Source organism: Protomyctophum bolini (assembly GCF_963924005.1).
Source record: "Protomyctophum bolini genome assembly, chromosome: 20".
Classification (NCBI taxonomy): Eukaryota; Metazoa; Chordata; class Actinopteri; order Myctophiformes; family Myctophidae; genus Protomyctophum; species Protomyctophum bolini.
Window position 1 is genome coordinate 31,766,001 of NC_137881.1, and position 72,089 is coordinate 31,838,089.

The following is a 72,089-nucleotide window of genomic DNA, read 5'->3' on the forward strand; positions in this document are numbered from 1 at the left end:
TGTCAGGATCAATATGTAATTTGAAAGGCCAGGGAGAAGAAGTAAGTCTTTAGTAAAGATTTAAAAACCTCCATGGATTAAGTTGGGGCAAATATACAGTAATGTGGAGAGGAGAGGGCTCTATGTATGCTTGGGGGGTGGTTCTGAGTTGGCACAAATCTCTATTTGCATGGCTCTGAGGGTACCTATGTGATTATCACTGATTAGGTACCCTATTGGGCCAGGTAAGCTGCTCTAGTCTCTCATCAGAGACAGAGGGCATCTCTCCTTGACTTATGTCGGGCGGTAAGCCCTACATTTCTCATTCAGTTATACTTAAGATGTAGTGAAATGAAAAATACTATTCCACACTTAATAGATCAGTGGTCATCATATGTGACATGATACAGAGACAGTGCTGGAGGCAAGACTAACTGTTCAGGAAAGGAGAAAAACAGATTTGTTTTAATGCAAAGTGAGTTAATAGTGTAGGCAAAGTCTTCACATGTCGCATGTCCGAAATAAATGTCAGAGCTGAAATGAGAAATCGACAAGTACATAATAACCTGTGCCCTCTGGGCCCTGGTCTCCACCAGGGCAGGTCAGGTTGTGGCCACATTGTGGTGCTATAATAGGCCAATGTGAAAAGGGTGCCATTTCTTCTCACGCCTTGCCCTTGGATGGCAATTGGATGATTTGAGGCATTTTGTTCCAAAAATGTGTTTTGCAAAACTCCACCTGTTGGTGGCGCTATAACAGGCCAATGTGAAAAGGGTGGGATATATTCCTCAGTCTAGTAGGAAAGTCTGTGAAAGATTTCACGTAAATTGCACGCTGCGTTCATGATGTGAGGCTTTTTGTTTGCAAACTTTGAAAGCCATGTTAGCCAATTAGGATGGACTATGAAGAATTAGACAGATCCGGCTTGAACACATAGAGATAGTGTGAAACGATTTGTGGGATTATGCTATATGCTTTCATATGACATGAAATAACGAAAAATTTTAAACTTTAAACTTAGCCTGAAGGGATGCAACGCTCTGAATGGTTCAGAAACACACCGTTTCAGACTGAAACTTAAAGGACCACTTCACCACTTTTCAATCTTCATATGTCCTCACTAATAATCATGATAAAATGGCACGATTTTTTTCCACTCATTCTGTGTCTCATAGGAGGGCTTTGGGCAGTTTTCAAGAAACCGTCTTCCAGTGACATCATCATTAGTCAGATTTTCTTTTTCTTTATACAATTTTCATTATCGTGAGAACGATGCGATAATGGAAGCCATTGTTCTTGTTCGCTGCCTTAACGATGTGACTGGTGGACGGGTTTCTGTCCTCAGCCCTCCTAAGACTAGACGAGACAGAGAAGAGACACAGTAGAAAGAAATGGTGCTATTTTACCATGAACATTAGTGAGGACCAATTATATGAAGATAAGTTGAAAAGTGGTGATGTGGTCCTGGACAGGAAAGAGGGAGAGAGAAAGACACGCAGCAAAGGTCGTCATGAACGGGCCTCGAACACGCAACGCACTGTCTGTCAGGCCAGAGCCTATATTTTGGCATGCGCCTGGACCACTATAGGCCAGCCGGCGCCCCGTGAAGTTGTCCTTTAAACTAAACCTAACGCTAAGCCGTACTTTGTTACCACCCACGCCTGTTCATTTTTGATACATGAAATGTGCTTTTATCTGCATTCAGGGAAGTGGCCTGGTTGTATAGGAAGAGTTATTCTGTGTGCATATTTATTGCCCATTGCGCACTAGAGTCATGGAGATCCTCGTGGACTCCTAATGGTGCCATACACATACACATAGTGTCATAGTAAATCAGTGTCATGTAGAACACCTGTCCCTGTATATGAACATAGGGTATATAGATGACCCCTGTGCTGAATGCAATGCACAGGAGACATTCTGCCCCCCGTGAACCAGGAAAAAACAGCTGTTGTTGTTGTTGTTTTTTTTATCCCACATCCGCGGCCCCATGCAGCAACCTTGCGTAACGCTCTCGTGAGCCAGTATACGTCATCTCACAACCAAAGGAAAACGTGCACACGAAGGCTACAGTAAAGCGCATTAAACGCATACAGTACTAACATTGTTCCTGTGAAGATAGACTATATATACAATCCCAATAAGCCATGGTATACACATTGAAAAGGGCTAAAATACAGCAGTGAAATGCAGTTTACAGACACAGAAGTGGCAGAACCCATTGGGCAGCTGCTTTTGCATTTTTTTTATGATTGCCTTGCCTGACATACAGCACAGTAGATGAGCTTGTATAGCTTGTACCTCTCTCAGCTCCCAGAGAATTGGAAGTAGGCTGTAATAGAAATATTAGAATGCCACAATCATATTAGGGTGTTTCTCATCCTCCCATCCAGTCTATTCTTCACCATTGAGCTCATTTCTAAGTCCATGCTTAAATATACCACTGTCAGCAAAGGTGTAACTATTTGTGTTGTTCTCATTTTAGGACTATTAGAATAGCGTGTCTGTCTCCTTGACCTTTGCGTAACTCCAACCTTAGAAGGACATGTTGAATAAACCATCTGTTACTAAATGTCTATTTGCTGTTGTAAATGAGGATGTGCGGGGGGGATAAAGGGGATGATTTCATTGATGCTGGGGAGAGGACTGGGACTCAGGGATGCTACCATTTTGCTGTACTGACTGAGAACTCTGAATAAATACAGTATGACGATGCCTGAATCTTGAGCCGGAGTCCTGTTTCTGATACTTTCTTATGCTTGTCAATATTGAGTCCCATAACTGCCACTACAAGGCAATACTCCAGTGAAAAAAATAATGCTACTCATTTCCATCTCTGAGCGCCTTGTCTCCTTGTGTTAGAGACCCTGCAGCGTCTGATCTATCTGCCTGTGATACTCAATAGAAGCCTTTTCATCCAGAATCCATCCCCGTCTTCCTCAATGGATCATTTCCCCAGACAGTCATTTTCCACTTTTCAGCCCTTCAATGACTTTGATTTCATCTTGATCTTGAGCCATAAGCTCCAGGTTTGCTTGGCTCTCCGCGTTGTCCAGAAGTTGGCCCTGGACGTGCTTCTACTTGAACAAGAGCAGAGCTTTTCCTTTCTATCCATTTTTTTCCATCTTTTTGTTTTTGGCTTTTCTGCCTTTATTGATATAGTATCAAGAAGATGGACAGGACAGAGGGAGAAGGGGAGAGACATGCAGCAAAGGTCGTCATGAGCGGGACTCAAACACGTGACACGCTTGTCAGGCCAAAGCCTATATGTGGCATGCGCCTGCCGCCTGGACCACTTGGCCATGAGCCGGCGCCCCTCTTTCCATTTTTCAGTAATTGTTTAGTGAAAAGTATCCTTCTCTAGCTGCGGATTGATCCACTTCTGATCAGGGGTGTGCCCATGACCAATTTGGCTGTTGTTTTGAAGCTTTTGTTTTGCCAAAATGGTGTCCGGAGCCTATATTGTTTCTGTAGCGTGAGACACCTTCATGTACAAGTATATCCACCCCCAGTCATGATTTACAAGAACATCCCCCTGGAAATGACATTAGTATTTTTGCATGGACCCCAATCCAACGCTTGATGGTGAGTGCCAAGCAGGGAGGCATGGGGATGAATTGAAAATGGAGGACCCCAACGTAAAAACAAACCAATTGTGCTTTTCATGGGTATTTCAATCCTCTTAGCAGATCTTGTATTGACCTGTGCTTTCCTCATATACTGTACTTAATCTGCATACTGTTAATACAATTATCAATCAATCAATCAATCAATCCCCCCCCACCCAACCCCTCTATTTCAGTGCAAGATGAGTGATTACGGCTGCTGTATTTACAGACATAAAACAATTAAGCAAAGTCCTAAAACAATGTTATGTTACTGACTTGAATGACGTATTGGAGATTCAGGTCAACTTATTAACAGACTCAAACGCGTGCAGGCATTGTGGGAAGAGGACATGGCTTTGGCTTGTGGACATCCTGATTCATCACAGATGATGTATTACAGTACACTTCGTCACGAGGGATGGGGATCAAGCTCCCATAGTCTTTTTTTATATATATATATAATTTTTTATCCCACGATTTTGTAACCCAGTTTTCTTTTTCACCCAGTGCCAAGCTCCCATAGTTTGACTGAATGTTAATAAAAGTTTTATTAAAGCAAAAGAAGAAAAGACGCGCTTGGACAGAAGCTGATCTGTATCACAGTTCACAGCGAGCGGAGGTTTTAAAACTCATTACCATCCGCCCGGTCCCATATCCCCCAAAAACGAGTGAAATCAATATCCTGTTAAGCCACTCGTTGGTGACTGGCAAAGGAAATGTTTAGAGCGATAATAAGCTCACCACGGTACAAGAACATTCTGTTCTTCTTCGACTCCAAAAGCCTCCTCGCACTGCCCACGGAGGGCACAGTGACCTGTACCCTCTATGCTTCAGTGTTACATGTCACTGACTGACACGAAGCACACCCTCTCATTTTAATAGTGCTTCGTGACTAGGGTTGGGAACTTCATGGGATCCCTTAACAGTTCCCTCTTAGAGCTGCAGTGGTGATTTTGACAGAAATGTTTGATTTTATAGTCATTTATTAGTCTTAGTTTTTAGCCTGTTGTCTCCTCCTATGGCACCAACATCACATACAGCATGGAAAAGTGGACGAAATCTGTTCCAATGATAACAATACTGTATATTAAACGTTTTGGATATGAGAGGCTAAATCTCATCAAATGGTGGTCCGTGGCTCAAATGTCAAATAAATAAAGGAACTTGATATGAAAAGTGTTGAAAACCACATGATGAACATTAATTTACAAAAAATAGAGGGAGAAAAAGAAGTTGAAATGTGGAGATACAGGGTTTCTGCCCAACAGCAAAGTAAATAAAGGTTAGCTTTGACTTAGAGCACAGTAAAGTTGGGATATGTTTTGTACTATAGCCTCACGTAGCCATACTGTATACTAATGGGGCAATAATTAGCATTGCGAGGAGGCTAGTTTTGTACTGCACCTTGCAGTAGTGCAAAACAATGTTCGGCTGCTACAAGCACCTTCGTTATCATAAATAGCTAAAAAACGGTCTTACCTTTAGGGAAATGTAACCTCTGAAGCACGTGTCATTTAACCCATTCAGACCTGAGGCCGATTCTACAATGTCTTCTAAATCCTAACAGTTTTCTATATCAGTGGTTTATTGTATAGATTCTTTCCTTCTTTTTTTTTTTTGGACTAGCAGATCTACAAGCTCGCAGCATTGTGACTCACTTACGTACTCCTGAGAGCGTAAAATGGAACCAAATGTGGACCCATAACCGTAAGGGTCCAAATGTCCAATTGGTTTCATTTTTACACAGAGCTATAAGGGTCCATTTGGTTACCATCTCTCCATCATTTAACCCATTTTGGGGGAGAACCCCCTTTTGGTGTTTTAAACATTATGTTCTAATTTAGATATTGAAAAATAGCAGATCTACAAGCTCATAGCACGCTACGAGCTTGTAGGTCTGCTATTTTTGAAAAATCGTGAAAATATTTATTTCAGAAAACTGGAGGATTTAGAAGATTTATTTATTTATTTTTTAATTTTGAGGCCTAAATGGGTTAAGTTTAACTGGGGACCAGCTGCATGGAACCCCCACAAGGACCACTGATTGGTCCCCGGACCACAGGTTGAGAACCACTGCTGTGTAGAATGTGGCTCAGATCTGATCGTTAGCAGTAAATGGCCCCATGTTTATGCTCCCCATTATCACGGTCTCACCGGCGTCGCGTTTTGACCCCGTCATGTGTGACAGTTATTCCTACAGGCAACACAGGCTAATGGAACATAACTCAGCTGCAGTACAGCACTACATGGGATCATTTGAGACATTATTACAGCTGTGCTAACCCATTAAGACCGATTCTACAAAATGTCTTCTAAACCGTTTTCCGTGACTGGTGCTCAAACGGTGTCATGTCAATCCGGGACACACGAAATAATGTAAAGTATTCTGTTCCAGGGACCTCCAGAAGCAAAGACTTGAGTCCAAAATGTTCACGGTCTTTCGAAAATAGCAAGATCTGCCAACTTGCACGAAGCTATGATCTTGTATATCTGCTATTTTTGAATAGCCAACCTACTATGTTTAGTATTAAAATGTAACCTGACGAATGCTTTCCCAGTTTTAATGGGTTACAGAAGTCATCACACGCACGCACATGCACACACGCACATGCACACACATGCATGCACACACGCGGCAGCCACGCACGCACACACGCAAGCACACATACACACACATACAGCGTCATCCAAATTTGTGTAATGTTTTAGCATCAATCCCCTAATGAGATTCAAAGCCCTAAGCTTGTTCGACCGATATAAATCACACGAGCTCATGGACCAAATTCTTCGAACTTGGATGCATGACCAAAACAAATTTGTAGCCAGTTTGTTTGTAGCCAATGCTGAAATCTCACTCCAGGTCCTCAGCTCATGTACGCGCACACACACACACACACACACACACACACACACACACACACACAGTACACTGCTTTCCATCGAAGACTGGCGGTGCAGCATAATTTGACAATGTGAACATAAGGCAGCAGCTCCTAATTCTTAAAACAAATGGCTTAAATATTTCTTCCTAATTGAAAAGGATCTTGTGCTGACCCCGCACCTTTTACTGAAAAGGCTGTGACTTAGGCCAACATAAGCTTGTGACTTAGGAATAGGCAATTGTTTGGCCTAAGTCAATGGTTTTGTAGCCTGGAACTTACCTATGCTTTTTATGGCATAGGCAGCTCCCGGCAGGATCCGCCGGGAGAATATATGCGCAGCTGCGCGACATGAGACTAATTACTTAGAGCGACAGAGAGAGAGAGGAGCGTGTGTGTGTACATGTGTATTGTGTATGTCAATTTTACAAAGGTGCAGACAATCAGAAATCAGCAGAGAGTGAGCAATGTTTGCGCTACTCTATGCCGAATTGAAGTGGACTCATACCCAGACTTATTTTTTCTCCCTGGAAATAAAAACGTCTGGGTTTCCGAGGCTAATGGTTTTGTGACATAGTCACAGGAGTAAGTCAATAAAGCTTACAGAAGGAAGAGTCATGGGGCTAGATTTTGAAGGTGCGTTTTACCTATTACAGTAATATGAGCTGGGGGCGTGAGGTATGTCATATTGCAATTTTAAGCATGTTAAGAAGCGCTTTCGACACCCCGTGGAGTGCGCAAAACGGCCTTGAATTAGTCATGGGAGTGTTTAAGGCGTGTTTGAGAGTTACCCAATCAACATGTCCGTACTATTTTCTTTACCAGTCAGCTGATGTCACATACGGAATGCGCACTTTGGGGATCGTTATTATTACATTTCTTCAGGCTGGCACCATAGAAGACATGACATATGACTTTGTCACATTTGGGTTAATTATTCCTATTGCACTGCATGCTGTCACCTTTATGCCTCAAAATAAGTTGTTTCTATTGAGAAACACCAGTAAAATTATATTTTAATTTAAATTATAATTATATTATATTTGAAATGAGTAATGAGTTGAATGCGTGGTGCGTATGCCCGTGATGGTATGGTCTTCGCTCGTAGCATTTTATTGAAGAAGACTTGGATCGAGTGTGATACAGCGTATGAAAGCAAACCTCTCAAGGATTATGGAGATGTTTTTATTTATTTTTAAGGTTGAGAAATGAAATAATTATGGTCGTTTCTAATCTCAACCTTTCAAAAAGAATGGATGCGTCTTTTGCTGGCTGTTGCCATGTCTCATAGAAACAAGTAAATAGGTCTATAAAAATAATCCCAAAATAAGCGCATATAACAGGGGTCTGTAACCTATTTTAAATGAAGTGCCATGTTTTTATTTTCTAGATAGTGAGTCTGCTATATCCAGATTAATTTTAATGACACCACATTAAAATAAAAAACATATTTTGATTGTCCACAAATATAAAGAAAATTTAAATATTTTCTTGCACATTGTTATAATGATCATTATATATCCGCCTGCAGTCAGAGTTCATAGTTTTAATGAATGAATGTGATTCATTGTGAGCTGGTAGATCTGCTATTTTCAAAAGTAACATTTTAATTACATTTTTGTATTAGCCGTCCTTAAGTTGGGCAAATGCATTAATCTGGGGATCCTTGACATGGGAATGTGCTGTGTGAGGATCACTGGTTTAAACAACATTAGGAGAAACCTTTAGAAACAAGAAAAGCAACCACAACTACCAATATTTACAAGCAACTTTACAGAAAAAGAAGCCGCTTATAATAAACAGACTTGGCAACACTCCAGCAGCGTCCCAGAGCCGCTCAAGTGTAAAATCAAACAGTGCTTTAAATTCTTTTTGCGTTTATGAGGTGCCTAGACCCACGTCTAATCGTTATGCGCAGGTCAAGGGGCTTAATAGCAAATTGCGCAAAGCGAAAATAATTAACATATGGACACTCCCACAATGCTAAAATATTCAGCAACGTCGTATTCCATATGTGTGTGCGTTCAACACGGGACGATAAGGCTTTCATAATACGATTGTGCGCAGAGCGAGGCCAATTTATGTATTACCACATGGTAAAACGCACCTTCAAAATCCAGCCCATGGTCACATGACTGGAATTGTGCCATGACACTTTCGTGGACGCTTTCATGGGTGCCATGTTGAAAATTCAGGATGCCTCCACATCCAATTATGTTTGGGATGCCTTTGGCTATATGTGTACCAAATGTCATGCTTTTATCACAAACTGAACGATTGTTATGGTTATATGCTGCACTATAGGAGGCAAACCTCGCACCGGGAAGTTCAATGAATACAGTGTTTCCTGCAGGAAAAAGCTTTGGCATGGTGCTGGGAGCGTGGGGGGCCTTCTGGCGCGCGACCAAAGGCTGCGCGTCAAAAGTTTTTATTAATTAATTAGATTAATAAATTAAGATTAATTTGTATTATTGCTCTTGTATTGCTATTGAGTCTGACCATCAACAACTGCCAGCCTGACGACGTGGCAGAATACACTGTCGTGGTAGAAGATGCCAGATATACTCTGCCAAGCTCACGCTGGGAGAGAGGTTCGCGAATGTTGGTTGTGAGTATAAGCCTTTCATCTGACACCACGGCGGACGACCTCAAGAGTCTGTTTTAAAGGAAGCATGTTCTGTCTGTCGGCGTCAGCCTGGTAAAAAAAGGCAAACGCACTGCCATCATTGCGTTCAAAACAGAGGCCCGGGCTGTGAAGTGGCTTATTGGACCAGAATCCACTGAACATGCAAAGAGAATGAGTCATGCTGTCATGTCACCCAGGCAGATAGTTCCGACCCCCCATTCTAAAGTGCCAGCGCTCGCCCAGCAGTCTGCTGCCACACATAGGGCGAGGTCGCTTCTCGCCCTCAGGCGTCTTACTGGTATTCCCGAACCGATTGATTAATGACAAAGGTTCTGGCTTTAGGCTTTAATAATAGGCAGAGCTTCACTCCCACGACATTTGGGAAAGGGTGTTCTCACCTCAAATGAGGTTTTTTTTGTTGTGTGTGTGATTATGTATCTACCTTATACACATGAGGGGAGTGGCACTGCTCTTAGCTGGGCCTCCATTTTGTCAACCTGATACAGGCTGATTCTAAAATCACAGGATAAAGTCAGATTACAGGGTTTAGGCTGAGATACGAGTCCCCTCATTGCCATTTAAGGTATACATTTCCTCCTAGGTTATTGGGTTATTGAAAATAAGAAATGGGACAGGATGAAAAAGGAACGTTGCTCCAGCTGTGATGGATATCCCCTTAATTGCTAATTTAAATCATACATTTCATCAGAATTGTTTCCGAAATAATGTTTGTTCACGAGGCATTCAGCTTTCGGGAGTAAACCAAAATGACACAGGGGAGACATTATTTGAACATGCTAGCCACACCTGGAGGTCTATTAGAGTAACGTTAACTCCATAACCAACAGAAAAAAATCACTGCACTCCATTTTTAAGTACAATTTTGATGTACTTTTCTACTTATCCAATTTTCTATTATTTTATTTCTACTCCACTACATCTCAAAGGCAAATATTGCACTTTTACTATACATTATAATTATTTGTCAACTTTAGTTAATAGTTACTTTGTAGATTTTGATCATTATTACAAAACAAATGAGCATTTGCGCCTGTCGTAGACATGCGCAGAGCAAGTTCAGTCAGGGAACCTCAGTCAGCGCGCCGGCCGTTAATTGGGCCACCACAGCATCATCCACATGATTCACTCAGCCAATCACAGCTCACCCCATCTCTCATACCGGCTACTTGAACCAGAGGTTTGCATTCCTCTGCCTTCTTGTTTGCCCACTGCTGCTGTATCAGCGTGCTGCTGTCATACAACTTGCGCTGCTGCTGTATCAGCGTGCTGCTGTCATACAACTTGCGCTGCTGCTGTATCAGCGTGCTGCTGTCATACAACTTGCGCTCATTCTGCTTGCTTACTTGCTAATGCTTTATTGTATACTGTGCGCTGCTGTATACAAGTGCGTGCTCAATTCTACTGCTGCTATATGCCACCAGTCTTGCCACTGCTACAAGTGGCGTCTGACTGTCTGGGCGATTATGCACTAAACGTTGCATTCACGGTTTTCATACAATCCTGGTAAGTCAGTGCAGTTTAATTGTTTGGAAGAACGTGCACTGCTTTTGTTCACCGACGGAAATAATCTAGATCAAGTTGAAGCTGCTGCTTAAATGTTCTTTTCTGTTGCCATTTTATCGTTGTGCCTCGATCACACCGAGATCGCATTTGTTAGCCAATGTATTTCACGTCGGGTCCTGTCCTGCTCACAACACTAGTCAAGGAAGCAGCTTACCTGCCGTCTGCTCTGCTTTCCGCCGTTCTTCACATGTAAATCCAGGCCAAAGTTTTATAATCCGTTTTTTGACAGTGGTCACGCTTGGGGCGCATTCTTGTCTTGGCTGAGTAGTAGTAGGCTACTAGTCAATATGTGGACGTAATATATAGATTCAAGGCAGCAGGATTAAAGTATACACTGCGACTAGTTGTCCACAGTGCAGAGTAGGAGAGTGGCGACACGCTTTGTATAGTTCCAAACATTGTTCCTTTGGCTGGAACTATCACATTGAGATAGAACGAGCACTTCCGCATTCCATTGTTGCCACGGGAATCAACACTGTCGCCACTATTACTAGATCACTCTGAGTATGCCCGCATCGCGTCTGTCAAGCATGTTGCCACGTCTGCACATTATAAGCGTCTTGGGCTTGTTTTATTAAAGTCACTTGCCGGGTGAACGTTGTTTAAACCCGCGGTTCATTTGAAGCACCCTCAGTTTAATATGATGATAAACTTATTTGACGTTGTTGGATTGTTTTCATAATGATTCAAGAGTTTTTGTGGCTTGTTTTCGCGGACCTGGCTGCTTGTCTCTTCCAATATGGCAACACAGTTCTCTGATCAGAATGAAACGTCCAATGCAGCATCAGTCAGAAGTAAATGGAGTTGACCAGAGCAACTGAGGGAGCAGTGAGGTTGCTCTTGGTTGCATAGGCCCACATGGCACCTGGGTCCCAAGGGATATTTCAGTGTGAATTGTACCCTATCATGCATCTAGTGTTGGGCAGAGCCATGCTGGATATTTATTTTTATTTTATTTATTTTTTGGCTGGAGGAATCAATATCATGCCAATTGATTCATGCTATAAACTAATTGATCCTGCTGTTTAAGTAAATGATTTACCTGGCTATAAGGTGGATGCTTGCACATTCAGGAATCTCAACAATTATTTTAATTGGTAGTCCTATTATGAGGTATTTAGGAGGCTAATTGATAGGGAAATTAATGATCTGGAATATGTGTTGCAACTATTACCAGTTGTCAAGCACAGTTCAATGTAAGCGGTCTGCAGCTAGAGGATTAAAAAAAAAAATGCCCAGAAAGCACTTTGGCTCGGTTACATTGGGGTCCTCCTTTTCAATGAATCAGATGCAGTACTCACGATGGTTAGAATGTGCTCATGCTCATGAATGGAGAAACAGTCCATGGTACGGACGCACGGGATATAGGCCCTATGTGGGCGCGTACGTTCTTAGAACGGTAGTGGGTGCCACCCCCCACCCCCAGTGCGGGAGCGCACTCGTCTATTTGTTTGCATTGCACAGTGTGCTCAGTGCGCTATTTCCGAACGCGCCCATTGTGTCAGTGGGTGCTTCAGGCCTCAAGCACCCCCGACTCGATGCCTATGCCTATGCTTGGAGAAATGGCGGCATGGGTTACAGCAGAGCCATCTAATACTAGAAGAGTTACGTTGAGCGGGCAGAAACCAAGCACTGTTCATGCAGCCTGAAAGGCGGACAAGTGGAGTTTGAATACATTGTTTTCAACAAGGGCGGTGCAAATATAAGAGCTATTTAGGCATGTGTGCAACATGACAAATGTTTTAAAAGTGTTATTCAGTGACGACTAAAGTCTCTGTAATGTGTTTGTCGTACGATTACTACAAACAATCTAAAATAAGGGATTTAAGAATACTAAAGCTGGGCTGTTGCCTGGGTCCATGCATTTCTGCCTACTTCTGTCCTTCTACCCATTTGTAGAAGAAGAGCCGCGCCATTGAACTGGCCCCATGAAGTGAACAGCGTGCTGCTGTCATACAACTTGCGCTGCTGCTGTATCAGCGTGCTGCTGTCATACAACTTGCGCTCATTCTGCTACTGAAACCATGAGGCAGGTCATCAGTTAATCAATCTGCATCTTCACCTAGGCTGCATTTGTTCTATTAATTCTATTCATATGCAGTCGCTCAGCCGCTTAAGTAGTGTTTCGGTTGAAACATCTGTATCCTTGATATGTTGACATGGACGCAGCTCCTTCTACCGTCTTGGGGGAAGAGTATGAAGGGAGATGAGTTGCAGATAAATGGCTGAATTTAATACTTGCCGGCAGATGTAAGTCTTCCGTGTTATTTGAGATACCTTATAAGCAGCGGTGGCATGCTTTTAGTCGGATAAAACCTGGAATGGGAAACGGATCAGTCATTATGAAGGAATCTGCATCACCCATCAATAAGGACGCTCCTCTGTTCCATCTATCGACACGTTACTCAGTGGTATAACTATTGGACCTGTGTTATGGATTATTTCATTCTAAGAGCTGTTCTAATTCCAGGTTCGTCAACGTAGAGATGCTTGTCCTGTTTAATTTCATGTTCTAGCTCAGAGGCCATGCTGATGGTTTCGAAGTTGCCTGGAAACCTTCAATCAAACCATGCTAAATTATTCCTGCCTTCTCTTAATTGCAGCTGCAAGCTCATGAGGTTACAGTATGTTTGCCAAATCGTCTTAAAACCTATGACTCTGCAGGGTCCTATTCATCTTTCCAAGTTGCTTTCTGTGTATCCTATCATAGTAGTGCTTTTAGTTAATTGTTTTAAATCTCAAAGGCATTATAACTGGCGTTCAGCTTTACTCCAGATCCTTCAGTGAGTAATCTACTGGCAATCCTATAATAGTTTTTTTTTTTACTTCTATGTGGTGAATCCTATGCATGATATTTCCACTTCTGACTTTGCTTGGATGCCCACCATAAATCTCAAAACAACTAATTTCATTAAGGTATATCTGTGACAGCAACTAACACTGGTCTTTGTCCTTTCTCTTCCATGCCTCGTTTTCTGCCATGCTGTCCATCCGCAATGTCATGAGCCCCTATTCATGATGGATTCCGGGAAGCCATGGCCGGTCCTGCAAAAGCTGCTTATTCTGTGTCAAGGCTGTGGGCTGCCTCCTAATCTCTACACGTCACACTCTTTAGGATTGGCGCAGCTACCACAGCAGCACCAAAGTTCAAAATGCTACACTCTACAAGCTTTGGGCTGGTGGTCTTCTGCAGCTGATGAAAGCTATGCTCTGCTAAACGCAAATGCATTTTTCAGGCTCAGAACTAATGAGCTCTGAATCATGTTGGTTACGTTACTGCTGCTACATATATTCATTATTTTTGCTCCTTATGCTGCAGGATATTATTAATACTCTTAAAAGTGTTTCTGCATGATCTTTCTGTTTCTTAGGCCAGTGGTCCTCTGCTGCTTACGAAAGCTATGTTAGACTAGTCTTGAAAGATATTTTGCAGGCTCAAATACTAACTAGTCGCGAATAGTGTGTTTGCTACTGATTTTCTTTGCTTACTGCAGAAGTGTATAATTAATTCTTAAAACTGTATTTTGCATATTACTGTGGCAGAACTTGCAGCAGCAGCGTTGCCGCATCATGATCATGCATGCGATCATGTTGCCAATTTGCAGCTCCAGGTGGTAGACTACTGGGTACTGATTTCAGATATTAATGATAATGATAGAATGTCCTTTTCGGCGATCCTGGTTGGGTTGGGTTCATGTTGGTTTGCTGCGCAGTGGCAACCAGGACACCGTTTAGGACCCCTGAATTTCAGGGATCAACAGGCGCTGTACTGTTGAACACATTGACCTAGTCATCACATAATGCTAGAACAGGCGCTGTACTGTTGAACACATATATAGCTTAGGGTTGGTGATGATCTGCTTTTTGGGGGATTCGGATGTTTTGCGCTGTTTGGGGGATTCGGAGTCCCTATGGTCGGGACTGATGCGCTTGACCCGTACCTAAAAAGCAGATCCAATACATCGCCAAACCATAATAAATATATTGCATTGATTATCTTATATTCAATAAATATATATATTACATCCTCCTTGAGTTGTCTGACTGAAATGAGCATTTGCGCCTGTCGTAGACATGCGCAGAGCAAGTTCAGTCAGGGAACCTCAGTCAGCGCGCCAGCCGTTAATTGGGCCACCACAGCATCATCCACATGATTCACTCAGCCAATCACATCTCACCCCATCTCTCATACCGGCTACTTGAACCAGAGGTTTGCATTCCTCTGCCTTCTTGTTTGCCCACTGCTGCTGTATCAGCGTGCTGCTGTCATACAACTTGCGCTGCTGCTGTATCAGCGTGCTGCTGTCATACAACTTGCGCTGCTGCTGTATCAGCGTGCTGCTGTCATACAACTTGCGCTCATTCTGCTTGCTTACTTGCTAATGCTTTATTGTATACTGTGCGCTGCTGTATACAAGTGCGTGCTCACCCACCTCCACCCCAGCTACCACCTGTCGTTTTGGATCTACTGTTTTAGGTACGGGGGATTCGGAGTCCCTATGGTCGGGACTGATGCGCTTGACCCGTACCTAAAAAGCAGATCCAATACATCGCCAAACCATAATAAATATATTGCATTGATTATCTTATATTCAATAAATATATATATTACATCCTCCTTGAGTTGTCTGACTGAACTTCAGACCTATTATTGTACGGAGATCACTCACCCTGTAAGAAGCTTATCTGTTGCCAGTGACGCTGAATCCGAGACTTCGTTAGTTTTATCCTGTTATGTCACTGGTGATAGATTGTACATTATACTTGCCTATAACCCCATTCTGTCTCTTCCCCTATCTCTCTCTACCCCCCCCTCACACACACATACCCCCCACCCTTCCCCTTTCTTCCAGTTAAGGGTCTATTTGTGTGTGTGTGTGTGTGTGTGTGTGTGTGTGTGTGTGTGTGTGAGAGAGAGAGAGAGAGAGGGAGACAAAAATGACAAAAAACTCCCATATCTGCTGGGCGAAGTACAACAATGTGCAAACACAGCAGCAAGATTCGTGAGTTGCTGTGCTGTGATAGAAGGATATCAAACGGAACACAACCACCCTAAAGACTAATCATTGTGTATATTCCTGCACTATTTTAAAAAGCAGGTGGCTTGTGCACATCCAGTTCCTGGCTGGTGCTGGACTAAAAGTATAGATACATACAATGATGAAAGAAGTCCGCACACAGGCTCTGCTCCAGAACGGCCTTCATCAGGTGAAGCCTATCACCGTTGATGAAGACCGTTCATGGCCCGAAACGTTGTGTGCCTTAACAAATGGTGTTTTAAATAAAACAAAACACCACTGGAGCAGCTAGAGCCTGTGTGCAGACTTCTTTCTTCATTCATATTCCTGCACTATACCTACATCCAGTGATCTTGGTACACGATATAAATTGATCTATTGAAGATTCTGACTTTCAAATGTACATAACTTTTGTTTTTATTGTATTGCTGTATTGTTGTATTGTGCTTTCTGCTTTGGCAATGTAAACGTATGTTTTCTCATGCTAATAAAGCCCTTTGAATTGAAATTGAAGTGTGTGTGTGTGTGTGTGTGTGACTGCGTGTGTGTTATTTTTGTAGTTTAATATGGTCATTCATTTCTGTTGACAAGGTTTGCTCATAGTGAGGCGCTGTAGGGCCCTTTTTGAAACCGCCTCCTCGCCACTCGCCCTACAGACTTGCACTCGGTATGTGCGTTCACGCGAGGCTGCGCCATATTAAGTGCCGTCCAAAACCATGCAGCCTTGAGTGGAAGGGGCTTATAAAGCCCTCAAAAGCGAGTCCATGCCGATCTGGACTTGATTGCCTTGTGCAGCCCTGCTCTCTGTCCGACGCGAGCTACAAATGTAAGTACCACCACAAATAAATTATAAATAAACTGCTCCTCGTGGGGCACGGTGGCACACTTGGTAGTGCTGTCGCCTCACAGCTAGAAGGTCCTGGGTTCGATTCCCGCTGGGGACGCTGTGGGCACTGCCGGCGTGTTCCCTCCTCCGCGTCATCAGTGCCCATATCCGAGGCGGGGGTTGGCGAAAGGGCCTTTCTGTGTGGAGTTTGCATGTTCTCCCAGTGTCCCCTAGGGTAGATACCCTCACAAAAACATGCAGTAATCCTGGTCTCTAAAACTACCTCCCCCTGGCCAGCCGGGGCGCCTGATGGAGGGGAAAGGAACTGGTCAGAATAACGTGTCCCTTCCACGCGCTACGTCCGGCTGGGGAAATTCCCTCGACTGTCAGGTGAAAAGAAGCAGCTTGGACTCCTCATGTATAGAAGGAGGCATGAGGTCAGTCCGCTGCCCCCCCAGGTTTGCAGAGGCAGTGTAGCGCCCAGGATTACATTAGATAATTGGCACTGGGTGAAAAGAAAACTGGGTTACAAAATTGTGGGATAAAAATGTAATAAAAATAAACTGCTCCTAAACAATCTTCATCTGATGCAGGATAGACAACTCTCCAACTGATGTTCACAATGGCTCTTTATTTACCCCACAGTGAAAAACTATAAATGAAACCACACAAACAAAACACCTTTTAATACAATGATTTATAAACACCATGGATGTACTGTAGGCTATATGTCCTTTTTGACAGTCACCCTGTAATTCCTTTTAAATGTCCATATTAATTAAATTACAGGAAAGTGTATTTATAAAACGATCAGCTTACATACTAAAATTGACATGATAGACATGTATAAATAGGCCAAGCATGTAGGCAGGCACTGGCTATGAAGGACAGTTTTTATAAAGTGATGCAAAGTGTCATGAATGGCGGACTCATCTTCAAAGTGCTGTCCCATTTCTTTCACAACAATTTGGAGCCCTTGCAGCCTCTCACCCGCAAGCACTTACTGCGGACGTCATTAAAATCAATGAGGGTCCAGGGCTCAGGGCTTGAGGGAGGCAATTGGGATTGGGCCCTTTAAAGGACTGGTTTAAAAAAGGAGGTAGGGTAAAAGCATGTAATGTTAGTAATAGTTCCAGGAAGCGAGGTACCAGGAACAGCTATAAAAGTTCAAGGAAGCTTCGAGAAGTAAAGGAAATGCCTTTCCTTCTCAAAGCTTCCTTGTACAATTACAGGAAGTGAGCCGCCTGGAGGTTCCATTTTAAGTATCAAAAAGTTTGGTGGTGGATACCGATATTGTCAAAGATACTTTTTTAAGGCCAATATTAAACCAGAAGCAGAACTTGTTAACCCACCGAGTAGTGTGATGGAGCAATTTTGTGAAGTGGAAGGAAGGAAGTTCATGGTCGAACATTTCTGACTAATTAAGCTCTGAATCAATTCAGAGCTTTTGCTGAAGGTTGGGTGAGGAGGTAGACCTAGAATGCCTGTGATCATTTAATTATACTTCGTAAATTTTCATGTATCATAAGGCATAGATAGCTTCCATCGTTTCCTTGTAGATATGAAAATGTGCGCCATAAATGTGATAAATGCTCCGTTTGTACTCACCCATTAAATAATTCCAAAGACGTGGAGTGAAATATGGTCCTCTAGTTTTATATCCATGTGAAAGCAACTGCTTTGCGATAGGTGCTGGGTAATTAATCACACCACCTGCCAATTGTGTGACTGCAAACTTTTGCGTTTCCCTGGTCAATTGGTGATGACGTCTGTGTTTGTGTCTGTGTCCCCCTCGCCCAGAGAGAAAGATGTCCGTGTGCATCTCTTGAAAAAGTGGAGATAATTCACTAAATACGCGTTTTGTGCCAGAACTTTCACATGGATATAAAACTAGAGGACCATTTTTCACACCACGTCTTTGGAATTATTTAATGGGTGAGTACAAACGGAGCATTTATCACATTTATGGCGCACATTTTGAACCCGAACTGAAATTAACCTGGGTGTTCTATGGCTCTGTATGTGAAATACTGTGCATACTGTATGTAACAACAAGAGCCGTTCTAGGGCTAGGTGAGGAGGATACTTTATGTTTCGGGTAGCCTGGCTCAGCCAGCGTGCTTTCTGGTATAGAGGGGCGGGTAGCGCATGGATGGAGCAAGCACTGGCTAATATTGATTCACTGTGTCTCGTTTCCCCAGGCTTTCATTTTTGAGCTGAACAAAAATAAAAGCCTAGGTACCGAGGCTATGTTTCGGGTGACTTAGATATGCATGCTATAGATTTTACATGGGCGTGTTTCAGTTACGATTCACGGACCTCTGGGGCAATATTTTCCACGGACATGGCTGAAAAGACCGTGGCACTGGCGAATGAATGAATGAATGAATGAATGAATGAATTACCCTTTTCTCTAGCATCTCCAGACTATCTTCAAACCCGTTCCCTCATTTTACTACATACGTATCACAATGTCGTCCGAGAACATCATAGCCCAGATGTGCCTCCTGGCCGACATCTGTCAACCTGTCCAATGTAAACAAACCAGAAATGGCTCAGAGCCCATCCTTGGTGTATAAGACCACCCCCAAATCTTCTTACATCTCTCTCTCTGTGTCTCTTCTCTATGTATCTGTGTGTGTCTCTCTCTCTCTCTCTCTCTCTCTGGCACGCCTGTCTAGTGTCTTAACAAGTCATCTCCTGACTCCACAAGATTATGCCAACAGCCAGTACTTGATGGGTAGTTGTCAATGTTGCGTGTCTGCTTGCCAGTTTGTCTCTTTGCCTTCCTTACATGATGCCAGTGAGTCAGATTTTCCCCTTTCTTCAGGATGACCTACTTGCCCTTTTGTCTTCCTTCTTAGTCTGCCAGGCTGTCAGTACACTCGGGTTCACCGGGGTTTTCCTCTACCGCAAGCCACTCTATCCGCCAATGTGAGCCCAAACACAGCCTGCTGCTATATCTTGATTGTCAGCGTCTGAAATTGGGTCGTCTTGGGTTGAGCTTCGATGTGTGTGCATGTGCGTGCGTCTGTCCATATGCCTGCCCAGCATGCTAACTGGCTTAGACATTGTGGTGCCGCATTCATAAAATTCCCAGACGGACATATAGCATGTATTCTCATCATCACTGACCCCGACAGTAAATCAATCTTGTGTTGCAAACACAAGAACGTGTCTTGGCTGTCAACACCGTGTAAAACAGAATTTAATAATGTACCTGTCTCGTTGCATGAGGGGCGACTTCAAGTCTAAAAGCATGGCAACATATTCTATTGTATTATGTGTTTGAAGTAAATGAGCTAAACTATATAGCCCATAAACATACGTAAAGACTTGACTAAATACTCGGGCAAAAATATGGAGAATCAAGTCGACGACTGCAAACAGGCAAATGAAAGTTTCGGAGTCCAGCTTTATTGTCAGAGTGTACAAAAACAGCATCACTGGGGCCGGAGACCCATCCTTCAGCCTGGCGGCTTCAAGACTAACACACTAGATAGACATTTTAGTATGCTTTAAAGGCGCAGTGAAACGGAAATGGTGACCAACATGAAAATGGTGTTTCCACATGAAACACCGGTCTGAAGTTTCTGAACCAATCAGAGTGTCGCATCCCTTCAGGCGATGGGACGGTAGCTAGGGACGGTGGCTAATGCTATGCGCAACAGCGTGGTGTTGTTTGTTTATAAATCAGACGGTCGCCCAGCACAACCAGTTTACTGTTATGTGGCTTATTTCTACCCTATAATGTTTTCAGAAACATATTTTAGCGTGATGATTAAGTTGAAACCGAGTAATACACTGTCTGAATGTTATCTTGAATGGAAATAAAAACGGAGAAATCTGTAATCAGAAGCAGCTGTGTTGCATGGATGCGCAGACATGGGGAATTAAACATGTGAGCTTCATTTTTATTGGCTTTTATCGATGTGTACCTCTACACGTCATCACGCAGCACGTTTTCGTTTTAATAAATAAATAATACAATCGTTTTTATGGACCTTTGATATAAAAACACACAGAAATGAGAATTTTCCCATTGTTTTGGCATCCATTGTTAGGTATGCCCATATGATGACCACGGATATGGTCTAAAAGTGTGAAAAACTTATTTTTCATTTCACTGCGCCTTTAAATACAACTTGACAGAGACATCAAAGGAAAAATGCAAAGGTGCAGGTCTCTGGTTTCCCGCCCCCATTGACCCCATGTCTGTGTCCATATACGGTAATGGTCAGCAGGAAGCACAACAGGAAGAACAGTAGGTGTCCTAACCTGTACTGCTTGCTATCAGCAGCTGATCTATTTAGCATACAGGGACCCCTGCAGCTGTCCCAACGAGGCGTTGGTCAGAGCAGAAGTTAAGTCTCTCATTTGAAGAGAGACTACTTAAAACTGTTATTTAAGCTATATTAATGTGAATTGTGATTTCCATATACCACATGTTCTTGTTCTTTTTCTGTTGTTCTTTAATTAGTGCTGGTCCAATCTATTCTGTAGTCAATTCGGATAATTTCCTCTTATTTCCTGTGTTGTTCTTTTGCATTCCAATCCATCCCGCGGCTATACGCAACAGAATGTTGTGTCTCTGCTACTGAAAATCCTCTCCTTGTACATGTCAGAGCAATAGCCCTCGGTTATTTGTGAAGTGCCTCATTTTACACAATATTGCACTAGCTCCTATAGCAGACTGTATTAACCTCATTGATTTTTTTCCCCCCCGATATCCATCTCAGACAGTAATATTGCACAGATCCCAAGCATGGCCTTCCAGCTACAGTATGTCCATCTCTCATCCGCCTCATGCATACTATATCCATTGAGTATTATTGATTTTTTGCAAGGTCGGGGTTAGGATTAGGATTAGTCGGTGTAGGTTTAGTGGTTGGATTCATACTGAGCTGCGTGGCAGCAGTGTCATGCACCGAGAAATGGCTTCTAGATCTTTTATCTTATTTGGGGCTTTAGACTTGTATCGAAAATATCAATGCCATTGTCTATGATGAATGAAGCATAACGGGAGGGGGGACGGGGACGGACGGAGGGGACGACGGACACCTCATATGTCAAACGGTTGCATTTAAAGATTCAAATTCAAAACTTGCAAAAGGAGACGATCTACAAGTTCAAAGCGGGTCCCTTGACTCCCTTCAAAGCCGAGTTTCCAGCTTGCAGATCTGTCACGGTGCGTGTCATGGACCTAAAAGCAGAACAAGCAGGTCAAGTCCAGTATTTATTAGCAACGAACAGGACATATATACACAGGCAGGAACACAACGTATTTATAATCTAGCAAGGAAACACTGAACACAGGGAGACTAACTACACACAGGTGAAACATTAACTACAAACACCACATGATTGGCTGATAACTTAACTTGACACAGGTGGACTCAAGTTAGCAATCAGGGTAGAGACAAGACAGGTAGTAAACAAATAGAGTAGACAGGAAAAAATAGGAACATAACTACACAATAAAAGCACACAATTCATGACAAGATCGGCTGCTTTTGATAGTTTTGTGCGACGCTGTAGTATGATCAAGTATAGGCCAGAAGGGAAAAAATAAACATTAATAATAATATCTCAAACTTATAAAGCGCTTTTCTGAGTACCCAAAGACGCTTTACATGGGGGGGCTTTACAGAGGTGACAACAAATAAAAACAACTTTATTAGAAAAAAAGGGGAAAAAAACACTAAAAGCTAAAGAACATTAAAAGACAGTGAAAAGGGTTTGGTTAGCTACAGTATAGGGAAGGCAATTTTGAAGAGGTGGGTTTTGAAAGTTTGAAGGGTGGGGGCATCTCTGAGTGCCTTAGGGAGGGCATAGCAAAGGGTCCCTCTCGTGTAATATTTGGGGTAATATTGGGGCTCAATATTGGGACTCATTAGCCATGAGTGTGTTTCCAGTAAGCTCTGGTTCATGGAAGAGAAACAACTCCCCTGAACTGCTCTCCGTTCCAACCTGTTCCACTCGGTCGCCATTGAAACGCATGGAACTCTGCTCTGTTCAGTGTTGCCAGATTTTGGCAGGGAGAACCGAGAATCGACCGGGTCTACGAAAATTAAATCAAACACAAACCTCGTATGGGGAGACAACATGTTTTCAGAAGGGGGCAGGGGGTATACTGCAGACAAATGCATTATTCATCTTGCCATGGAAATGTTTAAGAACCACTTGTTAGGTCGGAAACCAGCCCAAATAAGTATAAATATACAAAAAAGAAGCCAAAAGTCAACCATTTCTCAACCGTTTCGGACGCGGGGAGGCTCGTCTGAACCGGCTTGGCCCCCTGGACGCGTTCCGGGGGGTCTGAATGTTCCGGGGACCCCCACATGGTAACTCTGTCATTTCTCAGCCGTTTCAGATGCGGGGCGGCTCGCTGGTACCTGGGCACGTTCCTGTGGGTCTCGAAGTTCCGGGGACCCCCACACGGAGTTTCACCACTCAGTTCACACGGGTGTGATTTCTTTAAATTAAAAACACCACAGGCCCTACTACTGTAGCGTACCTTGTTCAACTGTCAGGCTTTCATTACCAACAGAAAGGCAACGTCTGAGTAAAGCATGTCTTCAAAAAGATATTATTTCTTGAGATATTTTTCAAAAGCCTCTTCTTCTCCAAGGACATGGCGTGACTTTGCGTTCTTCTATACTAGGCAGAGGGAGGCAGAACGTCTGTCTCCATTAAAGACGAGGGAAGCTGTTGTCAAACTGAGACGCACTCTTTGTACTGTCTATATACCTGAAATGATTTTGTGCTGCATAGGTGTGCTATACTGTCATCTATACCGGCTGACTTAAAGCGAGTACAGCTGTGGAAGATATATGACCACGCTATATTCCAGCACAAATATTCAATAAAACACTATAAGGAAGTAAATAAATAACAACATTAACTCAAATCTTTGGGTCCCACTGTGTGACAGTGCTCTTAGTACATCATCCCAGTGGTGGGAAAGTATACTTGCATGTTTTACTTAAAGTGATCGTGACATTATTTTGAACATAATTTTAACAACATTAAAAGTCTTGGCCATGGTCCTTCAAACGTGTCTAAAAAGTTTGAACAGAAATCTCCACTCCAGTATTTCTTGCCAGGAGTTTTTGTGTGTATGTAATATGCATCCTGAGAAGGCATAGAAAAACACATTATTTTAGCCTGTAGATGTCGGTAATTCCCCCTTTCCTGTCAATCACTACCCAGCTCCGCCCCCCCCACCCCTCAAGCCCTCCATACCTCTCCGCCCCCCTCAGAGAAAGGGACTGTTCTTTTTTTTTCCTTTACAAGTTCACAGCATCTCAGCCATAGCAACGCTGCCAGTGCCAACGCACGCAACTTCTTCTCCTTTTATAACTATTTGTTTATAGTTTATATAAAATGTTATTTATAATAAGACTATCACTGCATGTATGTACTGAGGGGATGGACAACAACATGTATTCTCTGCTGCAAAAGGAGAGGAGACTGGAGCAACACGGACATTTAGAGCCTTTTATTAAGGTGCTGAGTATACTAAACGACTAACGTTTCGACCTTGCGGTCTTCATCAGAGTCCACTCTGATGAAGACCGCAAGGTCGAAACGTAAAAGGCTCTAAATGTCCGTGTTGCTCCAGTCTCCTCTCCTTTTGCAACTTTGATGTCCCTGCACCTGTGAAGCACCGGATCAGCCGTTTTAGGCTTGAGGCGCGTTGGTAGACTCCCTTTGTAACATGTATTCTCTATTCAACGTCATCGTACGAGCAACAGTTGGTAAACAAATAAGGCACGTTCGGAAATACCGCACCGGAGCGCACTCGCCTATTAGTTTGCATTGCACAGTGCCAGTTTGGCTCAGTGCGCTATTTCCGAACGCGCCTATGAAACTCCTGCAATATCTCACCCCACGACCACGTCGACATAAACTTGTGTAATGTCATCGATATCATACTCAATGACTATAGCCTATCATTATTCGCCATACTTTTAACGTGGATTATATCACACGAGCGTTGGCTGCGTTGCTATTCCACTGTATCGCATTACAAGAACAATAATGAGCACATGCAATCTACAACAGCTGGTGCACGCCACGAATCAAAGATTAATAATAGTCAAACACACAGCTAATGCGGGTAGTGGCAGTGATTGACTATAAATTAAAAGTAGGCTACCATGAAGCACTTCGGGGTGCTGCAGGCGATTGATTTTTTATTGTGAGTCCACTCAAATAGTGAGAGACAGCGAGATCAATTCGTGGCGGTGACGACTCGCCACGACCTATTTTTTTACGCCATGGCGTATTCTTCATTTTCCGCCATGACAGAACAGAATCCGCCGTGGCGAGTACAGAATCCGCCGTGGCGACGACTCGCCACGACCTATGGCGAGTCGTCGTTTATTTTTTTTTTGCGTGCCGTGGTGCAGGTTTTATTGTCCTATTAGTACTATTCTCAGAATTATTTCATCCTCTTCTAGCGTAATGGTTAGCGCTCTCGCCCCTATAGTCAAGGCACTGTGCCGACGCAGGTTCGATTCTTGCAAAAAGCAAAGTTTTTTTTTTTTTAAGTTTTTTTTTTACCCGTACATACAGTGTGTGTGCGTGCGTGCGTATACAGTGTGCGTGCGTGTATGCGTGCGTATACAGTGTGTGTGTGTGCGTGCGTGCTTCATCGTATTTATTATTATTATTATTATTATTAATATGCAGGTAATAATAATAAATACGATGAAGCACGCACGCACGCACGCACACACACACTGTATACGCACGCATCCGCCGTGGCGAGTACAGAATCCGCCATTGTTTATTTTTTTTTTGCGTGCCGTGGTGCAGGTTTTATTGTCCTAGTAGTACTATTCTCTGAATTATTTCATCCTCTTCTAGCGTAATGGTTAGCTCTCTCGCCCCTATAGTCAAGGCACTGTGCCGACGCAGGTTCGATTCTTGCAAAAAGCAAAGTATTTTTTTTTAAAGTATTTTTTTTACCCGTACATACAGTGTGTATGTACTTAAAAAAAAAAAACTTTGCTTTTTGCAAGAATCAAACCTGCGTCGGCACAGTGCCTTGCCTATAGGGGCGAGAGCGCTAACCATTACGCTAGAAGAGGATGAAATAATTCCGAGAATAGTACTAATAGGACAATAAAACCTGCACCATGGCACGCAAAAAAAAAATAAACAATGGCGGATTCTGTACTCGCCACGGCGGAAAATGAAGAATACGCCATGGCGTAAAAAAATAGGTCGTGGCGAGTCGTCGCCACGGCGGATTCTGTACTCGCCACGGCGGATTCTGTTCTGTCATGGCGGAAAATGAAGAATACGCCATGGCGTAAAAAAATAGGTCGTGGCGAGTCTTCACCGCCACGAATTGATCTCGCTCCACCTGCAAATAGTACTGCACAACAATTTAACACAAATCATTGCTGTATAAATACTTATAGTTGGGATTGGGACACGAATGCTTGGTATTGCTCCTGGGTTCATAAAAAGTTTGGTTGCAAATCCACTCTGAACTTGTCCGAGATTTGAAAAACTTTCTGGGGTGAAATGATGTGCGCACAAGAGTCGCTTCTTTGACAACTTGGTTGGAACGTTACCGTCAAAAATAAAATGCATCCACCTAGAGCGTGAATCTTCATCTAGGCCAGTTGGTGGAAAGTGCAAGGACTTGTGTTGATTGACACAGCCGACAACGGAGCAGATTGCTTTTTCTCTAGAAGCCATTATTATTATTATTATTATACTGAAACAAAGTCGCGGTCAGAATGAGGAAGAAGAGAGGAGAGGGGCGGGGAAGAGAGGAGGGGGGCGGGTAGTAGAATTGGCAGGCAGGGAGCAGAGGAGAGGGGGCGCGGTTTAGCGTTACATTACGTAGGCCTCCGCCGTCCAAGCCACGAGTCATATTTGCATAATTATTCACAAAAGTCCAGACAGCGGAGAATACACTGAATGTTCAAATTAGTTTTTTTTTTTGTGAAATTGATGTCAAGAAAAGCCAAAGAACACAAAATATCTACAAAAATGTGTTTTAAATGTCACAATCCCTTTAAGTAAAAGTATCAATACTGCAATTTAGAGATACTCTAAGTAAAAGTACGGAATTCTATACCTTTACTTGAGTAAAAGTACAACAGTATTGTCATGAAAATGTACTTAAAGTACCAATAGTAGAAAGTAGGCTATACTCATTATGCACAAGCTAACGTTTCCAAATAATTGCAGTACGTACAACATTTGGATCTGAGATGTAGTGAGTAGTATTGGTAATTGAAAATAATCAAGTAAAGTAGGTCTACAAATACCTCCAAATGGCACTCAAGAACAGTACTTAATTAAAGAGGGAGTGCCACCATTTTTTTTATTTTTCCAGTTTTTCATGTGTCTATGAGGTGACGGTATTTCATTAGACACCCTGGAGTCGTTTTTATGTGCAATGGTGTATTAACTTTGTATTTAGGGTTTCTTCCTGGAGGCTGAACCCTTAACAGTCAAAGGGGCCAATGAAATAAACAGTAATATAGTGACATCACATTATCAGCCCCTTCCCTAACCCCTCCCCCTTTATCAGACAACTACAGCTGTGGGTGCGGCTTCGGTTCAGGTGGATCACCACGCATCACGCAAACCAGGCATACTTAATTTACTGGTGGGCGTGTCCACATAAAAGCATGATTTTAACAAATACTTTTTGGAAAAAGTTCTTCCTCCTTATTATAAAGTGGTGCCCTCTCTCTCCCCCCCCCCCCTCCCTCCTCTCCTCTCCTCTCTCTCTCTCTCTCTCATTAGCAGGCAACAGGCAGCACTAATACTATCTCTCTCTCTCTCTGTTTCTGGCAAACAGCGCCCCCTACTGGTACTAATAGTCATATACTCGTGCTCATGGCCACATCGGTACATAGGCGGACACAGACATTGCTGTTCCTTCACTCAATAATACCTGATGATCATGTTTTAGGGTGGGGGGAAAAAGATCGTGGCACTCCATCTTTAAATGTACTTTGTTACTCGCCACCACTGTACTGTACTGTACAATGCATCACCATCAAAGATGTTCCCTGTACTCCCAAAACTATTCCCCTCACACAAGACGTCCTGTATACTCTTCCTACACTCTTATGCATTATGAAAGCAGAGTTTCCCGTCCCCGCTCGGTTCCCCCTCCGGCAGTGGAGGGTGAAAGAACACGTCTCTGTGCATTATCGTCATCATCTCCCTTTGTCTGTTTTCACCAGCTATATATCTGTCATACCGCAGATAGGACTTTTAAATATTAAAGTGGCATAGTGTCCACGGTCCCTCAAGCCGTCAAGTGGTGGAAAAGACATGTGTGTGTGTATTATCCATATCTCCCTGTTTCTATTACCGTGTATATCTATCTTATCTAGCTCAGTGGTTCTCAAACCCTTTCGGCTCAGGCAGGGCACAGCCACAAGTTTACCGAGAACTTTTTCATCAACGGCACCCCTAGGATTATGCATTGTTACTTTATTACATTTGTCATATTTATATTTCCGCCTAAAATACTGTATGTCACGAGTAAAACTGTCTGTCTGTCTGTCTTATGGGCATTGCGTTGACCAATTACATGTGCAGGGAGCATGGAAGCCGGTTATTCACCTGTCTTTTCTTTATTAGCATTTTTTTGCCACAGGCTGTGGGATCTGTTTTTACGGTCGCAGTTCCCACAGGCTATGGGATTGGTTATGGACTGCGACTAGTCCGTGTGTCGGACTAGACAGTGTCGGACCATTGTCCGAAATACTGTCTTTTTACTCCAACAGTTCGACATGACATTAGACAGACAGAAGTTCCCGCAATAGTCCGACAAACCGTAGTTTAGACGAGGCGTAGTTTAGACGGGACAATAGTCCGACACGGGAGACCTAGCGCGCAACGGCAACGCAAGTGTGCGTGCGTGCGAGAGAGAGAGGATTCTACAAGCTCGAATCATGGAGGTCTCGACCGGAGCTCCGGGGACCTGCCGGGCCGGGCCGGGTCCGGGGACCCCCGGGCGGCCTGGCAGGTCCCTATGTGATTTTTAGGGACTCGACGCGTCCCAGACGAGGCTCTGTTCTGGTGTAGAAAAGTGGAGCGAGCCCCTAAAAATCATGGAGGTTATTTTTTTGCAATAACGCACGTCCACACCCATGTATGCGTCCTCGCAAACACCGAAACTAGTCGATCTGCATGTGAAAACTCAACGCTCTCGTCGGGAAGGTGCGTCCCTGCAAATGACACAGGTCATGCCTTTCTGTACATACATACAGTAGTACAATTGTGTATGCTAACTGGATGATGATACAGAAGTTTGAAATGGGGAAAAGCGTAGTTTTGGCACGATCGAGTTCTGTTCTTTCAGCCATTGCTGCACTAAACAAATTGCCTCGCTGATGAGATGGTTTGGTGTATGGGACTTCATGTATTGTCTTGGTGTTATGTTGTTGTGTGCTATTATGTTTCTGTTGGAACAGACCGTGAAGATGAATATCCCTGAGGGGAGAATAAAAGACAAGTATTATTCATCGGGGCAACACTGATGAAGGCCAGAGTCAACTAAAGTTGATTTCTACAACAGTAATTAGCCTCGGTACGCTGCAGGCTTTTGTTTTTGTTCACTTTCGGCTGAAAAACACTTGAGAAACCCATTGGAAAAATGTCATAGGAAATGGGAGTCAACAGTGCAAAGGCGCGCGTCGCTCCGGGCACCCGCCCCTCTAGACCAATAAATCACACAGGCATGGGGCAGGCTCCAACAGTGTAGTCCTATACTGCAAGAGTTAAGTATTGTTTTTTATCCCACGCTTTTGTATAAACCCATTTTTACACTCGGTGTCAATAATTATCTGATGCGATCCTGGGCTCTGCATGCACTCCCTCTGCCAACCTGGGGAGAGCAACGGACTGACCTCATGCTTCCTTCAATGCATTCAGAAGTCTAAGCCGCTTCTTTTCACCTGACCTGCAGTTTTTAGAGACCAGGATTACTGCATGTTTTTTTTGTGAGGTTATACCTACTTGTACCCTATATAGCCTATAGGGGAGAACATGCACAAACTCCATAATGCAGAAAGGCTCTTTCACCAACCCCACCTCGGGTACGGGGCGGGCACCGATGACACGGAGGAGAAAGAGGAAGTATGAAGTGTTTACTCCAACTGGACTGTCATTATAGTCCCCCTAAAGATATTGCATTTCCACATTAGAGTGGAACAGAATTCCCTCAGGCAGCGATAAGTATGTATTTATGTTCCTTCTCCTCGTCCTGAATGGATGACTGAAGATCTCCATGTACACCATGTCACCTACAGTATCCCTTGCGAGTGGCCATAAGCAGCTAGCATGCAGACATTAATTATGCTCCCTCATGTTTCCGCCACGCTGCATGCATGCATGCGCGCCTCTTCTATGGGGGTGGAAACCTCATTATGTCCAAAGCGTTTCACTTTCCAGGATTCAAATTCATGAATAGCAATAGCAGCTTGACAAGCTCGCGAATCTGCTATTGTGCGACGCTGTAGTATGATCAAGTATAGGGCACTCATTTACAAAAAAGAAGAAAAGAAATAATGGAATATGAAGATAAGAGGTTTCTTCTGCCTTATACTGTATGGTGGTCACTGATCCACACCAGTTATGTGAAGAGGTGGAAGTTGTAGAAGAGATGGTCCTCTCAGCACCTCATCATATTAATGCATGACATGCATCATGAGGTGAGGAGAATGGTTTGGGACCTGGAGCAATTTCCTAAGCCGAGCACTAATTATACCGTCCCCTTTATACTGCAATGAATATGAACTGATTTGTATGAATGGGTTTGTATGCATATTAAGTGGATCGTGCTCTTTATACGTTCCCGATACAGCGCTCTGCAGCCTGCATGGTCATGTAATGCACATTGATAAACTATACATTCCCTGGAGGCAGTTTATCATTCTGCTTTGTGATTTATATCTGGTGAACGGTACCGAAACTCATCACTGCATCCTATATGACAGAGTGGGTCGGCCCTCCTTGGCCGACAGGCGAAATAATAAACATTGGTATCTGTTTATTTTTTAAAGCAATTGATGGAACTTTACCGTTGTATATTAAAAGCTCTGCTGGATTGGAATCCTGTAACGTATAGGACACGTCACATGGCTCTGCACTTAAAGGTCCCAAATGTAAACACGTTTTAGTGCCCCAACCACGTGGAATGATCGTCCCTACACAGCTTAAATTAAAGATACTGTATGTTCTCCCATAACATACGGTCAATTTAAATCTTTGATTGCAGACTTACCCCCTAAGTGTCTGCAACTGTTTTTAAACTTGCGCGCTACATCACGCGATGAGGAAATGTTGCTGTTCTGTTCCGTTTTTTTTTATTGCTTTGAAATGTTGTATGATGTTGTACCTGTCACGTGTGAGTCAAGGGGTATAGGACCCAAATGCAGGACAAGAGCAGGAATATTTAAATTAAATTATTTATTAAAGCAAAACGCAGTCAAGCTACAAACAAAGCAAATGAGTAGTATAGCTGCATGCAGAAATCAGGAAATGCCAAAAATGCAAAAGTTCTCCAAAGCACTAAGTTCAAACATGCAAACCTTCCGAAATGCAAAAAGCAGTAAAAGAAACCCCGCTATTCATGTCAGTGGAAGTTGCTCAATGGCGTTTGGAAGCACCCGGAAGGACCGTCTACTTCCGCCTTTTTTCGATTTGGGCGCACCAAAATGTGGTGCCCAAAATGTGGAAGTGCAAACCGACATTAAAGCCCAGCTGCACGGGGTTTCCTCGTCATACTTCCAAGGGTCCGCCTGCAGTCCCTCCTCTTACCGCTAGGGCCCAGTGCTTCAACGTTGGAAAGCCTCACTGGCCCCTTGGTCAAACCATGACAGTACCTCGACGACACTGCAAATGAGGGTGACCTCAATGTCTTATTTGACATTAAGCTTTGTTCGTTCCTTTGAGACTATGTTTCAAAGATTAAGCTGGATATCTTGTCACTGTTTACTTGACCACTCAAAGCCCATAGTGTTTCCCAGACACTAGGTCAGCACCCGTGTTTGGGTCACAAGTAGGCTAGTAAATGTCTGTTTATTGTAATTGTATTGTTTATAATAATATGATTTCAAAGGTTTTTCAAAAAATATTATTTGCCACAATGTGAAAATAGCAAATCTACAAGCTCAGAATGTGATGCGTTGTGGACAACATGCTTAATATGGTGAACATACCTTTTGTGATATAACACAGACAAAAAATAATTTAAATTAATTCATTATGAATAATACAATATCTTGTAGCAGACCACAAGGGGAGGTAAATGTAAATTCCCATCGAAGTGTCATTCACTGTCGCCAGTGTGTAGCCTAGGCTACTGTAGAGTTTTGTCTTTGTTGGTGATATTTGTTAAGCTGTGTCGATTAATTGAATTCTTAGGACCACATGGTAAGTCCCCAGTACTTGTTTGTGCTATCCATGTCTGTGACTGTAGGATATCACATGCTGTTTACATTTCTGACCAATAAATTATTCAATCGATTCATAAAAAAGAAATATCTATCTATCTAATAATTCACCGGACGCTCGCTCGGTCGCTGTCTGTCAGTCAGAGAACTTCCTTAACATAGAGCAAGACAGCTGCTCGCTTTCTGCGCCATCTCACAACGCCACGACGCACGGACCGCCTCACGGAACCTAGCGCCGCACAGCCCTGTCCTCCAACCTCAATACACACGCCAAACATTCTAACATTCACCTTAATTCAATTATCAATTAATCTCCCCGCAAATCACGTGTCACCAGTGAAATGCATGTTGGGACGGACACAGATTAATACTGGGACACACTTCCGCGCAACAGACCCACACGGGGAAAACAACTCGGACCCTGATACTACTATTGCGTCAGTCGACATAGCATCGCGGCCAACGCGCGGGTTGCGTGGCACAGGCACCTGAAAGCCAGCTCTGACAGTTGGACGGGGGCATGTTAACGTGAACAAAAATATTCAATAACTTCCATTCATAGGCAGAATATCACCACCAAATTTACATCACACATCAATGGTGTACTTAATGATCGTACAGCATTTATGGTGTTTGGATCTAGACATAAGCTAGAGGGTGATCCTCAACTGAGCCTGTCACTTGCCGGGAAGCCAGTAGAAGAGGTAAAAGAGGCTAAACTACTTGGAGTGGTACTACATCCTAAACTTAATTGGACTAAACAAATTGACAATATAGTAACTAAAATGGGAAGAAGTATTGCCGTAACCAGGAAATGTTCTAGCGACATAACACTAAACACTAGGAAAGCAGTTAAGGTCATTACACACTGGCGAATTGGCGACGCGATATATTCGAGCGAATAATTTGCATTTAAAAAGAAACAATTGAAGTCCATGCAAGCTTCCACATCAGTGGCGAATGTGCTAAAATGCGACCGTTTTCGCTCTTTATTTGTTCGCTCTGGTGTCGTATTTTGCAGAGATTCGCAGGCGAACTGCAACATGCAATATTTTGCATTTTCAGATCGCTTATTCGCATCGCGTCGCTAAATTTGCCAGTGTGTAATGACCTTTAGTCTTTGCTTGCCTCTTGAAGAGGGCGGTCGCATTCTTTTTCTCTCTCCCTCCCTGTCTGTTTTCTTTTTCTTTTTCTATGATGCAAGAAAGATGTATTTGGCGCTGCACTGCGGCGACATGAACATTAAGGGCTACGCTTGCATGCGGGCCCTTTGTCTGAGACAAATTTCTTCCTCGGGAGACAAACAATAAAGAACCTTGAACCTCGAAGCTCTAGTGTTATCACATCTTGAGTATTGCCCATAGACTGTAAAAAATATGGACAAAGCGTTCCGCGGGTCTAACATGAACATAGAATGAAGCCTGTCAGTCCTTGCACTGGAAGTCGCCATCTTTCTAGATCCGTTTGGGCCCAGCTGGCCCATTGGCTGGCCCAGACAACGAGGCGGGACTTCCCCCCTTCTTCTTCGTTGGTTTTTATTTTGACTCGAGTGGGTGGGGGATCCCGTTCATATAGACTGTAACGGTAGCCACGCCCCTCAGAACATGCGCGACTTTATGGTCATTTTTTTTATAAATGGGACCATAATTTTCCAAAAGAATATTATGACATTAGAAATGAGACTTTAAACTAGTGACTGGAAGCAAAAAGTATTCATGACCATGTTTATTAAGGTAATACAGTCTAGGTGAAGTTGGGCCCAAATACATGGACTTCTATGGGGCTATGGGTTTTTTTGAGCCCAATGACAGCGCCACAACAGGCCATTATATGAACTTTCATTTCCTTAGTGGCTTCACTAAATATCTGTCTGACTGCCCCCCTGGTATTGCCCAGTCATTTGGTCATCGACTACAAAAACAAATAGCTCAAAACAAAGCTGCCAGATTAGCTCTCCAGTGTTCCAACAGGGCACACATTGCAGAAATGCACAGAAATCTATCATGGCTTACTGTTGAGAATAGATTACATTCACGTATTCTTACGTTTTTCAGAAATGTATTAATGGACAAAAAACCGGTAAGAGACGAACATAACCATATGACTAGACAAGCCAGTTCGGGTGTTTTGGTGGCACTTAAACCAAGAACAAATATTCTTAAATCTTATCTTATCTATGGAGCAGTAATAGGTTGGAAAGAACACCTTATGTAAACCATACTGCAGTAACCCTGGGAAAATAATAATTCAAATGTATAATTTGTTGAAAGTGATGTTTTTCTTTGTTTTTTATTTCTCCTATGTTTTTTATTTCTTATTTTATATTTTATTTGACTATTTACTATGTTTTATTTTGAGTTAGTGTTTGTAAACAATTGTAGCCTATGTTAAATGTTTGTCTGTGTCGGACCCCAGGAAGACTAGCTTTTGTCAAGGCAAAAGCTAATGGGGATCCTTATAAACAATAAACAATAAACAATACTTGCAAAATAAACGTTTAATTAGCCTACTTTTGTGCCCAACCCAACTTCCCAACACCATCTCCCCCCTAACACATTACCCACACTCAACATCATTTTCTGTTCATATATTCAGAACGGGTAAGGACTAGTCACTAGTGTGTAATATATATCCCCACCCACCCTGAAAATCGAACCCTGAATGCAAGATAAAGTAACAGCCTTGTTTTACAATAATGTATGAGTGGATGAAGATAAGATGGTAGGCTATTTATCTATATTATTTGGGTTATTGATGGGAGGCATTTAGCATTGTCCTTGTTTTTACTGTCTGCAGGCCTATTTGGCATTCTACTTTGTGGACGCAGTACTAATACATAATGCATGAAGAAACACTACAGTACAGTATATTTAAGTTGGTGGTGTCTAAACAAATCTAACTCAGCAGTGCTACAAGCTAACAAGCATAATGAATAAGAGTGTGTGTGTGTGTGTGTGTGTGTGTGTGTGTGTGTGTGTGTGTGTGTGTGTGTGTGTGTAGGACAAGTGCGTGTGCGCACATGCCTGTGTGCGTGCGCGCATGCGTGTGTGTGCGTGGTCTCCTATATGGAATAAGGCCAATGGAATTGGACAACTACACTGGACAGCCATATGGGATTCATATTAGATTTACAATAAATAACTTATAATAACAATAATAATAATGAAAGTGCAGAGGTTGCATTTACTGTAGATATAATTTTGGCCACTGCTACAGAGCTTCTCTGGAAGCCTGCCTCAAAGCAGACCAGAGGTAGAAAACTGTCGTTCTCTGAGGTCATCGCTAGGGACACATGCATCAGTAGGCAGGAACTGGGGATGGTAATGAAGGACCAAAAGCGCCCTTGTTGCCGAAAGGTTGCCCGTTCGATTCCCCAGACAGGCAGGGGAAATCTGAGTGGGGAAGTGATTGTCATCACTCACTGTGATGATCGGGGATCATTATATCATTATAGTGTATATGGTTGGGAGGATATATATGAATATTTATCCGAAGTTCTCATATTGTTCTCAACTACACAGTACTAGGGTGGTTGCCTGTGTGTGTTTTCCCTAATCCTCCGCAGGTGGACTGATTGATGATTGACACCTATGAGGCTGGCCCGTCTGTCAGGGAGTGATCGGCCCTGACTGGATGTCGGTCTGGAGTGGGAGTGCTACTGATCATGGCTCTCCCTACTCACCTATACTATATGAGTCAGTCTGTTCCAAGAAGACAACCGGGAGACAGGCCGGAATCCTCTCTCTCCCAGCCGCCACACGAACTGTGGATTTTGTTCAGTTATTCCTTAATTTATTCCCTTTCGGAAAGGAATTCGTTTTGCTTTAGTTGTAGTGTTCATTTATGTCTTGTTTGTTAGGTTTTCTTTTGAGTTTGATCTGTATTCTGTAAAGCATCCGTCATTTCACTATTTAAAATCATCTCTATATAAATAAATGTTCGCATTTTGAAGCTGGTGTCCTGTCGGTCCATTCAATGTTACACTTAACCTACCCGGTAACAGCCTTCCATTTCGACATCCCCCCACTCCGACATTGACTTCTAATTGTCGGAGTAGCGGTATGTTTCCCTTTCCGTAAACGACCTGCCATTCCGACAGTGTCGGACTGGCAGCATGGCACTTTATTTTTTTTTCAAGAGTCCCGTCATTTCGACACGGGCACGGCCCCATTTCACAGGTCACACGCATAATAATATTGCTTCCACGGTGACAGTTAAGCTAGGCTACTATATAGACAACCCCCCCTGTCTATCTGCAGGCAGCACGCACATCTGAATATCAGAAAGACTGTCCTCTTCTTGACAGTTAAGCTATAGGCTACCATATAGACAACCCCCCCTGTCTATCTGCACGCACATCTGAATATCAGAAAGACTGTCCTCTACTCTTTCCATCTAGGCCTATCTATCTATTTGCAGGCAGCATGAACATCTGAATATGATTTCAACGGATCCAATAATTATTATACTGACAAACAATAAGCATTGACGGACAAAGAGCCAATCGAAAGTCCGTGCATATAGTCAATAAGATGGTTATTATTATTCATATTATTATAATGACAAACAATGATTGACTGACGGACAGAAAGCCTTCTTGAATGATGCCCCGCTGAAATAATATCAAAACAAAATCATAATGCTTGTATAACGTCCCATGTATTGTATTCTAATCATTATCATCATAATAATCATATTGTGGCACCCATGTGTCATGCGCAATTAGGACTAAGTAGCTACAAATAACATAGCAGGCACAGTGACAACTGGATCAAGCTCGCGCCTCGCGGTCACAGTGCGCCTTGCGCACCCGTTATTTTTTACCTAAGAGAGAGAGAGAGAGAGAGATGCAAACTTCCATTCCTTCAGTAAATATACCCCACCGGGGTTAAACCGAGCTCTCTGCCTCCTCTCATTCACCTTATATGGTCAGCCTGACCGGTGACCATTACCTGCTCACCCCTGTCAGTCACTCCCACCTGAACAATACCCCTTGACACATTCTTTCAAAAGTATTTAAGTTATGATTATTCCCTTTGGTTTATAGATTATGAAATGTAGAATCAATTGTTTATCCTGCTTACTGCTTAACTGTCTATTATATTTTGCCTATCTTATTTGATTAACATGAAGTTATGAATTGGAGATTTTGAATGATTTGACCATGACTTATTTGACTAGCCTATATGATTTCCTTATGAATATTTACTCCTTATTTTTATTGAAATATTAATTTAATTTGCTATTATTTTGTAGTTTATTGGATGTAACTATAAATACCAAGAGTTTTAAATTTTTTGTACAGCACACAGACTTCATTAAATATGCCCAGTAGAGGCTGAGTAGCTCTCATGTCCTCCTTGTAAAGTCAGCAACCTGACACTGCTCTCTTGCCTGTTCACCCCCTGTCAGTCACTCTGAACTTATACAACTCATACTTTCAGTGATGAACATGTCAAACTGTTTTTTTGCACTACACCCATACTCCACAAATTGCGACAAAGTCAATGTATATGATTTGGTTCTTACCACAATTGTATGTGTATATTTTTTAAACCAAATATCACCCTGGTCAAAATGACCCACAAACACTTGAATCAAACAGAATTTAAGTTAAGAAAAAAAAGAAAAAAAGGCATCACAATGTCATCCCACAATTAGGGGCAGGGCTACTCAACTTTGATGGCTCAGGGGCCACTCAGCAAAATACAAAAAACAACCTTTGAACCAAAATATTCAAGAAAAAAAAAAAAAGGTTTCCCTCCGTCCCTCCATCGCAGGCATGCAGGACATGGTGGTGGTGGTTTACTCAATAAAATTGACCACGAGGTGCTGGACAGCGTCCCAAAATTGTTCGATGGTCCTCTGACCCCTCCGGTACTGCCTCCGCAGCCGCGTCAGCCTCTCCTCCTGCCTCCTCCACTTTCTCCTTTGAGGCGGTGGGCGCTCACCGCGTTCAGTCATCCCACACAGGGTCTCCACCAGGCGTTGTTCATCCTTAAGCCTTCGGATGAATACCCATATGGAGGGGTGGCGTCGGTTCATGCTCGCGTTCCATCTGTGATGGAAACCTGAAACAATCATAGATGTTTAAATACAGCACACAAGGCATGCGGCCCATTGACATTTTTTCATACATTGCTCAGTGACATTTAGCTAATTGAACCAATTCTGCGTGAGAAGATGCACAGATGTAACCTCACTTTTGGCTTATCAGTGCCCTTCTGTCATGATGCCATACGTCTCTATATTGAACCATATGTCATCATGACAGAAAAAGGACTAGTGGGAAAAGCTTTTATTTTTTATTAGGCAAATCTTTCCCCCAATATGATGACACTTTTTAGTGTACAGTATCATGATTTATCTTCAAGCAATAACGTCCGGTCACCTCCTGTCTCCTCACAAATTGTAAAGAGAATATTTAATGTTACCCATTACAGTAAAGAAATTAGTTGTTACCTTCCACACGGTTGTTGGTTCTATTGTCAGACCCACGTCTAAAGACATTCCAGACGGCTGGGGGGAAGATGGCGTTCCTCCCCACATAGGTGTGGTCCATGTACTCTATGAAGTCAGCCAGTTCTGGGTGCACACGTGTCAGCCGTCTGGTCTGTCGGGATGTGGCCATGAGCTGGAAGTTCTGGCGTACAACCGGAAGAGGCAGGTACCCAATGGCCATGGCCTTCCTGAGCCAACCTTTGAGCGACTGGTCGCGCTGGTATGGAGCTACAAAAGTTGTGTAAAGAGATATAAATTAACTCCCTGAAAATGTACAGATCAAAGTACTAAATTGCATTGGTATAAACATACAACTCACAATACACTAACTACCTACATTTACACACATTTTGAGGGCACAATGTATTAATTCCAGATATAATATTGTATATATGTACTGGGACATTAGCCTACTAATATTTTCATGAACAATCAATATATACACACCATAATGGGAAGTAACACACACACACACACACACACACACACACACACACACACACACACACACACACACACACACTAGAGGGGTTGCTAGAGGCCTAATAGACTAGTAAATAGTAAACACTGCCACTGACCTGACAGGCCAAGCTCCTGGATCTTGCGCCACAGGCTCTGGCAAAAATGGAAGTAGCATGCAGTGGTGCGGACTCCTGGTATTTCAGCACGTAGTGCATTCATTGCAGCCATCTCAAAGTCCGTCACCACTCTGGCTGGCTCCCATCTTTTAGATTTATGACAGGAGGGATGAAGGATAGATAGAAACACAGACAGACAGATAAATGTGTTACTCTCATTTCCCACACGAAATATAAAGCAAGGATACAGTGAATGTGCACACGCACGCACGCACGCACGCAGGAGGACGGACAGACAGACAGACAGACAGACAGACAGACAGACATTCTCAGACACACATGCACACACACATAGCCTACCGTTGTCCAGTGACTCGGCGGACCTTGCGCTGGATGTGCCGTAGCACACTGCGGTACATCTCTTCAGTTTTCCCACTCATCAGAACCATGCAGAAAGGGATGGCCCTCTCCCCCATGTACAGGCCATGGACCGTTACAAACTGATAAAACGGCCTAGGGCACGTCTTAAAAGTCCCATCCATGTAGATCTAAAACAAAATTTAAATATTTAATTCCTACATGACTAGATGTTCATGAATTTGTAAATGAGCAAACTTGCTTACAGTATTGTGGAAAATAACTTTCTGAAAAAAATATATAGTCTAGGCCTAGGACCTGGCTCAGATTTGTATGCCCTTGATTTGGGAGAGATAGAAATTAACTTTTGGATATCACCATGAAACTTCACACGTTGGTTACTGGCATTAATACAAATACTTTTTATATTACAATTAAGTTTTCATGGTATGTTAACATACCGGTATGCTAATGAGGCCTAATCAGATTTGATCAACTTTACCAGTTAGGGCTAAGATAGTATTAATATATTATATATATTATATATATATATTATATAAACATATTATAACAATTAGCCTTTTGACTGATTTTCATGGGGGAGGGGTTCTTACCTGTCGGCACTGGGCCAGCTTCATGTAGTTGTCGTCGGTCCCGAAGACGAGGTAGTTGAGGGTCAGATTGTGCTTCGACAGAAAATCGTCGCCCCCCCAGCTCGCGGCCCATTCTCCCTCCACAGCCACGTCTCGGAGGGTATTGGGGATGGGGGGCATGAGGCTCGCCCGTCTCCGCTCAAGGCGCGACCTAACGGCCTCAAATGGCGGCATAGCCGCAACATTTGGTGCCTGGGCCAGGATCTGATTAAATAACATTATAGGGTTATGTTTTGTTCATATAATTGACTTGGAGAATAATGAGAAAAATAACAAAAGCATCATGCTACAGATTATGTCTTTACCCTGTCATAGACCCTTCTGGAAGGTTGGGATGGATCAGCGGCCACGTGGCGAAGCATTTGCTCTATAAGAGCAGTGGTGGCCACCAAATCCGCCTCCTCTTCATGACCATGTTGGCCAGGAGCATTAATTATTTCAATGTGCGGATCATCCGCCTCAACATTGAAATTATTAGTGGTCACATAGACCCGACAACCTCGACTAGCACAACGCCAGTAAATTCTTTCGGCCCGAACCTTGTTACTGAGGTAACGGTAACCGTCCATTATCATGGCTCTGCCACCCCGACTGTTAGCAATCTGCATGTACGCCATCATGTACACCTGTTAGTGGCTGTCTTGGAAAGAAAGTGAGGCCACGAGGTACTGTCCTTTATACTATCCCACACAGCTGATATGAGTAAAAATGATGGAATTGTAATTAATCGCAGTTCTGCGCTAAAAGTGATTGGCCTACACTAATTCATACAGGTGATGTGTGTAAGTAAAACTGATTGCCCAAAATGTAGTATGGTTAAGTTTTGCTAGATGCAGGCTTCACAGTAGTGCGGATATCAGACAATTGTGGACATATATCTTGGGCCGAATTTTCTAAACACCATTTGGGGATTTAGCAATGCACAAGGGTTGTTCCCCCGCCAAAGTTGCTCTCCTCGAGTCTTCAGACACCAGCCCTATCCATAAAACATCTGCGCTTCCCGTTACACATGGGCATAGGTGTAGTTTGGGTGTTACAATATTTAAACCAATGCCCTCTGCTCTGCCCATGATGGGCAATGGAATTGACACTAGTACATTTAGAATATCAGAGATTTGAGGGGAATTAGGAGAGAAGGAGAGCTCTGAATTTTGCCTACTGTAGGCAGGGATGTGCAGCATGCGCTAAATGGCCCATGGTTTATCCTGCTATAGGTGGAAAGATTCATTCATGAAGGATTCCAAATCCTCATCACGTCTGTGAAAGATCAAATCCCCCCCCATTTAAATCATTAATAATACATTAATAATTTATAACTAATAATGAATTGCTTGAGCTGTATATTTTAAATATAAGAACAGTTTTGCACATGCACAGGGGCTGGACTTTACGCACCGTCTTTACGCACGTTGGATTTACTTGCATGCATGCAACATAAGTGATTATCTATCTATCTATCTATCTATCTATCTATCGTCCACACTAGATGTGTGGACACATTGAATGAATATTATTGATATGAATATTAGGCCTCTTCAGCTCACCGAAAAGCGCTCATCCCCACCGCAGGGGTCCATATAACAAATATGCATATTAACTTGCATTTTAACAGGAGCCATTTGCAGGGGGGGGGGGGGGGTTCGTTGGCTGGCTGTATATATTCTATAAACTTTCTCTTTTAAATACATTTGATTGGAAACCAGCATAGTGGAACAAGAGAAATTCACTGTAAGACACAATGGCAGTGGAAAACATTTCCACAAGGATAACTGTTTAACTTCACTAGTGCAGACGCAACCTGTCTGTCTTGTCTTGTCTTGCTGCTGATACTGACATTAGGTGCACTAGACTAGGCTTGTGAAAAACTACAAAAAGCAATAATAACAACACCACCAATAATAATAATTATAATATAATAATACCTTTCCCCCCTTAACATTATTCTGAATCTGAATATTATTGTTTATGGCCTGACTAGAAGGAGCTGAAATATAGGCTATATGTGCGTGTGTCAGATCAGCGGGCTTTATAAATCAATAACGTTACCTGACCATGGACAAAACATTTAAAAGAAACAACAAACCATAATGCTTTGGTATAGGTTATATAAAAGTTAATAATATGAGTCATGACTGTCGTGTAGGTCTACATTTTGCATGGGCTGGAGAGCGCACCAAATATTCCCATGGTAAAGTGCAGTGCTGATCCAAGCAAGAACTCAAGCATTGTCTTATTATGACAACATGACAGTTGAAATGAAAACCTGCATGTCATCCAGCATAGGCTGCCAATTTACAATGACACGTTGGAATGTGTTAATTCCTCGCGTTTGATATGGTTGGTCACTGTTCCATAAATTAGTGCCAATAGGAATATTTCACCATATATTTCCTCAGTTGCAATTCTATTCCCTACTGTTGGTCTTTTGATTAATTAAACCTTTATGGTGATTATAGTTGAGATTAAGGCTTAGTTAAGCTCTGGGCATATGAGCAGCAACACTGCCTCACATTAGGAGGCGTTCAACATGTAAAACGCACATGAAAAGCAAATATTTCAATTTATAAAGGAGACTCTTTTTGTTACATTAAACACATGAAAAGCAGACAACTTTTCAATAAATATTTTTTATAAATAAATAAAGGTAATTGATTTTGCACAGTTATTGTAATAACAGAAGTGCAAAAATAATCAACATTATGGGTTATGGCCACTCCGGTTGGGTTTCAGAAGTGTGTGAGTGATAAATGTAAATTATATAATTAATATGGCCTGCAATTGTAATGCTGCCGGAGAGAACCACAATGTTATATATATATATATATATATATATACCGGTATATATATATATATATATATGTGACCATGGCACGTCAGTGCGCCCCAGCCATGCAGTATTGGTAGGAACTTTTACTTAAGTAAAGAATTTGAGTAGGCCTAGGCCTACTTTTTCCACCACTGCGCAGGGTGGATGGAGGTCCCAACTTCGATGCTGACGGCCCCAAAGGAGGTCTAACACCGGGGCTCCACCGGGCGCGTCATTGTCGCGTCTCCGTCACGGTCACAGGGAATGTGCCCTTTTTAATCAAAGGGTGGCTCCACTGCCCGCGTTGCGTTGCGCCCGGTGGAGCCCTGCCGTCACCCTTGGCCAAAGTCATGTCGGAATGGTGGGTCGTTTAAAAACTATGGAATAAAGTGCCTCCACTCCGACAGAATATGTCGAAATGGTGACATGTCGGGATGGCGCCATGTCGAATTGCCGACATGTCGGGATGGCGGTATGTCGAATTGCCGGCATGTAACCTAATTACCCCTAGACTAATTGTGTCGTAACACTCACCCAAACACCGCTGAAGTGCCCTTTAGCAAGGCACTGAACCCCCAACTGCTCCCCCTGGAGCTGCTTAGTGGCCAACAGTATAAGACTGTGGTTGGTCAGCTCCCAGGTTTTAATGTGTGTGCGCGCGCACGCGTGTGTGTCTGTGTTACGCACCTTCGTCTAGGGTGAAGGTAAACAACATAATGTGAGAGGAGACAGGGTTGAAAAATAACTTTGGTTTATTGCTGTAGCTCTTTTTTTTGTCAGAAACTTTTCAGTTCAAAAATAAGTATTGGCTTCAGGGTGCGGTTTACATCTTAGCAAAATCTCTATCTAGAAAATAAAAGGTTTACCCCTAACTCAATCCCTAACCAAGAAGAAACAAAAAGACAATACTAAACCCTAACTAACCTAACTAACAGAATTACAATAAAGTGGGAACAACAAAAAGGGACCCAACACCCTTACAAAAGGACAGTGAGTTACATTAGACAAAGGACTACAGATAGAATAACAACAATAACAAACTGGGGTTTTCTCTTAAAGGGAACAAACAGATAACAAAAGGCAAAACTTACAGAACACAGAACGGAATCGAATTCAAAGAAACTAAAGCAAACAAAAGCAAACAAAAAAGGCAGGCAAAGGGTGGCGGACCAGAGGGGCCGAGTCTCTGCTGCAAACTGCTGTCGTCCTCTCCAGAGCAGAGGTTCAACTGAGCCTTTATAGGCAACAGCCAACTAGGCACAGCCAACTGAGATTAGGGTGTGGGCGAAGACACCCAATCAGGAAGGAGGGGCAGGACCGAACATGGACCTGTCAATCTCACAGCCAAGTCTGCATTCAATCATTCACTGCCAGCCATCAGCCTTTCTCACTCTCCAGCATACTCCATTCAGCTCCATTCAATACCTTACATGAAACACAGAAAGAAACAAATTATAACACAAGCCATCCACAGAAGACCAACATTTCCATACTATAAATATTATTCACAGCTCAACTAATTATCATCATAATTAACCATCACAACATGAATAACAAATACTCAGAAGGACCTTGGTCCGTAACAGTCTGTCTGTGTGTTTCTATGTGCAGGGCGTTGCTGAAAATGAGCACCTGTGCTCAGCTATACTTCCCTGGGTAGATAAAGGATAAAAAATAGCCTCCTGGCTCCCAGCTTTGGCACACATGTCTCGTTTTCCTCGGTTAACACACCTACCTGCATTATCTCATCGATCTGACAGTCATTTAAGCCCTTCAACTTATCTCACTGTGCTCCCGCGCTCGTTGTGCTGCCAGCTGCTGCCACTCACTCGTTTCCTCTGCTCCACCCTCTGAGCTGCTTGCTTGTTGCCTGCCGGCTTCTGACCTGCTTGCAGTGGTGGAAAGTAACTTAAGCACATGTACGCAAGTATGTAGGCTACTTACTTAGTAAAATTTAATGGTTTTTTTTGTTTCTTTTAAGTGAGTATTTCCAATTTCCAATACTTACTCAACTACATCTCAGAGGGGAATATATTGTACTTTTACTCCCAATACCTCATTTGAAAACTTGAGTTACTAGTAGATTTTCATTATTACCAGTATTATTACAAAACATGCATTAACCACATGTTGAAATAACATTTCTGCATGATGAGTACTTTTTTTCTTTTGGTAGCCTACATTTGTACATTTTGATGCCAAATGCCAATACATTTGTACGTTTGGTCAAGGAATGTTGAATACCGAACATTTACTGTACTTGTAACTTGTGTTATGTACCTGGCCTAGGTATAGAGTAATATACATATAACACAATATAGGGAACCGTCACACTTGAGTATTTTACTATTTTTTACATTGTGGTGTTGATACTTGATACAGAGACATGCGAGTACTTCAGTGCCTGCCTGCCTCATCCTCACTGCATGGTCTTACAATGTACGATGTAGGCATTTAGCAGAGCTAAATCCAGAGCAGTGTCTGAACAGTGTTGAGACCAGCAGCAGCATGATAGTAGCAAAGCAAAGCAGGAACGAGCAGTGCAAACTTCCAGATTAAATAGTGTAATGGAGTGTGTGTGTGTGTGTGTGTGTGTGTGTGTGTGTGTGTGTGTGTGTGTGTTTGTGTGATTGATTGAATGAGTGAATGCAGGATGTGGAGTTGAGGCGGCCCAATGGACAGCCGCCAGCGACTGCACTAGAGTTTCCTTACTGAACTCGCTTTGCGCAGACACATTATTTATTGCTTCCGCTCCACCCATATACCTCCATTGTCTCTTTCATTCTGTTAAAGTGGTTCAAAATGAGTGCTGGGGACCCTCCCATGACGAAAATGTCCGTCTTCAATGACGCTGCAGCTGCCCATGGTGTCTAGGTCGATGTTCAGGGCCTCCATGTCTCTCTTGCGGATGTCTTTTTAGTGCAATCCTGGTCTGCCTTGTTTAGGACGTTTTCCCTGAACTAATTCTCCATAGATAAGAGGAGATCCCTGATGTTTTCATAACTCTCCTTCAATAGGCCTATACACACTTTTGCGGACAGTCATGAGTGCAAACGAGTGAAATATCACTTTAATATGTGTCGAAGATCTCATGGGTGGATATAGAGGCAGGCGAGCCTGGGAATCGTTTTGCCCAGTCTACTTACGTTTATAGCCGTATTAGCTCTGGTCCATAGCCAATGCTTCTATGATTCTGCCCTGCATTGGCTATATGCTACTTTCGCTTTTAAATCTCACATGGAACTCAGGCCAGAGTCCTGCACGGGTCCAATTTTCGATACCCGCACCCGTCCCGCCCGTCCAATCATCAGTTCCGCAACCCGCCCGTTACCCGTGATTTATATAAAATCGTGTGTCGCACACGGAATATGGAAGACATGTAGTTGACTGAGGCTACTGCTGCTCATTATCACAACATGAAGTTATATAGGCCTATCATGATTTCGACCTAAATGGCATATTGGCATATTATATCAACAAGGAGAGGACGATAAAAAGATTAGCCTGATGAGTCGACCGTCTTGATCCAAGGCTGTTTCAAACACGGTCGTCACTCATCGGGCTAAGCTTTACATCTTGTGTTGAATGTCGGCATTATAATCCCTTGGCGTTTCATCAGCGCGAGCGAAGATATTATAGGCTACAGGCTGAGGCTGCAGCCTGGTGATAACAAAAATAAACTCCACGCGTGAAATGCTATACGAAAAGGAAGCAAGGATTCGGCCGTGATGTCACATCACTGACGATTCCTTGGGCATGTTACGGATTTAACTTGTCTCCGCTGTTGAGGAAAACCCCCAGCTTTATGGTTTATTTAGGTTTATTTATTTAGCATGTAGTACAAAAAAATAGACAATAACATATCAAAGAAACAAAAGTACAATACAAAGCTGCTGTTTATAATATTGTGCGGGTCCACTGATTAAAAAAGGTCACCCACCCGTGTTGCCTGGCGTTCCGCCCGTACCCGTACCCGTTAACTTATAAAGGTATATTGTCCCGCCCGTTCCCACCCGTCAAACTCGGGTACCCACGGGATACCACGGGTATCCGACCCGTTGCAGGACTCTCACTCACACCAGCCTCTCCTCTTATTATCCGCGTATTTAAAAATAACGTTTTTGCTACTCACCAAAACAAAGGCGGGTTGTGTCGTTAGAAAGCCTACTTTCCTTAGTGGACGCACTCTGAACCCCCCACCACACGTATAAACGGTACTTTTTTGTCACCGGAGGAAAAATATTCTCTATGAGGCTGTTCTCTGGGCAATATCGCATTGGAGTAACTAAAAGTATTTTTTTCCCGGTGGAAACAAAATCCCTTTTACAGTACAGTTAAAGTACAGTTTATACATGTGGTGGGGGGCTCAGAGTGTGTCCACTAAGGGAAGTAGGCTTTCTAATGTCTTTCTCGCCCCCCTAGTGGCGAAAAATAAAACTTCTGGGAACTCAGATTAGCTTTCTAATGACACCTTTGTTGACACCTTGACGCCTTTGTTTTGGTGAGTAGCAAAAACGTTCTTTTTATTTAGAGAGGCTGGTCTGAGTTCCATGTGAGAGTTAAAAGCGAAAGTAGTAGCCAATGCAGGGCAGAATCATAGAAGCATTGGCTATGGACCAGAGCTATCGCCGTCTCTGAGCAGGACACTGTGACCCAGCTCAACCCTATACTGCCTATACTACTGCGCTCATCAGACCCATCTGAGCATCCATCTGCTGGATGAAGCCGTAAAAGGCAGTGCCCACACATCCCTGTGTACCGTACAGTTTTCCACTTCCCCGTATAGGAGTTCAAAAATGACGAAAGACGAAATTAAGTCAGTGGTGGTTAGTAAAAGACACAAACAAACCAAACAAATCCTTTAGTTCTAATGCTGTGAATGAGCGTGGGCGGGGGTGCTCGGTTTGCCCGCCAGCCTTCGCAGAGCTGTGCATGTGTAGCGTGGGCGATGGAGCCAGATGCTGTGGCAGGGTGCTGACTGTGCTCTCTATGTTTCTGTCATGCACTTCCCCTTTCGCGCACTGCACGCACACGCACGCACGCACGCACGCACTTGCCATTTCAAGTCCAGGGCATGACCTATTTCATTACAAATGTTTTCTGAATCAGTATAGCTAGAGTTCTCACACTTTCAAGATTTTTCAAAATGTTCAAAAACAGCGGATGTACAAGCTCTCTGCGCGGCACAATGTACAAGCATGTAAGCTTGTACATCTGCTGTTTTTGAATAACCTGCACCGCTAAAATATAAATAAACACAATTAAAGCATAAGACCTGAGGCCGATTCTAATGCCTTCTAAATCAGTGGTTCTCAAACGTGTTCGTGTCAAAGGACAAAATGATATGCATTTGGCAGCGGACCACCATCTGAAAATGATTTGTGCAGGATTACCATTTTAAAAATACAATAAAATTAATAAAATTAACACTTTCAAGGCTTTTCAAACAATTCAAAAAGTCTATAGCCTACACGCACACGCTTGCAGTGCTATTTTTTAATAGCCAACACATTTTTTTTTTTTTTTTTTGAATGACATGCTTTATAGATTTTAGCTACAGTATTTATAGCACATTGGTTGTGCAAATCTTTGAAAATATATTGTGGCGTCTCGGTCCCGGGACCGCGCGCCACGGGGGAACCCCCTTGGGGAGAGAGAGAGAGAGAGAGAGAGAGAGATAGAGACAGAGAGGCGGGGCGAAGAGGGAATCCCACAGCGTCATCTGGGAACACCCGTGTGAAGTAAGTGGCGCAACTCCGTGTGGGGGGTCCCGGGAACTTCCAGACCCGCAGGAACGCTCCCAGAAGGCCGGGCCGCTTCCGGTGAGCCGCCCCGCGTCCAAAACGGTTGAGAAATGACAGTTACTGTGTGGGGGTCCTGTACTGTACTGTACTGTACTGTACTGTACTGTACTGTACTGTACTGTACTGTACTGTACTGTACTGTACTGATACACCTGAAATGATCATAATATATAAATACAGTTAACATGTATGAGTGTGTTAGGCTGCACAATTGTGACACTTGGTTTTTAAAACCAAGCAAATGCTATTGTCGTGCTCGGACACAGCCAGCCAGCTAGGGACAGACCCAGGCAGCCAGGCAGAGACACACAAAGCTCCTTAATGAAGTGGTTGCGCCACTTAAAACACACTGCAAGTGGGCAATCAATCTGCCATGCAGATGCTGGGCTCAGCTTTCCACACAGCACAGTGGCTCTGTTAGGCCCAATTTCATTATCGGAATCTGCCAACAGCAGGAGGCTGCCTGCTAGCTCCTCTGAGGGCTTAGGAGCAGCTTTGCTGTCTTTTTTTTTTCTCCTTGCAGAAAAACGTGGGTCGGTTGCTGATGCCCACCCTGAACTATATCCGTTGTAAATGGTATCTTGCCGTTTGGACAAGAATTCGTTCGTTCTATGTTAGTGGTTTTCAACCATAGACTGTAAAAAATATGGACAAAGCGTTCCCCGGGTCTAACGTGAACGTAAAATGAAGCCTGAAATCCCTTGCACTGTAAGTCGCCATCTTTCAAGATCCGTTTGAGCCCAGTTTGGCCATTGGCTGGCCCAGACAACGAGGCGGGACTTTCCCCCTTCTTCTTCGTTGGTTTTTATTTTGACTCGAGTGGGTGGGGGCTCCCGTTCATGAACTGTAACGGTAGCCACGCCCCTCAGAACATGCGCGACTTTATGGTCATTTATTTTATAAATGGGGCCATCATTTTCCAAAAAGAATATTATGACATTAGAAATGAGACTTTAAACTAGTGACTGGAAGCGAAAAGTATTCATGACCATGTTTATTAAGGTAATACAGTCTAGGTGAAGTTGGGCCCAAATACATGGACTTCTATGGGGCTATGGGTTTTTTTGAGCCCAATGATAGCGCCACAACAGGCCATTATATGAACTTTCATTTCCTTAGTGGCTTCACAAAAAATCTGTCTGACTGCCCCCCTGTTTTCAACCCCCAGGTTCATTCCAAGGCCTATTATATTGGGCATTTGAGCCACAGAAGACCACCATTTGACGAGATGTATAGACCCACTGTAGAATATTTTGTTGTTCAATAACATCCTACAGTACAGTAGATAGGAGAGATAACATTGATCAAAATAACACTTATTCTTCTACATTCTCTAATTTTGTAGACTTCTTGTAAAGAAGAATGCAGATGTTTAACAATACTTTTACTCAAACCATAGGTTACCAGGTCAACAATTTGCATTTAGAAATGTGTTCCGCACAGTTTCACGGTCAATTAAAAAAGCCTCATCACCAAAAGAATTGTTTAGTGTCAAGGACCCATATATGCATTTTTTTTAAACAGCCAAAGTATAATGCATGGTTAAAGTGGTTAAAAGTATTGTGATGAGAGTGAAATCAATGCATCAGTCATTCTAATACTGTCTACTCAGCTCTTTACTAAACAGAAAAAGACACGTACAGGCCAGGCTCAGGCTACCAATTTAATCCAACCAAGACCAATGACTAATACAAGACACGTACAAGATATAAGCAAATTAAATTGGAAGCGATGAAACAAATAAATGACTGAATGACCAGACAAAGTTGGAACTGAACCCTTTGTAGTGTAGGGTTCTCTTGGCATTTGTAACCCCCTGAAAATACATTTTCTGGAATATATATAGCTTTACCCTTTTAATCAAAACCTTTCATTTTGTGAAAGCAATTACATTTCTCGGGAACGTACCTATGTTCCCTCAGCCCTATGTTCCCTCGGGTCCACGTCAATATGCCGACGGTCCGATCGACAACCTACCTCAAACCCTCACCCTAACCCTAACCTCCCCCAGGGCAGACACCTAAACCTAACCACCCACCCTCTCCCGACCCCCAGCGCACCTCGGACCAATGCTCCTTCTGAGGGAACATAGGGCTGAGGGAACATAGGGCTGAGGGAACATAGGTATGACCCCCATTTCTCTTACCGCACAATTGCATACTGGTAGCTTTGCAAGAAAGGACAAACAGAATGCACAGTAACAAGTAAATAGCATTTTAATAAAACTTTTCTGGATGTGTGTGTGTGTGTGTGTGTGTGTGTGTGTGTGTGTGTGTGTGTGTGGATATTATTTAAAGAGAGACGTGGCCAGACAGCATGCGCTGCAACTCATTCAATATTTGAGTTCATTTCTTCACCTTAGAAACATAGCAAAAATCAAACCCTTTCTCTCCCGCCCTGACCTCACTAAAGTTATCCACTCTTTCATTTACTCTCGTCTAGACTACTGTAATTCCCTTTATATACTCCTGCCTCTCATCTCATCCATCAACCGGTTACAACTCATTCAAAATGCTGCAGCTCGCCTCCTATAACAGGCTCCAGGAAATACGATCACATCACCCCTATCCTGGCCACCCTTGCATTGGCTGCCTGTCTCATACAGAATCAATTTCAAAATTGCTTTATTCACCTTCAAAGCTACAGTAGATCCGGACTCGCTCCTTCCTACATATCTGACCTACTCGTCCCCTACAAGCCAGCCCGTAACCTACGTTCATCCGGCACGGCCCTTCTATCAAAAAAATCTGACTGCAAAAAAACTGTAGGCGACTGGGCATTCGCTATCCATGCACCGACTCTCTGGAATGCCCAATTGCCCCTATAGAGATCAGGCTAGCGGAGTCTGTGCCGCGTTTTAAATCACTCCTTAAGACTCATTTTTACAAAGCTGCATTCAACCCCCTATACCCATGTGATTTGTGATTTTTTTATTGATTTCTTCTGTTATTGTTGTGATTTTGTGTATTATTGACAATGCATTTTATTCTATTGTGTGCCTCCTTGCTATGTTTTTATATATGTCTCTCTGTTAAAGCACTTTGTGACTCGTTCTTAAAAGGTGCTATACAAATAAAGCTTTATTATTATTATTATTATTATTATAATACAAAGAATAATTAAGGTAATTAATTGGTTCAAGGGAGGGTCTCCTCCAGCCTGTTTCAACATGACTATAGAGCGTCGCAGTCCCGCCCCCCTCGTGAGACCCGGAGAAGAAATCCCCGTTAATTTTTCTCATTTTCACTTTTCAGAAAGTATTTATATAAAGACGTTTACGCCGCGGACAAAGCCACCTCTTGTCATGACACACTTTATTGTTGTTTTTCTTCTTTGTAATTATTTTTTTGGTCCAAAATATTGTGTTTGTTGTCATGATTTGTCACTGACTTGAGTTGGCTTCGTACGACGCTTAAAAGCTCTTTAAATAAATACTTTATGAAATGTCTAAAAATGCATTGAGATTCATTTCCTGGGCCTGGCGTAGTCATGAAAGGAGGCAGGACTGCGACGTATACAGTGAGGACGTTTCTGGGAAATGAGCATTTGTGCCTGTCGTAGACATGCGCAGAGCAAGTTGAAGCCCACCACACACCGTCTGCGACCGTGTGCGGCGCGGCGCGTTGCTGCGCGGCGCGGCGCGGCGCCGCCTGGAAAATAGAACTGTGTTCTATCGGCGCGCCGGGCGGCGCGGCGCGGCGCGGCTCCGCGCGGCGGACGGAGCCGGTGTGCGTTAGGTTCATTGAAAATAATGGAGGCGGCTGTGCGCGCCGCGCGGCGCGCGGGGACGCAGCCGGTGTGTGTCGGGCTTCAGTCAGGGAACCTCAGTGCAGTTGCTGCCGACCGTGAATTAGGCAGCATCACTCTCTCATTCACATGATTCACTCAGCCAATCACAAACTCACTCCATCTTCATATCGGCTACTTTAACCGGAGGTTTGCATTTCTCCTCCTGGTCCTTTCTTACTGCTGCTGTATCAGCTGGGATTCGGAACCGGGTCCATTTCGGGTCCATTTCGGTTGCGACATTGCGGATCCGGATCCAACGGTTCCCCAAACGGTTCTCATCTGTCGTCATTTAGCTCCGCTGTGTCTGTGCATGCAAGCAAGCAGAGCCTGGGGTGACGTCACCCCACCTACATGAGTGAGTGGGGTCAGGCCAGGGAGTATACGCCCCACTGTTCTGTGCATTCAGCGACCGCCGCGGAGCGAGTGGGACTGGAACAGTATGTCGAAGAGATCTCCAAAGTGTGGTTAACAGAGAGGGAAATTACTCTGAGGCTGAGCACGCAAAGTGCAATAAATGAATAAATGCAACGCTATAGTTCCCTGGCTGCAAAGGTTGTTGCAACTTGTACCAGTTGCAGTTTTGCACCACGTCCACATTGAGGAAACATCTCAAAATCAATATGCCTACACGAGTCCACAACTCACAAGAATAATCTACCGGGTTTGGGAGCCATGCGGACAGCCGTGCCTGCACTCCCTGCAGCTACTAACGTCTACAGAGCTTTTCATTAACTGTTGTTAATATTTAGAACGCCAATGACTCAACGTCTTTTCTGTCTGATATTTTATGAATCACGTTAACTTATAGAGCCAAATCAATTTGTCTGCACTTATTTGTACAACTTTATAAGCAACTCAACTGCTTTTGATTTGGCTCTAAATTAATCGCGTGGCTGTTTAGGTGCATAGGCCTATACCTCCATAGATTGATTACTTTATAAACAGCAGAAAAAAGCACAGGAACGTAGCTAGCATATAAAGTTCAATATAAGTCTGCTAAAAGGATTTTATAATCCAAGAAAAGCACTATGGCTTGGTTCCATTAAGGTAAGAGGTCCTTCATAGTAAATTAATCTGAACATTAAAGACAACATTTGTCACCACAACAATATCATTATTGCAATGTGTACTGTAGGCTATATTTAATATATACAGTACAAATTGCAATATACAGTACAAATTGCAACAATGATATTGTTGTGGTGGTAGCTGGTGGTGGTGAAGTTTAAATAATAGTGCCACGTCATAATTGTAAAGTGCATTTTCAATAATTTAATTAATGAATTTGTGTTTATTTACTACTTGGTTAGGTTAGTTATAATATAAGCATAATCTATCTCAGAAAAAAGGGGAAATAATTATATTAGGATCCGTTAAGGGAACCGTTAGGAACCGGAACCGCTAAGAGTCCCAATGCCAACCCTAATCAGCGTGCTGCTGTATACAAACCTGCTGCTCACCCACCTCTACCCCAGCTACCACCTGTCGTTTTGGATCTACTGTTAAGTTATAGGGGATTCAGAGTCCCTATGGCTGGGACTGATGCGCTTGATCTGAGTACCTAAAAAGCAGATCCAATACATCGCCAAACCATAATAAATATATATTGCTCATCTTATATTCAATAAATATATATTCCATCCATTCTTGATTTGTCTTGACTGAACTCAGATTACGGGAAATGTGCTTATCTGTCAGCCCACAGTACAGCCTTTGCACTGCAGCAAGCGGCTGTGACTCCATCAGTGTCACAGAGCCCCTCTTCCCACGTTCCCGTTGTGCCACCAGAGGAGGAACCAGCCCTCTGCCCCTGCAACAGCTGGCCTGGCAGGCACCAGTGGGTGTGCGAGGTCAGGCATGTGGTGACCGTGTGAGAGTGTACGTGCGCCGGTCTTCTGCCCCCGTTATGCCACCAGAAGAGAGGAACCAGGCGGTAGTAGTAGCTGCGCCACGGCTCAGAGTAGAACACCCTTATTATAAGATGGTGGACAATCTCGATGCGTTGTGTGTAAAAGTGGACAATTGAGGGAGTTTTGTGCACAGTGGGAGATCATCATGAGCTGCTTTTCTCTTTCTGATTGTTTTCTCTGGAAGATGGCTGTCTTAGGGCTGATCCATACGACTTTAGGACGGTACCCGCCCCCCCCCCCCCCCCCCGAACCTCAAATGACGTCACATTGTAGGCACTACAGAGCCGAACCGACTTTTATTCGGCTCTAAAATAGGAGTATGAATCGGCCCTTACTGTAACCTGTTCCCCTTTTGCTCGAAGCTAAGTTAGACTTGTAATCGAGGGTATGTAATGGTTTGTATCGCCTCAGCAGTGCTCAATAAAGGACTCTTTAAAATTAAAAAAAATCAACGAGCGCATGAGGAACGTGTCCAGGTTGTCACTGACGCGCTGCTGGAAAGGTCAGGCCGGGCTTTGAGGGACATCAATCATTCGAGTGGATCGCATCCACTGCGAGCTGCAGAGGGTGAATCCGAAATAACATTATTTTTGTGAGTAAAACTTTGTGCAAATGGTAGGGCGAGATGCTGAGTCTGCTGCTTTCAGGTCGCAGTCTCCCCTGGAGGCGTGGGTTCAAATCACACCGCTGCCAGTTGAGGTTTTAGGTGCCAAATTCCAGTACCGAAACTTCAACACTAGCTCACTCCACTGGCGAGTTATCACAAGAGGCATATTCTGTGCCTGTGTACATAATCCATCCTCTGCCAAGGCTGTAGACCCCTACCATTCTTTCTGAAGAGTTTAACTATGGGAACACCAATCACTTTTCCTGACATCCTCCTCAAATGTGCCCTTGTCTGCAGTGCGTTGCCTGCTTTTAGTTAAGAGCAAAGAGTAGGCATCAGCTAAACACAGTATTACCAGGTAGTGTGGCCGAGTGGTCTAAGGCAGCGGTTGCCAAAGTGGGGTCCGCGGACCCCTAGGGGTACGCGACGCATAGCCAGGGTGTACCCGAAATAATTCCCAGATTAGTGTTTTTTTTTAATGTATTAAATGCATTTTTATCTACGTGGTCATTTCTGCCAAGATGCGCAATAAACGTAGTTTTGTGTTGTTCATTGTGTTTCTCCCATGTTTGCTTTGGGCCAATAGCTGACATGATTACTAAAACTACAACATCAGTCAACCTGTCGTGACCCCAAACAGTAACAGCAGGACGCATGCGGCGGAAACAACAAAAATAAAGGATTCTGCGGCTGCTTCATGTTGGGCTATTTTTAGCCAACTAACATTCGAGCATGGATAGGTATGTGTGTGCGTCCACGTCATCAAGTGTAAGTGATGATATGCCCAATGACAAACACGGCAAAAAAAGAAAATATAATGACAGTTATCTCGAGTTTGGTTTCATTGAGAACAGCGACGGGAGACCAAAGTGTGTGCTGTGTCTTCGGTGCCTAGCAAAGGAGGCTATGAAGCCAGCCAACGTGAAGAGGCATCTGCAAAGCATGCACAAAGAACATGTCGGGAAAACAAAATAATTCTTCCGCCGACAGAGTGAGAAATACACACACCAGAAAACACGAATGGAAAACATTTCCACAGTTCCTGAAAATGTCTGAAAATACACGTTAACCCATTGCCCGCTAGCATTTATTGAACAATTAGGATCTAATTCACGCCAGATTTTTTTTAATTTGAGCTCTTATTTTGAAAAGCGGTCATCTAGCAGTAGACGTAACCTAGGAATCTACACAGAGCTGGGCAGGCCTTGTATACAATGTGAATCCAGACCGACTCTGTGCCGTCAAAGAAACGTTGTTTTGACCAAAAATGCCACCTGGGACAAGGAATAGGAGATACAGGCGATTGAAACAAATGGATAGAATAGATTATTATGGCGACGGCGATCTAAGATGGACGATCCAGTGCTGTGCTAACAACACAGCTAGCTAACCGTTCTGACGGATCCGATACGCTCGACCAGTAGAGCCCTGCTAGGGAACAACATCTAACATCATGCGTGTTGTATCATATAATGTACGTGGCCTACGTGTGGGGCATAGTGCTGCAGATAAATTAAGACGCTTGACTGTTGACACATTGTTGAACGAGTGTGACATCTTGTGCCTCCAAGAGAGTTGGCTTGCCAAACAAGATTTGGACAAGTTAAATACAGTACACAATGACTTCCATGGCGCTGGTGAATCCACCACTGACCTCAGCACCAAACTGGTCAAAGGTAGAATTGCTGGGGGCGTGGCTATCCTCTGGAACCGCAAATATGACCCGTTGGTGAAAGTAAGAAGACTAAATGTTGATTGGGCCATTGGATTAGACATTAATTTTAATGGCAAGAAGATCACAATTTTAAACATATATACACCTTATGAATCCTATCAGTTTGAGGATGAATTCCTGAACAGACTAGCCTTTATTCAGTCTTTTATTGAGGACAATGAATGTACTTGTGTGTATGTCACTGGAGATTTTAATTCTGATATCTCAGATAAAAAATCTCTTTTTGGAAAACACCTGATTCATTTCTGTAATGAAAATAATTTAATGTTATCTAGCAAATTATTTTTTACCAGATAATAGCTTCACTTATGTGAGCGAAGCATGGCACACTACATCGTGGCTCGACCATTGTGTGTGCACAGCAGATGCCCACGCCTCTCTGGGAAAACTTGAGATTTGCTATGGACTGGCCACCTCAGACCACATACCTATAGCTATGAGTCTAGATGTTGAAAATGTGCCCCTCCTGGCTGCCACTAGTAATACTGCTAGAACAGGAAAACTAGACTGGTCTAAACTATCAGAGGAGGATACTGACAGATATTCTGCCCTAACTGAAAGGTTATTAAATAATATTGTTTTGCCAAGTGATGCCTTAAGGTGTTTAAATATGAATTGCACAGACACACATCATGCTGATGATCTCTGTAATTTTTATGATAACATCACAACAGCTCTAAATGCTGCTAGTGAGCCATTTTGTATACAGAAAAAGGTTTTTAATATTAAACCTGGATGGAACGAGTGTGTGGCTGAACATCATACTGCAGCTAGAGAAGCATTTAAACACTGGAATCATGCAGGTAGGCCAAGACAGGGGGATGTGTTCGAACATAAAAAACAAACCAATGCCAGGTTCAAATATGCTCTCCGGCATATTAAGATCAATGAGAACACCATTAGAGCTGATACGCTAGCCAGAAAGCTTCAAACCAACAACCAGGTGGACTTCTGGAAAGCGGTCCGTGTTATGAACTGCAACAAAACACCTCTACCTTCAGACATTGAGGGGGTCTGTGGTGCAGACAAAATTGCACAAGTATGGCGTGAAAATTACCTAAAACTTTTCAATTGTGTCAAAAGTAATGTTGTTGTCGTTGACAATATCGACCTTGACAGTAATATGATTATTAGGTCAAGTGAGATATCTGATGCTGTTGGTATGCTTGTTAATAACAAAGCCTGTGGCCTGGACCATATCACTGCTGAGCATCTCAAGTATGCCAGCAACAGACTTAGTCCACTGCTATCCATGTGCTTCACAGGTTTTATGATGCATGGTGTCCTTCCCAATTCAATCCTGTCTGTTTTACTGGTCCCGGTCCTTAAAGATAAGGCTGGGAAGTTAAACAGCATGGACAATTACAGGCCCATTGCCCTTGCCAGTATCCTATCAAAGGTGCTAGAAAGAATAATTTTAACCAGGATTGAAATGTATGTTTTAACTACTGACAATCAGTTTGGTTTTAAGAAAAAACACAGTACAGACCTCTGTATCTATGCTCTAAAGGAGTTGATTGCCAAGTATGAAAGTAATAAATCCTCTGTATTTTTATGTTTTATAGACCTCTCAAAAGCATTTGATAAAATCAACCATGAGAAACTATTCAGGAAACTTATTGCCAGAAGTGTCCCCAACTACATAGTCAGGATTCTTATCTATTGGTATGCTCAGCAAACGTTCCAAGTAAAATGGGATAATGCTGTCTCCACCCCATTTCACGTGGGCAATGGGGTCCGTCAAGGTGGGATTTTATCCCCATTCCTATTTAATGTGTATATGGATGACCTATCTAGGCAGCTAAATGACTGTAAAACAGGTTGTATTGTTGGGGAAGGTATCATCAATCATCTTATGTACGCAGATGATTTGGTCATACTTAGCCCATATACTGCAGGGCTACAACAACTGCTGAAAATATGCTCACATTATGGCAAAGAGCATGATATAACTTTCAATGCCAAAAAAAGTTGTATCATGATCGTTCGCTCTAGAGAGGACAGGAAATCCACCTTTCCAGCTTTTTGTCTCGCAAATGCCACTCTAGCTGTGTCCAAGGAATTAAAATACCTTGGACACATCCTCTCTGAGGATCTCAGGGATGACAGCGACATCCAGCGACAGTGTCGCAAAATATATGCTCAGGCCAACATGCTATTAAGGAAATTTTCTATGTGCTCAGCAGATGTTAAATGTGCACTGTTCAGATCCTATGTCACCCCTCTGTATACAGCCCATCTATGGTCCACATACAGAGTAAAGAGCATGCAACGGGCTCAGAGTGGCTTATAATGATGCCTTGAGGTTACTCCTACGTGTTCCCAGGTGGCACAGTGCCAGTCAGTTGTTCACCTCTGTTGGTTTGCCCACATGTGATGCGTTACTAAGAAAACTCATGTACAAATTTATGCAACGCCTGGAGGTGTCCAGTAACAGCATCATAGAGGCACTAACAAACCCTGTGAAGAGCTGCTACCGGGTCACGTCCAGGCTGCGCAAACACTGGCTCAGCAGCCTGCTGCTGATCAGATAGGTCAGTGCTTGAATATGTTCCACTGTGACTACTGCACTTTGAATTGTATTGACTGTTCGCTTTTACCCCTTTTTTCATGTTGTTTGTCTTTTTGATTTTTTGTACGTTGATCTTATGTATATGGACTATTGTCTGAAATAAAGATTATATATATATATATATATAACGCAAGTAGCATTGTGGGTCGCTCGATCGAATGCACTATAAAAGCGCAATTGACAAAGGTCTTCGGGCAATGGCGTTGAGCTATTTAAGATATTCAATAAGTCAACAGACAAAAGAACAACAGTGCCGTCAAACAAGTCTATGAAGCTTTCTAGGAAATCTATGAAAAGGTTTAATCTGAAACACAATTTCGTACAATATTGGAGGTCCCGTTTCAATCTCAGCTAAGGGGTCTTTTGACCTGAAAAAACGTTGAAGACACCTGCTTGAAGGGAAACGGCGATGGTTCTCTGCTCTATAGGCATGGAAGCTTTCTGACTGCAGCTATTTCAAGCGCGGCCTCCTCTTCCTGTGGTGTCCTCACACTGACCTCCCCGGGCCGCCACCACCGACGGAAACCGTCGGGTGCAAAGCATCCGCAAAGTGCCTGGAGGCGCCACTCACTGTCAATGATGTGTGCATTCATGCTGAGGTAATTGCGATTGCCAGTGATCGCAGGTCACATGCAATAATATTCGGCTCCAAACTGATTATTGCTGGCAATGGAATGACGTCGGAGCTATGGAAGGTGTGGGGTTAAAGTTGCTGAATGCGACACGGACAGACGGCGGTCTATAAAAATAGCCTATGGCTTGACGTCTCTTTCAACGAGTCCGCTGCTATCCGACAGCACGACAGTGTATACACCCACTGCACATCCAACGGCAGATTTACGCCAACGGTGTACACTTTCAACACTCACCACCGCCGCCGATGTCGGTGCGGTGCAGAGCTAACTTTAGGTGTCGTAAGGCTGCTGGATTTTGGACACAATTGTGTCTCAATATGATAATAGAATAATATGTCTCAATGGGCGGCTTATACATTTGTGTCGGAGGAACCACGCTAAAACCCCACCGAAATAACACGAAATTCCCCAGAAACAAGACTGTACCGAATATGAGTGTCTGCAGGCCCTAAGCAATTAGGCGAAAATACACATTCTGTAGTTTCAATGGGCCTGATTCATTAAAAAGAAATACGCCACCGTTACACTGTGGTGGAAACAGATATCGTATTTATCCGTCCGATCAAGCTACGTTGAGATGACGTGTTATTCAGAGAGCGGTGTGTACCACAGGTGCGCTGGCGTATCGCAGGTGTATGTCATACTGAATGCAGTGGGTGCAAAGTGATCGGAAAAGCACCCGACAACCTCATTTGCATTGATCCACGCCCCATATCGCACCATAAAAGGCTTCAAGCATGACTCAGCAGACAGCAGTTTGGTCTGTCAAAAAAAGAAAAAAGGCTTCACAGCCGCGGTCAATGCATGAATATAGCCCGCACTCTATTAATATGTCCACAACGGTGCGTGCTCCGCTGCTGAAACAATATAATTATAATTTATTTAATTAAGTTCGGGACCAAGGCGGGTGCTGCACTCATACCTTTGCACTTTGCAGTCAGAGGTAAAACATAGGCTATCCTATCCGATATTTAAAATATCGGATATATGTCAATGCAAAAGTCGTCTTTTGAGAGAGAGAGAGAGAGAGAGAGAGAGAGAGAGAGAGAGAGAGAGGAGAGAGGGAGGGGGGCATGGCTTGCGCGATAAAGAACAGTAGGCCTACAAGCCTATACATTCATAAGTGAATAATTGGGATCCTCTTGTCTGAAGAATTTAAGAAATTATAATCCAGTGAGTTTAGCCAGTGAGTTAAACTATTCTGTACAATATCAATATCAATACATGATTATAAAGTCTGTCCTTCATATTTGCAAGCACGGGAGCAGCGCATGTGGAGCTGCGGAGCGGACCGTTGCCCCGTCGGCTAGAATGCTGTCGGAAAAAAGGCCGCCTCCCAGGCTAATGTGGTCTTCTATTTTTTATACAGGGCTATATAGCCCATTCATTTTCCAATGTGAATCGGATCGGCAGCACGCTGCTGTCTGCCCACCCCACACACACACACACACACACACACACACACACACACACACACACACACACACTGCACACACACACACACACTCACACACACACACACACACACACACACACACACACACACACCGACCGACAGTCAACTGACTCAAGGAGCTCCGTAACAAAACAATTTCAATAGGCCTGCCGCCTACTGCAGGCATTACTACACTAAACAAGGTTGGATTCGTAGTGCAGAATGCAGATAAGCCTATGTGTTCTTATTATAATTGTGAGTTTGTTTTTTAACATGCGCGAGAGCCGATCTACAAGCTCACAACCGTTGCACTGCGAGTAGAAAGCTGTCAAGTGAGAAGCGCAATCGCGCATGCTATAGTAATATCCTAATGAATAAATAAAAAGGTGTCGGGCTTGCAGGGGCAGTTTCTGTATGGGGAAATGCATGCATTTAGGCATACAAGTGCACTCAGCTTTTATGAATTCCAAATTAATGTGGGAAATCCACGTAAATGCCTTTCCGCTAGCTTCACGTCATGTTATCACCGTAAACGCCGTTGTGAATCAGGCCCATAATGTGTAGAAAATGACCATGGTCCCATTGCAATCTGCCGCCCTATAAGCCATGGCCTATGTGGCCTATACGAGCCAGCCCAAAGTGTCTGACTATTGTAAACGAAATAGAGCCACCTCCCTATGACAATAGCGCCTGGACAGAATTTGTTTTATTTGGCGATTCTAAGATGACCCAATGTTATTCATTCTCGATAGAAACATTACTTCTGTGACCAAGGGGGGGGGATGAGCAACTGATGTCAGGACTTCAGTACTCTAGTGCGATCCATTCAGCAATTGAGTTGATCAATATTTGACATAATCAATGTGTGTCCCAAGCGCCGGTTCCAGTGTGGCTTGACGAGACTGTCCGCATCGGAAAAGCTACACGTGACCTCTGAGCTGGTTGCTGTTGGTATACTGTATATATACGACTCCGACTGTATACGGCTATTATTTACTGCAGAAATTGCACAACATGGTGCCTCCCTCTCTCTCTCTTTCCCTCTCTCTTTAGCCAAATTCCAATACCCAATATCTCGGCCACTCGCTCACTCACACTCGCTCACTCCAGCATGGCACATTACGGTGGAATTGGTGACCTGCCAAATATGTGACCATCTTGTTCACACAACTATTATACATGGAAGTCTTTAAATACATGGCCTAAATACAGTTGGGTTGAACTCTGCTAATGAACAAACTGCAACAATTTACATTAGGACACATCTACATTATGTGATTGTCTACACGGTTGTCACATATTTCAGCAGGTCACCAATTCCACCATAACACCACCTTGCTGGAGTGACTGAGTGCAAGTGAGCGAGTAGCCGAGATTTGGGGTATTGGAATTTGGCTTTTATTTCACTGGTAAGGCCAAGGGTTTGGGTCGATTCAAAATGCCATAAAGCAAGGCAAAGTATTTTTGCTCAACAGTGGAGCAGCAATGATGTCATCTGTTGTTCAGTGCATGGTGGAAGATGATGATTTAGTGTTTGGCCTTGTGTTGAGGTATTGATTTGAACTATTGAGCTATTGTTCTGTTTCTCTCTGACGCCTGGCTTTGTGTGATCTTTTCTGTATGTGAGAGTATTTTAAAAGTAAAAAAAAGTCTCTGACTCACTCACACACTCACACCCCACATGAACACAGAGAATGGACACATTTATCAATAGACCAGTGTGTAGCCATATGGAATGGAAAAGTAATTAAACCCCAGTTGACCCTGATGAAGGGCCATGCAGGCCCGAAACGCGTTGGTCGTGTTTTTAACCCTCGCTTTTAATTATTTAATTATTTATTTTATGAAATAAAGGATTTTTTTTCTACTTTGTTTTTTTTTCTACAGAGCTGCCTTGGACCCTCTTTTAAGTTCGCCACCCAATACCTCCTTCCACAGTGAAATTAACTCAAGGTATATAACTTTTTAAGAACTATTTTTTTCTTCTCAAAATCGCTAAATTCAATAGACAAGCATACTTAGTGTTGCAATACAATTGATTATTTGCATCGTAAAACGATTCGATACAGATTATTTCCATTGCCAAACGACACAATACAAAGGATACGATATGTTGCTGTTTTAGACATCGATATACTTAGATTTCTTTCAATAAAATTGATATTTCGATAGTTACTATATCGTTACATGCATATATACTGTATATATATACCGGTGTGTGTGTGTGTGTGTGTGTGTGTGTGTGTGTGTGTGTGTGTGTGTGTGTGTGTGTGTGTGTGTGTGTGTGTGTGTGCGTGTGTGTGCGTGTGTGTGTATAGCATATTGGAAAGTGACAGTGACTCACAGGACAGGGGGAAGTGTGGGGGAGGGGGCGGGTGAAACGGTTGCTCAGAAGAGGAAGATGAAATAGAGACGACATGACAGCTGTGTCCAGTGCACTGTCTAGCTGCAGGGGAAGGAAGTTCACACTGACATAAACGTAGGCTGAAAGGCGGGACTGTATATGCTCTGCAGGGGGGGGGGACACCTTGTGCTTGAACTACAGGGGCTCAAACAACTCCAGTGCTGTACTTAAATACAATTTTGAGGTATATGTTACTGGGACTTTACTGGAGTGTTTCCAATTTTCAATGATTTTACTTCTACTATACTTTGGACCCTCTCGAAAACGAGATATTGTATCCCAAGGGGTATTCCAAATAAAGAATTTCAATCAAACTCAGTGACAAACGTTTCACTTTTTACTCCATTACCGTTATTTGACAAGTTTAGTTACTGTAGTTTCCATGAAGATTTTGAATATTATAGGGCTATTACAAAACATACACATCACTTTAACTCCGCCTTATGAGTACTTATGTATATTTTGACGCCAATAGTTTTGTACTTTTACTCAAGTAAATTTGGAATACCGGTACTATTTCTACAATAGGATACTCTTACCTACGTAAAACTTCTTCCATCACTGAACAACTCCATGGTATCTCTCTCTCTCTCTCTCTCTCTCTCTCTCTCTCTCTCTCTCTCTCTCTAGCTCTCTCTCTTTCACACACACACACACACACACACACACACACACACGCACACACACACGCACACACACACACACACACACACACACACACACACACACACACACACACACACACACACACTGTTTACTGGTTATAGTCGAGCCTCGGGGGACAACAAATTCAAACTGTGAAGGATAGCAGTTTGTTGAAGTCACAGTGTCACAAGGCATTACGTAGGGGTGGAACGATATGGCTACGTCACAATACGATATCTGTGGCGATATTAGGCCCTCGATAATGATAATATCACGATATTCGCTATATTGCTGTGTTGCAATATTCAATATATAAGAGATTTCATCGACGATATATCACGATATCTGTAACTGAAAATGAAAAAAAAGGTTTTAATATCTGGAATTATGTATTTATTCATTCAGTCTCAAACTGGCCAACAAGTATGCGAATCTTACCTCCTCCAAACAATAAATCACTGACTGCAACTTTGCAACTAGTAGCCTACTAGTTCATTCATTCATTCATTCAAGTTTTATTTATTCTCGAAATTACACTAATTTTCAGTGTCAAAAAGTATACATGTGAATTACATATAGGGTTACAAATAAAAGCTAAGACAAATTTCAAAACAATCTAAAAACAGTTACTGTACATATTGTGGGGATCTGTAATTTTATTTTTTATTTTTGTTATTCATGTCCTCACTGTATTGCATTACTGCTTGTTTTTAATGTTGTTGCCTTGCTTTTCTTTTATCCTCCATTTCTCTGTAAAGCACTTTGAGCTGCATTTCATGTCATGAAAGGTGCTATACAAATAAAGTTTTATTATTATTATTATTATTATTATTATTATTAATATTATTATTAATGCTCACCAAGGTTTTAAAACGACTCAGGGGTATACCAATGTGGTCAATGTTAATGTAGTTTGCAGGTCATTCCATGTCCACAGAAGCTAAAAGCAGATCTATACCAAGTTCAGTCTTCAGAGTTAACTTTTGGTGAATTTGGGGAAATGACTTGATCCGGTGAGGTTGGGTTCAGAGTCCCATTTCAGAAATGATGAGATGTTATTTAGGACAATCTCCGAGCATGGCTTTATACAAGAACAGGCGCCAATGCAGTTGTCGTCTCTCTGAAAGGGAGGACCATCCAACCTTGTTATATATAAGATACAATGGTGAGTACCATAGCTGAAATAAATCGAATCGATGAGTGATAAACAGAGTCTAGGGACTCTAGTGCTACTAACTAATCAATATCTATCACGGTGTGACTTGGATGCGGGAGTGCAATGCAGGGAGCGAACACTGAAGTACTGGAACAGAGCTTTTAATTAACGTTCACACACAGAGATCAGAACAAGACACACATGAATACCATTAGTCCCTGATGGCATTATAGTTGATGCCCATTAACACGGCATCAAGCACGGCGAAGGTGGGGGTATTTTATATATATTTTTAATTTATTATTTACAATTTGTTAGGTCGATTTTTATGTCGTATTTAATTGTTATAATAATGACCATATTTTCTCTTTTTTTTTTTGTCAACGGTGGTTGGTGCTGGGGTTTGGGGGTAGGATTTAAACAAAGATTAGGCAAGGGGCAATCCACTGATTGTAGTTGGCAAATAATTTGAATTATGTGCCTTTCATCCAAAAATGAAATAAAAATGTATTAAAAGAAAAAGTATTGATACTTTTACTTAAGTAAAACGTGCGAGTACTTTTTACACCACGTATACTGCCAATTACCTCTGACAGCTTCGACACACTTGGGAAATTGACAGCTGTCAAATTGGCAATTGTCAGTGTGGGCTCCTGGCTAGGGCCGGGAGGTTAACAGGATGCTCCAGTGACTCTGGCTGCATGGTGAAGGAAGGTGAAGGGAGTCGGACCCTTCAAATCCCACACTCTGAGTTGACAGCTCAGAGAAAGGACATCTATAAGCAGCAGAGACTTCATTCCTACTAGTCTCGCTCCTCGTCCTCCCTCCTAAAACCTTGTTGCCTTGTACAGACTGCACCTTCAAGTCACGTGACAAGGTTTTTCACTGCTGTTATCTGTTTGGCAGCTGTTATCTGTTTATACTTCCTGAAATGTATTTAGTGACAATGTCAGCCCATTCTTGAATTAAGCCTGAGGAAGGTCGCAAGACCGAAACGTTGCTCAATAAAGTGCTCTGAACGAGCAAGTGGCAGTGTGCGGATGTCCCTCCTTTCACATTGTATACTCTGTCATCATCGCACCTGCAAATTGCCTGCCGGGTGTGCGGAAGTCTTCTCTCTACAAGCCTTGTACAGACTGTCACAGGTTTTAGTGCTAATCCGCTTATTTCCTATCTAAATAAGTAGTAAAGTGTGCCGCTTGGGATAATATTTACATTATGAAGAGAGGATGAAGAAAAAAATAGATTTGAGTAATGGAAATAAGCGAATTAAGCACTAAAACACAACACACAAAAACCTCAACGCCCCGGCCCCGGATCTTGACAGCATCGTATTTAGCTTCGTAAGTTAAGTTTGTGCGGGTTTGTTGTTTGAGCCTTTGTTTTATCACCTGCTTTTTTGTTTGTTTTGTTTATAGCTTAGAAATACGCTTGTAAATAACTATCACAGAGCTATAGCGCTGTTGGGGGAATTACTACTTTTAATTTGCGCACTCTCCTCCTGTCTACTAGTTTAAGTGAGAGTTGTTGTTGTCAGGCTTTATGATGCACAGCACTCAATGCGTGGTGAAGAATAAGTAAGTCGATCCATTGATATCCTTAGCCTACCGGCATATTTATTATTGTAATACAGCTTGCAGCTTCAGGCTGTTGTTGTTCTGCTCTTGGCGCATTAAACTGGCGCGCTCCAGCAAGGACATAAAGACGTCACATCCTGTGCGTCACCCTTGTACACTCTATAGAATACAACACAGTCACATGACATATGGAGTAAGGGCGCCACCTGTCTGTTAAGCTTAACACCCCCACTCGCTCTTAGCTCTCACTGGGTTATCTTGAAGAAAGAAAAATAAAATACAGTAGAACACAAGAAAGAAAATAACAAACACATGGTTTCCCTTTCCCATGTTGACAGTGCACTTTTAAGTGCCGAACATGTCCCGAGCAAACCTCTTTAGTTTGATCTTGGTGGCTGGCTTTGTCAGCACATCTGCAATCATCAGCTCAGTAGGACAGTATTCCAAAATCACTCTTCCACTGTTTATGATTTCCCTTATGAAATGGTATTTAATATCAATGTGCTTACACCTTTGCCTATTCACTGGGTTTTTGGCTAGTGCTATAGTACCTTGATTGTCTTCAAATACTTTTGTTTGTGTATATTGGTATTTGTCAAACCCCCTGAGTAGTTGCTCTAGGTAGATACATTCCTGCATGGCTGAGGCTAAAGACATATACTCTGACTCACATGTAGATAATGCAACAGTAGCTTGCTTTCTTGTCTTCCATGAGATCAGAGAGCTTCCTTCACTCAGACTGGCACAATATCCTGATGTGCTTCGTCTGTCAGACGCATCTGATGCCCAGTCTGCATCGCTATAAACTCTCAGACCTAGTTTATCCGTCTCATTTCTTTTAAAGCATAACTCCTGTTCTGCCGTACCTTTGAGGTATCTAAACACATGCTTCACTGTGTTCCAGTGTTCTAGTGTTGGCTCAGCGAAGTGCTGGGATAATTTACTAACCACAAAACTGATGTCTGGTCTAGTGCACGTGGATAAGTAAATCAGGCTTCCCACTGCCTCTCTGAACCTTCTTGTGTCTGTCATTTTTTCTGCATTTTCAGTGTACTCTAGTTTAGCCTCACACGGAGTCTCTCTGGACCTGCAATCCTGCATTTCAAAACGCTCTAAAATTTTGTTCACATATTTCTTTTGTGACATTTTGACTTCACCCTCTGTTTGGTCAAAATCGATCCCTAGAAAATGCTTCAATTTTCCTAGATCCTTCATTTGAAATTTTTCAGTGAGCATCATTTTCACACTGTTGAGCACACCCTTGTTGCTAGCAGCTATGATAATGTCATCAACCCAAACAATTAACATCACCTTCTCATCATGTTTCTCTTTTGTGTACACACAGTGATCAGCGGGATTCTGTACAAAATCATTCTCAGTTAAACATGTGTGTAACATTGCATTCCAATTTCTACCGGACTGCTTAAGGCCATAGAGAGATTTGTGTAATTTGCACACTAGCTTTTCACCGGCTGGTGACTCTTTCTCATAGCCTTCTGGCTGCTCTATGTAGATTTCGCAATCAATCGGTGCATGCAAATAGGCCGTCTTTACATCCATTTGGTGCAGGACTAAATGCTCCTGTGCTGCCTTTTGCATGATCACTCTCACGCTTGTCATATCTGCTGTGGGTGAGAATGTCTCTTCGTAGTCAGTCCCTGCTCTTTGACTGTAGCCTTTTGCTACGAATCTCGCCTTGTATTTGTCTGATCCATCAATGTTACTTTTAAGTGCGTAGACCCACCTGCCCCCCACTGCCCGTTTACCTGGTGGCAAGTGGGTGAGGGTGAAGGTCTCATTCTCTTCCAGTGATTTCACCTCATCATCCATGGCAGTTTTCCACTGCTTTGACCTGTTTGACACTATGGCTTCCCTGTAAGTTTGAGGAATGTCACATACTGCTCTGTAACAAGAGTCCACGCATGTTTCCAGTTTGTCCACTGTATCCTCAGTCTCAAACTCCTGTAGGTGGATTGGTTTCCTTCTGATTCTCGGTGGGTTCCTTCTATTTACAGTCTCAGTGACTCTACCCGGCTGTGTGCTTTCAGTCTGTTCAGGTAAAGCCCCAGAAACACCACCCTGCATACCTTGATCTGATACATTTTCATCCTTGTCATCAACACAAATGTCCCTGTTATCATTAACCTTGGGATGCAGCTCCCCATTACCACACCCCATGTATGGCTCACACGTTTGTGTTTCTTTTTCTGCTCCTGTTTTGGTTGTGAACTTCACCAATCTGTGTTTCTGAACCTTCTCTTTTTCTGGGTAGTACACCAGGTAGGCTGGGCTGTTTTTATCATAACCCACGAAAACACCCTGCTCACACCTAGAGTCTAGCTTTCCTTTGCCTAGCTGTTTGTAAGCGTAGCACACTGATCCAAATTTTTGTAGTTTGGATAGGTCTGGTTCTCTCCCTGCAAACAGCTCGTATGGCGTTTTCTTTGTCCGCCTGCTGTAGCATCTATTCCTCACATAAGCCGCTGTCTGTACAGCGTAGTTCCATAACTTATTCGGCAAATTACTTTCTAACAGTAAACACCTCCCCATTTCGTAGAGTGTTCGCCACCCTCTCTCCGCTGTACCATTTTGGTGGGGTGAGTATGGTGCGGACGTCTCATGTCTAATTCTGTTTTTGATTAACAGTGCCTGGAACTCTTTGCTAGTGTACTCAGTGCCATTATCAGATCGGATACACCGAACTTCTCCGTACGGTGCTACATCTGCCAGAAATCGTTCTGTCGCCTGCACTGCATCACTCTTAGACCTTAGAAAATACACCATCATGGTGCCTGAGTAGTCATCAGTAAAGGATTGAGCATATCTGTGCCCAGCTATGCTAGTCGTTTGCATGGGACCTGCTAGGTCCGTGTGGACTAATTCTAAAGGTTTCTTAGCCCTTCTGTCAGGCTCCCTGTTTCTCGTCTGGGTGAATTTTCCCTTTGTACACACTTCACATAATTGTGCTGGCGTGACCACACTCCCCTTTATCTCCATGCCTTTAACAACACCTTGTAATTTCTGCACATCATCGTAATTACAATGGCCTAAAATCTCGTGCCACGTTTGTACATCATGACACACTTTGCATTGATCCACATTATTTAGAACAGTTGGTAAGTAATACAAGTTTCCACTTTCGTGGATGTCAAACCTGCTACCATCCCTGGCGACCATGCGGTTGTCCCCTTTCTCAAAGGTGATCGTCGCTCCTCCATTTGTAGCTCGTGCCACCGAAAAGATGTCATGAGGGTATGAAGGCATGTACAGAGCATCTCGCAGCTGTGCTCTGTGCTGTTGTCCCGCGCTGTCTAGTAGGCAGATCATCGCTGTTCCTCTTCTTTGTGCTATCCCGCTGCACTTCGTCCCGTCGGCTAACTCCACTGAATGAGAGTCAGGTTGGAAGGTGTCATCAAAACTCTTAAACTTCTCTATGTCGTTTATGATGTGTGATGTCGCCCCTCCGTCCACCATGATGCCTTTCATCTTCATGCTGCTTGGTGGTCTCTCATTCCTTGTGACGTCGGTCTTGAAGAAATGGTCCTCCTCGTTGTCCCGCTCCTCCACGACCTTCCTGGCGCCGTCTCGTTCCCTCTTCTTCTTGCAGATGGATTCTTCGTGTGTATTGCTTTTACAGTAGCCACACCACACCTTTCTGGTACACTTTCTTGCCTTGTGCCCTTTTATTCCACACCTATAGCACGTCACGTTGGCCTCCTCATCTTTCTTGTTGCCAGTGTATGCCTTGGTGGGGCCTCGGCCTGGTTTCACATATGTCTTCATCACATTATCAGTAGACTCTGCTTTGTTCATTTTCTCACTCTCTTCAAAAACACGCAGTCTTCTTTTAAAGTCTGCAAATGTAACATTTTCTTCGTTTTGTGTTACATGTACTGCTAGTGGCTTGAAGGAGTCTGGTAGCCCGTTTAATACCATGGCTACAGCTAGTCCATCACTAATGGTCTCACCTGCATCTTTCAGGGCCATTATGATGTTCTCTGCTCTGATGATATAGTCAGTGACACTCTCATTCTCTACCATGTGTAGCTTGGTCAATGAGGTGTACAGATTAATGATTCTTGGCTTACTTCTCCCGGAATAGTGTTCCCTCAGTATCTTCAGGGCTTTTCTGCCATCATCATCCGCCTCGTGTCTTATTATGGATAAGCTTTTGTCATCAATCAGTCTTATCAGTTCAGCATAACAGTCGACATTCTTCCTCCTGTCTTCTGCTTGTTCGTCTGCGGTCCCGCCCGTTGGTTCATTCAATATAGTCTCTTTTAATTTCTGAATATGAAGGTAACCTAGAAATCTTGTTTCCCATAGGTCATATCTCTCTTCCGAGCCATCAAAAAGAAGTTGCGGACCCGGGGTTCCCATTCTGTTTGCCATCTCACGTAATACGTCGCGAAAAACTTCTTCCGAGTCTTTTACTCACTTATCTCCAAGTTGTCCACCGAAGCTCCGTGTTAATCCGCCACGTTAAACTTCTTCCTCGGATCAAACGCTATCCTTGTGTACAACTCCGCCTGGGCCCATAACCTGTCAGGCTTTATGATGCACAGCACTCAATGCGTGGTGAAGAATAAGTAAGTCGATCCATTGATATCCTTAGCCTACCGGCATATTTATTATTGTAATACAGCTTGCAGCTTCAGGCTGTTGTTGTTCTGCTCTTGGCGCATTAAACTGGCGCGCTCCAGCAAGGACATAAAGACGTCACATCCTGTGCGTCACCCTTGTACACTCTATAGAATACAACACAGTCACATGACATATGGAGTAAGGGCGCCACCTGTCTGTTAAGCTTAACAGTTGTCCTTTTTCGTTTTCTTTTTTTAGCAGGGTCAATGGACAGGGAGGGTGGTTTGGTACAGTGCTTCGGTTTGTTTGTTTGTTTGTTTGTTATTGACCCTGGTGTCTAGCTCAAATCAATGTTCCACACTCTCTCTTTAGCTT